Source organism: Cyprinus carpio, unplaced genomic scaffold (genome assembly GCF_018340385.1).
Source record: "Cyprinus carpio isolate SPL01 unplaced genomic scaffold, ASM1834038v1 S000000029, whole genome shotgun sequence".
In the NCBI taxonomy this organism is placed as follows: Eukaryota; Metazoa; Chordata; class Actinopteri; order Cypriniformes; family Cyprinidae; genus Cyprinus; species Cyprinus carpio.
In genome coordinates, this window is record NW_024872782.1 from 104,644 (window position 1) to 176,732 (window position 72,089).

At 39.3% G+C, this 72,089-nt stretch overlaps 1 protein-coding gene and 2 pseudogenes across 1 annotated transcript; all 3 read left to right on the forward strand.

Annotated features, from left to right (window-relative positions):
* The first annotated feature begins 25,422 nt into the window (after nt 1-25,422).
* On the forward strand, nt 25,423-33,635 carry LOC109084889. Its single transcript, XM_042753803.1, has 6 exons — nt 25,423-25,861; nt 28,939-29,150; nt 29,917-30,902; nt 31,004-31,073; nt 31,849-32,017; nt 33,190-33,635. Exons 2-6 carry the CDS (start codon nt 28,943-28,945, stop codon nt 33,341-33,343), a joined length of 1,587 nt encoding a protein of 528 aa, XP_042609737.1. The 5' UTR covers nt 25,423-25,861; nt 28,939-28,942; the 3' UTR covers nt 33,344-33,635.
* Nucleotides 33,636-34,390: 755 nt separating this feature from the next.
* Nucleotides 34,391-35,115, forward strand: LOC122142624 (annotated as a pseudogene).
* Nucleotides 35,116-35,310: 195 nt separating this feature from the next.
* Nucleotides 35,311-35,982, forward strand: LOC122142625 (annotated as a pseudogene).
* The last annotated feature ends 36,107 nt before the right edge of the window (nt 35,983-72,089 follow it).

Consider the following 72,089-nt stretch of genomic DNA (forward strand, 5'->3'; position numbering starts at 1 on the left):
ACCAGATTCTCCTATCCACCCTCAGAAAGATGGGCATCTCTGGAACTGCACTCCAGTGGCTTAACTCCTACCTTTCTGATAGATCCTTCATGGTGTCTTGGAGGGGTGAAGTTTCTAAGTCACAACAACTTGCTACTGGGGTTCCTCAAGGCTCAGTACTTGGACCACTTCTCTTCTCCATCTACATGACGTCATTAGGATCTGTCATTCAGAAGCATGGCTTTTCCTATCACTGTTATGCTGATGATACTCAACTCTACTTCTCATTCCAACCAGATGACCTGACGGTAGCTGCTCGCATTTCAGCCTGTCTGAGTGACATTTTCTAGCTGGATGAATGACCATCACCTTCAGCTTAACCTTACTAAGACTGAACTGCTGGTGGTTCCAGCTAACCCATCATTTCATCACAACTTCTCTGTACAGCTGGGTTTGTCAACCATAACTCCTTCCAGGACAGCCAGAAACCTAGGAGTTGTGATGGATGATCAGTTAAGCTTCACAGACCATATTGCTACAACGACCCGGTCCTGCAGATTTGCCTTATACAACATTAGGAAGATTAGACCATTCCTGTCAGAGCAAGCCACCCAACTTCTTGTCCAAGCTCTTGTTCTCTCCAGACAGGACTATTGTAATGCTCTCCTGGCGGGCCTTCCTGCATGTACTATCAAGCCTCTACAACTGATCCAGAACGCAGCAGCGAGGGTTGTCTTCAATGAGCCAAAAACAGCTCATGTTACTCCTCTTCTCATCAGGTTACACTGGCTACCAGTAGCCGCTGGCATTAAATTCAAGGTACTGATGCTTGCCTACAAGACAACCATTGGCACGGCGCCAACATACCTAAGCTCATTAGTTCAATCTTATGCGCCCTCCAGAAGTTTGCACTCTGCAAGTGAACGACGCTTTGTGGTGCCCATCCCAAAGAGGTTCAAAATCACTCTCACGGACTTTTTCCTGGACTGCGCCCAGCTGGTGGAATGACCTCCTGATATCAATTCGAACAGCTGAGTCTTTACTCATTTTCAAAAAACATCTAAAGACTCATCTTTTTCTCCTGCACTTAACAAACTAATACTAGTACTTACCTTTTCTTTTTCTTGTCTATCATATTCATTAAAAAAAAAAAAAAAAAATCCCTGGCTACGTGTTCTGTACTAGACTAACTGAGACTTGTCATAGCACTTGTATACCGTTGTTGTTCTCTTGTTGATCTGATTGTTTCTACTGTTCTCATTTGTAAGTCGCTTTGGATAAAAGCGTCTGCTAAATGATTAAATGTAAATGTAATGTAAATAAATACCTCTGAATTTAAAATCTGTAAAATCTTTTAAATCATGGCCTTAACAGTAAACTTGGTGGCTTGGCTGAGTAAAAGAAATAAGCCAGTTGAAAATTTACTTTGACAAGTATTTCTCAATTATATGCTTTCTTATTATTTTAGGGTACTATTGCTGTGTCTTTGGCTAAGAAGAGCCAAACTGCACCCTCAATATAAGGCAGCTCATAGAGTAAAGATTCCTTTCAAGTGACTTGCGTCAGGTCACAGGGTACAACACACATTGCATGTGGTCATGCAATCACCCATAGATAGCACACCCATGATGTCTTCACTGCAATATCCCCTTCCCAGTTTTTGCCTTCATCTGTCTAACAAGCTCAGCTTTTGAATTTCACCCTGATAATGTATGTGTGAGTTCATATATTTTTAGATTTTTAAGTGTTCAGTAGTATTTTTAAAAGCTTTATATATTTTTTTTTACTGTTTTATATCAGTATCCAAAAGCTTTAAACTGTTTTGAAAACCACAATGTCTTCTCCAGGATTAAAGAATCATGGTGAATTTGTATTGTAAATTGTCATGATCATCTCAAGATCAATTCCAGAAAACACATCATTGGACTTTATCTTATAACAGACACTGTTTTATGTAACAAACTTTGGCTCACATAAGACCCTAGGAACTTTTGGTCGTCTTTTTGCATATTTCACTGACGTACTGGGTGGTTCATTACTTCAAAAGTGGGAGCAATACAGGCCACACCTCGTCGGATAAGACACACCACAACATGTAGGCAGCCTAAGACAGACGTAGATCTCAACGCCATTAGTGACGCGTGGATCGGCTTCCTGACCTATGGTGAGGCATTGTGGATTTTTTCACAGATACATATGCAGACATGATGTGGGTGTTAAGAGGTCAACCATCTGTGCTTCTGTGTGGCCAGTATACAAACCATTTCAAAGCTGTTACCCACACGCTCATCATAAAATGACAATGCTTTGGAATCATTGAAGGCTACTGTATTTTCCGTTTTTATACTTCTTACCACACAAGCTACAGTAAAAGGTCAGTAAAACAAACAAAGGTCTAGAAGCTGTACTGCAGAAACATCCTAACTGATAATCATATTCTTTATTCAAAACATTACACATCTCTTGCTAAAGCAAAACTATTTCAAAACTATTCCATAATCAAAAATATTTCAAAACTATTTAATATTCAAATGTAGCATCTGCTTAGGATCATGTACGATTGTTTGGGCTTTATGTCTTAGAGATTCCTTTAGCCTTGTGACATTTGCATATAAATTACAGAATCTGGCCCCATAGTCTACAGTTATATGGGGGCTTAATGGCGAATGTTTACCCCCATTATCTAGAAGATGCTGAACAGATCAACTCTCTGGTCTCCCCATCCGACTTCAAACACATTCCAGGATAACCAAATGGCCCTCACTGCCAGGCACCAAGGCAAACTCACATTCTCACAATACACAACACACACACATAAAAACTTTTTCTTTATTTAGACTATAATTAATCAGTTACAAATGTATCTGGTATATGCATGTGTTGTTTGTATGTTTCCCTATTATAGTAGCTCTAGTTACAATTCTTTATTTGTATTAGTTAGACTCTCAATGCTTGTTTGTATGTTTCCCTTTTATAGTAGCCTTACCTGCATATAGTCACTACTTGCATCACTGAACTTGCAACACAAACACAAAAGAACTGCTAGATTTAAATCAGCACAGCCAGCCAAGGATTGATCGCAACTGTTTTGAACGAGCGCAGCTTTTTTTTAACAACCATGTTTAATGACATGTGAATAATCCCGCCCACTCTAAAGCGATACTAAACTATAGTGGAAACGTAAACCGTGCCGAGCCAAGCCGTTCCTTTATCGTACTGAGCCGTGCCGAGTCGTACCACGCAGTGGAAAAGCGCCATTATTGAACTGAACTGAATCAACACTGAACTGACTTGAGCTGTATAATGACACTATTGGTTTGTTAAAGCTGCTTTACAGCAGAATGTGACATTGTTACTACTGGTCTGAAAAAAATCTGTACTGTATAAAGTGCTAAAGAAACAAAGATGACTTGATTTGTTTGCATATTGTGTGCATATTCATACAATACTGACTAGTATGCATATTTAGTATATATTTACAAAGTACTGTCAACAGGAATGGAAAGGTAAAAAAAAAGTTTGTTTTTCAGTTTCAAACTGAATGTAAAGCAGATAATGTGTTTGCAGTTTTGTGGACTTGGTCTGAAGATTCAGCATAGTTATAGTTTCACTGATTGTGTAAACAATTTTATAACATTTAAAGATTATGACGACAAAGTTTTTTTTTTCTTTGGAATAATATGCATCAATGAATTGTTTGCAATAAGGTCAGGAAAATATACTAAGAAAGTGCACATTGATTTTAAGTTGACTTTAACAAAAGGCACAATTATGATATAATCTTTTAAGTGTTGAGGTGTTGTGTGGCCACCTCTATAAAGACCAGTGTGATTTCTGCAGACACCTACATCAGGAATGTTTGTAGAAGTTTTATACACCTTTTTTTGGAGAACAACATCTAATGTATGACTAATATGTGTTACTTGTGGCGTAAACAACATTCAATTGTGTTGTCAATCACATGCAAAACTCTCGTTTGAGCTTTTTCAGTTGTCAGCCCTCTAACTAATTACTAAAGGATCTCCATTTTGCAAATATGTCGCAAGTAAACAGATTTACCAGGGGCAGCTGTGAGTCCATAAAGCCTGTTTATTTACAGTACATACACTGCATTGATAAAGATCTTAGAGCCTATGATTTATGAAGATATTTTCTGTATATATTTTTATGCAGCTCATGGTATCTTTTTAACAATAAAGGATGTTTATGACACATGACAAGCAGTTAGCATGTCTGTCACGCTACGCTGCCGGAAGGAACACGGAGTTGAGAGTAATCGAGAGAGTCTTTATTAATCCAACACAGGGGTAAATCCAACATGGAACACAGGAGGAGGATACACGTATGTAACTGGTAGACCCGACAAAACTGAAATGAAAGGACAAGGCATATAAAGACAGGATAACGAGGGACTAAGGAGACACACCTGGAGACACACAACTAATCAACAATCATGGGAGACAGAAACTGGGTCACAGAGAACATCGGGAATGGAACACATGAGGGGAAAACACAACATATTGAGTCCAGGGGTGTGACATTACTCCCCCCTTCCGGAGGGTGCGACCTTGCACCGTAGGAACAACAGAGGGAGGGAGGCATGGGTGGGAACTTGGGAGGAGGTTCCGGTAGAGGACGGACTCCCGGGAGGGGGCCAGCAGACAGAGACCACGGAGGAAGGAGCCAAGGAGGAGACAGGAGGGACCTGGAGCAGGAGGATCCCAGCAGGACCCAGGCCACAGCCATAACAGCCAACGGTGGAGCCGACAGTGGGAGGAGCCATGGAGGAGGAATGGCCGCCGACTCCAGGGGGCCGACCAACGGTGGTGGAGCAGGTGGAGGAGGAGCCCGAGGCAGAGATGGAGAGCCGAAGAGCCAGGGTGACAGGGAGGATCCGGAGGTCCTAGGCAGAACCGATGGTGCCGGCAACCGATGCACACATGTGGATTCGGGAGGCCATGGTGGAGGCGGGGTGGAGGTGGAGTGAGGTGTGGATTCGGGAGGCCATGGGTGAGGTGAAGCCAGAGGAGTGGAGTCCCGAGGCACAGGATGGTCGAAGCCAGACCAAAGCGGAGCTGGAGGGACTAGGGAGCCAGGCGGAGCTTGTGGACTTCCGGGCCATGGCGGAGAGGAGGGAGCTAGGAGCCATGGTGGAGCCGATGGGTCAACGGGCCGAGGCAGAGTCCAGGCTTCGGAGGCAGCAGGCAGAGGTGAGGGAGACTCAGAGCACGGCTACGCTGGAGGATGGCAGTCCCGCTGAGCTCGCAGTGCAGTGATGGTGGGCTGGGGGCGGGGATGGGGGATACTCCGACCCCAGCAACGCTGGAGGAAGAGCAGGTGGGAGGGCGGGCATTTTTGAGGAGTGGGCACAGGAGGGCCACATTCTAGGAGCTGGCACTGGAGGACACACTCTAGGAGCAGGCACTAACACTGGATCGAGCTCTGGGGCTGGAGCCGACAGTGGGCTTAACTGGGGATCAGGAGCCCTTCCTGGGCTTAAATGGGGAACAGGAGCCCATCCTGGGCTTAACTCGGGAACAGGCACTGGAGAATTGGAAGCCCCCTCAGGGCTGGATGAGGAAACCAAGGACGCAGGACGGCTGGACGGGACCAGCGGAGACGTCGGAGAAAGGAGAGGGGGCAGTTCATCCTCCAGTTCAGATTCCCAGTCTATAAAATCCACCTCCACATTTTGGCCCTTTTGGCATTCCATATTCCGCTCACCCTCAGCCACAATGCAGGGGGCAGAGCTCCTCTCCACACTCACCCTGTCCGTGTCCTTCTCCCTCGTGGCAGGCCGTGTTGCCGGCTCACAAACCTGGTCTGACGTCATTGCGTCTGGCTCCATGGCGACCCACAGCTCTGTCACTCTATGCAGCGATGGCTCGTCAGTCGCGGCAGGCTCTGGCTCTCCGTCAGCGGCAGGCTCTGGCATGCGCTCTGGGTCCAGAGTGGACCTGGAGAGATCCTCCATCGGGCAGACGGTGAGATGTGACCTGTTTCTCGCCAGAGTTCACTCTACGAATGCGGCGAATTTCTCCCAAGGAACATCTTTGGACAACAACACTCTGCACTGAGAGTTCAGGCTGGCGTTATAGAACACACAGAGCGTGTCCTCTGGGTAGCTGGTGATGTTAGCTAGCAGTAGGAACAGTCTCATATGGTCCTCAAATTTGGGGCAAAGAAGAGGATCCATGGACAACACAACACTACGGAAAAAAGGACTAAGGAAAACCGGAAAACAAACAGAGGGGAGACACTCAATCTAAACTTTGATGGTCAGGTCTTCTATCACGCTACGCTGCCGGAAGGAACACTGAGTCGAGATTAATCGAGAGAGTCTTTATTAATCCAACACATGAAGGGAAAACACAACATAATGAGTCCAGGGGTGTCTGCCTATTATAGAATCAAAATCCATTTTAGATCACAATGTGAAGTTATTATAAGCACTCGATGATGCTTTTAAAGTGGGTTTTGAGCAAAAAACGTTAATAATTACATTTTGATTGTAGCTTGATGCTAATTGTACCTTTAATTATATTTTCAGATGTATTCTTGTAAGCATTATGGATAGTTTTTTTTTTTTGTTTATGACCAAAAGTTATTTATCTTAATTTAATGCTGTATATTAAGCAGTGGATGATGTAAACCATACGAGACACATACACTACATGAAGAAAAAATGCATTGCTGGTCGGCGCTACCTAGCGTGCAGGCATGAATTAGCAGATTGCTCGGTGTGAAACGGCCTTAAAAGATGTGTTGTGTTTTAAAACTATTTTTATTTTTTTTTATCATTTCCTGGCACATTAGAGTATAAATCAGGGGACCACACTTTGCTCCTCACAGTGAATGTAAAGAACATTAAATTAAAATTCAAATTAAATTTATGCATTTAGCAGACGCTTTTATCCAAAGCGACTTACAGTGCATTCAGGCTATCAATTTTTACCTATCATGTGTTCCCAGGGAATTGAACCACTGCTCTACCACTTGAGCTACAGGAGCACTACTGAGACACATTACTGTGAGTTACCTGATTATTAATGGATGTGGGTTCATTGGGGTCAATATCAGCTGAGAAATAATTAGTATAGCAGTGTTGTAGTACTCAAATCAGTAGTACTGTCATGAGCCTGAGTTCAAGACCATATTTTTATGGTGCCATGGAGCATTTATATGAACATCTTGACTCCAAAACACTGCAGATATGTTTTATGTTCTGTGCCGACTTGTGGATATGATCTGCTCCGTATTGGGTCTCTGGACTGGATCACACTGTGGACATTCAGAGAATAATGTGACACTGGCATGAAATTTAGGGGAAGTGGTTAGAGAGTTTGACTCCTAACCCTAAGGTTGTGGGTTCGAGTCCCGGACTGGCAATACCACGACTGAGGTGCCCTTGAGCAAGGCACCAAACCCCCAACTGCTCCCCGGGCACTGCAGCATAAATGGCCAGGTTTCATTCACTCCAAAGAAAAGCATATTTATGTTTTGTGAATCATTCAGACTAAGACTCGACCCAGTTCTGGTCTCAATCTTGACTCGGACTCAACCTATCTATGTCTCGTCCTGGACTTGAATTAGTTCTAGATCATTAGATCATTAGGTGATGTCATGATGGCTTGGACGTATGTCTAAAAGCATTCATTTATTTATTTAAAAAAAATAAAAAAGAATAATTCCTTTATCTGAAAATACTGTCTGTTAAGTCATTGACTAAATGGGCAGCAAGGTAGCAAGGCAGCTGCCTTTTATTTCGTACTTAGCCCGTGTCTAACTGATCTTGAGCTTTATTCCAATAATAGTTATTTTAAACTGTAATGTGATAGCAGAGCCTACAGTCCATGGCACCTACCTAATGGCTTCTGGGTGAGTCTTGCCCAGAATTCACCAGTATGTATTTCAAACAAACATCACAGCAGTCATTTATGTGTTTGACAGTTCACTGCCAAGAGTAAAAACTCATGGTTGGAGAAAGCAAACAAATGAAGGGAAGTTCTTGTTTTCTGTTTGTTTTATTCCATTTCATCTACATGAATGTATGTTTTGTGCCAAGTGTTTGCAGTCCAAAGCGAGACTGTCGTCAAGTAGTGCTCTCTCTGTAGAAACCAATCTACAAGTGGAGACCTACCAAAATAAGCCTCATATACTTCCTTCCTCTGTAACACCTCTCGCCCCCTTAATAAGCAATGCATTCAGAAAGAAATCACTTCATGAAAGTTTCTTGCATATTCAGATGTCAGTGTAGTTGTTATACTGGTTTGACATAAAAAAAAAAAAAAAACTGTTTTAGCTGAAAAATGACTTATTGTCTTGCATCATTGACAAACTATTTTCCTGTTTGACCCTGTAAAGCTGCTTTGACACAACCAGTATTGTATAAAGCACTATACAAATTAAGGTGACTTGACTTGACATAAAATGAATTAATTTTATTCTAACATCCTGCCAAAGGAATTGCAGAATCGTCACAATTTGGTTTGGATTCCCTCCCTTCAACACCTCTCAACAAACAGAGAAAATTATTAGTTAATCAAAATTTGTTTTCACACAGACTTCTCTCATTTCTGTAACTTCTATAATTTATATGGCAAAACTTACATTTTCTGCAGAGTAACTCCATTAAAAAAAAACAGCTTCTGACACTGCATCAGCATTCCCATGACAAATTCATCTAGCTTGACATGGATTCATATGGATTTGTTTTCATCCATGTAAATTTCCATTAATCAAGACATTGTTGGATATCTGTCTAATATAATTCCACTATTATTAGTCCAATTATTGACATGACAAAAATATTGAAAAAAAATTTACTGTGCACTATTTCTCCCTCCAGATCATTATTATTAATTTATTTAGATTATTATTAATTCACCTAAACAGTGAACAATTACGTCATTCTCAGTTTTAAGGAAATTGACTCAAAATGTTGCATCCAAATGTAGCTTTATTGGGACAAGCCAGAAACATGATCCAAAATACATGCAACAGGTCAAAACACAGGCAGGCATCCAGAAAAGTGACAAGGCAGGAAACTGGGGCAAAGGGGTAAATCCAAGAAACAGGCAAGAGATCAAAAAACCAAGAGACATAAACCAGGGAGAATGCTCAGAAATGCAGTGTAACAACTAACAAGACTTTGTAAAGAATGATAAACTATACCAGGCATGAACAGACAGGGTTAATGAGACACAGATACAGACAATGAGCATTGATGAGTCCATGCAAAGGATTATGGGAAATGGAGTTGGAGTGGCAACGGTAAGGGATTGAGTGCCCTCTAGCAGAGTTCATGGGAACTCCAGCTGGCGATCGTAACAGAGCCCCCCAAACACTCCTTAACAGGAACAGACATGAGTCCAGGAGGGAGGTGGAGCAGAGGCTGAACGGGGGAAGGATAGAAAGCCAGGTGCATGGGGAATTGGAGGAACAGGGGAATGAGTCAGAGCTGACAGAGCAGGGTGTCATGGTTGAGCAGGATGCCAGGGTGGAGCTGGCAGAGCAGGAAGCCATGGCAGAGCTGAAGAGCACCAGGGCAGAGCAGACGGAGCCAAAGACAACCACAGCAGAGCGAATGGGACCGGAGATCCCCACGGTGGAGCAGACGTCTACCACAGCAGAACAGACAGGACTGGAGATCCTCACGGTGGAGCAGGTGGAGTTAAAGACCACCAGGGCAGAGCAGGCAGAGCTGAAGACCTCCAGGGTGGAGCTGATGACCACCGGGGTGGAACTGATGGTGCAGGGTACATAGCGGATCAGGCACGACTTGAATAGAGAGCACAAAAAGGTTAACAACGGCCTCTGCGGCCATAACAAGACAGGCAGAGAGTTCACAGATGAGCTCATTGGCCATGACAGGACAGTCATAGAGTTCATAGACGGCCCCCATGGCCTTGACAGGACAGTCAGAGAGTTCACAGACAGCCTCCTTGGCTGGGACAGGGCAAACAGAGAGTTCAGAAATAGCCTCCTTGGCCATGACAGGGCAAACAGAGAGTTCAAGAATGGCCTCCTTGGCTGTGACAGGGCGAAGAGGGAGTTTAGGAACAGCCTCCTTGGTTGTGACAGAGCAAAAAGGGAGTTCAGGAACAGCCTCCTTGGTTGTGACAGGGCCGAGAGAGAGTTCAGCAATGGCCTCCTTGTCCGGGACTGGCAAACAGAGAGTTCCCAAACTGCCTCCTTGGCAGGAACAGGGTAAAAAGAGAGTTGAGGAATGGGCGCCAGTGCCCTGAGAGGAGATGAGGCGGACAATGCAAACTCGGAAGGTTCTGCAGTGGGTGCCACCACCTTTGGAGGTTCTGCAGCAGATTCAGGGAGTACAGTGGGCTGTGGAGCGGAATGAGGGACTGGAGCGGGGCCCTGGAGCAGACTCAGGAACTGGAGTGGGCTCTGGAGCAGTTTCAGGGAATAGAGCGGATTCTGGAGCAGACTCTGGAACTAGAGTGGACTGTTGAGCAGATTTAGGGACTAGAACAGGCGCCACCGCCTAGGGAGGTTCTGCAACAGAAGCTGCCACCTCTGGAAAAGCTATGGTGGTGTGTGCTGTTTAACCCTCTGGAGTCGATTAACGCGTATACGCGTTTTGGGGTATTTTCTCCTGATAACCCTGAAAAGAACTTAAATTACACTTTCAGTTTTGATCCTACAGATAAGAGCAATACATCAATCGAATCTGTAAAGGGTCTACTTTTTTTTATACAGACATAATAACAACAAAACTTTGTGCACTTATAAAATGTAGATAACAAACCAGGAGTGCTGTCTGCAGCCTTTGTCTGCGCTTATCTTCATTTACAAACACCTCATTAAAATGAACTGTAACTCAGTGAATACTCAACACAGAGACATGAGAGAGCTATCTATAGAAAGCCTGACATGTCTACTTTTAAACTAAACAATTGCTGCCGAAAACAAATATTCTGTGATAAAGTAATCCATATGAAAACAACGCGATGTCCGTTTTTCACGTCTCCCTTTATTATCTTCTAATGCGACCACGCCCACGCGCCGAGCGCGCTATTCAAATTATAATGTTTCACTGAAGCGCTTGGCTTGAATACGCCCACACAACAGAAGACAACAGCGAGACTGTTCTTCAAGTTTTTTTTATTTTACTGTTTGCTTCGCGATGAGAGGAATAAGACATAATTCACCCCAAAAAGATGTGATGTGATTGAGGATTAGAGATTTTGGATTTCCTCAGAAAAAAAAGAATGAAGCACTTTATTCAGCAGAGATCATAAACATGAGTAAGTCTCTTATTTATTTATATACTTGTACTAGTTTTCACGTAAACATTTTACTAGTTAGACTTTTTCCAAAGACTTTTTCCAAACTATAATTCCTGACTAAATGTATAATCAAGTGAAATATTATGAAGTTTCAATAACAATATACACTACTATACCATTCAAAATCTTGATGTAAATAATATAAATGTACCAATAAATGTAACTGTAACAAATGTAACAAACAATGCTGTTCTTTCAATTTATCCAACCTAAAAAACCTGAAAAAAATATTCTCAGCTCTTTTCAACATTAATAATAATAATAATAATAATAATAATAATAATGATAACAATAAATGTTTTTTTTTTTTTTTTTTTTGTAGAAAATAAGATTGTTAAAAGGATTTCTGAAGGATTGTGTGACTGGAGTAATGATGCAAAAAATTCAGTTTGAAAGTCAGCTTTGATTGTTCCTAATAAACTGTTTAACTGCACTCACAAGTGATTATTAAATTATGTTGTGGGATAATTAAATATATTCTAAATACACTACAAACATAAAATTATATACATTTATTTTGTCCTCACATTCTTTCTTGTAACTCATCCCTCTCAGTGACACAGCTGACTGAATGGCTCATTATGCAATCATGTACATATATGCTGCTCACATATTATTATAGCCCAGTTTGTGCTGATTACAGTGAGATTAGACTTTAGCCATTTAGATATTTATAAGAAACTGAAAAAAGCACAAATGTCAGGGCATGACAAAATTTCTCCAGGCCCCAAAAATACCCTTAGACTCCAGAGGGTAAAATGCATAGAATGGCTATAGCCATCACATGCAGAACAGAGAGCACAGCGTCTATCTCTGAGACAGACAGCACTGTAACCAGCAAACTAGACAGCATTGAGGTTTGCGGGCCTATGAATGCCGAGACCAGCGATCTTGAGTGTGTCGCAACTGGCAGGCTAGATTGTGTAGCGGCCGGCAGGCTAGATTGTGTAACGGCCAGCAGGCTAGAGCACATAGTGGCCAGCGGGCTGAGGTCACTGGGATGCCTGCTCCTCACACCGACATCAGCGGTGGGTCAGTCAGACTGGAAACCTGCCTCAAACACCTGTGGAATAACTGGGTGTCTGCAAATGCAACATCTACAATGACCGGGAACACTGGAGTGGCATCTGTGACAGCTGAAGACTCTGGCTTGACATCCATGATGACTGGAGGCTCTGGCGTGACGGCCATAACATGATGAGGTTCAGGTGTGGCAGGCTCTGGCTTGGCAGGCTTGATGGAAGAGGCCCTGGAATGGCGGCCATGACAGGATGAGACTCGGGAGTAGCAGCAATTTTGTGAAGAGACTCTGGGCTGACAGCCATATTGGGAAGAGACTCTGGGCTAGAGGTCTTCTTGGGAAGAGACTCTGGGCTAGTCGACATGATGGGAAGAGACTCAGTAACGGCGGCCATGTCATGACAAGACTCTAAAAGGGCTGCCATTTTGTAAACAGTCTCTGGGCTGGCAGCCATCTTATGAAAAGTCTCTGTGTTGGCAGCCATTTTGAGATGAGGTTCAGGTGCAGGGATGCATTCCTCCTCCGCGAAACCCACAGTGAAGGATGAACCACTCAGAATTAAAGCATAGTCCATGAAGTCTTTTATTAAATTCCCCTCCAGGCAACCATGATATTATAGGCTCATTAAGTCCAAAACAAAAAATGTCCTTCAACATAATTTCATCAAAAGGATCTTGATAGGAGAACTCACAGAACTGGTTGATGTATTCCTCAATCAATAAGTCTTTTTGCCGTAGGTTCAGTAGCTGGTCGACTGGGTCCATAGCTGGCCTGGGTAGTTCCATGAAAGCCGCTGGATCTGTGTTTGGCAAGGTCTTCAGTTATGTACTGCTCAGAGACTTGAAAGTTTGGAGATCCAAATGCAGCTTTATTGGGACAAACCAGAGATGTGATTCAAAATACAGGCAACAGGTCAAAACACAGGCAGGCTATCCAGACAAACGACAAGGCAGGAAACTCAGGCAAAAGGGTAAATCCAAGAAACAGGCAAGAGATAAAAAAAAACAAGAGAAATAAACCAGGGAGAATGCTCAGAAATGCAGTATAACAACTAGGGGTGTGCCTGAAGCCGAATACCTTATATGGAGAGGATAATGGATTCAAAATGAATAACGTATAATGAATAATTCTGCCGAATAATATTCAGCTGAGGCTGACACCGTCACTCCTGGTGTTTGCTGGAAAACAGGTGAGCCAGGGGATAAGCGCAATATTATACATAAACCTCTAAAGTCACTACGCTATAATGAGTGTGTGAAGTGAATGAATGTAAACTTTATGAATGAAGTGAGCACAAATCAAACAACCGCATTGATGTTGCCATCTCAGAAATCAGAGCTTGGCAAGAATATCAACTACACAACATCATACATGTTCTATTTGTGCATATTTAAATTTCAGTGATTTAAATCTTGTATGGTACATAAATGAATGGAATAAGCAGTGTGATCGCCAATCAAATAGCCACGTTGCCATCTCTGCGCATCACATACATTTTCCACTAGGCCTACATATTTGATTCTTTATCTTTAGCTGGTTTGTGTTTAACATGCCCATTTGATCAGGAAATTTCAAAAAAAGACTCGCTTAAATATAGTTCTGTGTATGGAAGTAAAAGAATGATAAATGTCTTTGAAACAAAAAAGCATGTTGAATTGCACTAACAAAAAATAATGCATCGCATTAACAGTGCATTTTAATGCCTTGTATTTTCAGGGCTTGCATTTCTAGGGGCTGAAATTTAACATGGTTGTTTATTTAAGTTGTCAGTATTTCAATTCAAAATGTTTCACACACGTTCATAATTAAAAATTAAATAATACATATTCACCTTCCAGAGTTCACTTCCAAAATATTCAATCTGTTTAAAAATACCATGTATAATATTCAACAGGCAATTTTCAGTCCATATTATTTCACTTTAAAAATTTGCTTTCACTAATTCAGTGGTTCAAATTAGGCAGAAAATTCAGCATTGCATATCCGGGAACTGCAGGAATAGCAGTAGAGTACCGATGCATGATCTGCATCATGGCCTAGTGGTTAGAGAGTTTGACTCCTAACCCTAAGGTTGTGGGTTTGAGTCTCGGGCTGGCAACACCACGACTGAGGTGCCCTTGAGAAAAATGCATAAATGGCTTAAATGGCTGCCCACTGCTCGGGGTTGTGTTCACTGCTATGTGTGTGTACTTTGGATGGGTTAAATGCAGAGCACGAATTCTGAGTATGGGTCACCATGCTTGGCTGTATGTCACGTCACTTCACACTGTTAATCACTCACCAGCAGGTGGTGCAAGCGGGTGTTGATGAAGACCAAAGCAACATGTAGAGCAAAGCCCTATTTGGATGGGACTAGTTTTCTAACTACGTTTGAGTTTTGATTCTTATTAACTGACGTCTGCGATTTTCCTGTACCAATTCAGACGGGACTGACATCTCCGTGCTTATTACAGAGGTGGGAGGGTCTGTTTTGTACATCTGGGCATTTCAGAGAACACGCAGTCTGTTTGTGTGCATTGCGTATAGTCATTCAGATTCATTACCATTAGTATAATCAGTTTTACTACAAATACCATGGTAAAGCTAAATAGCTAGTAGCAAAAGCACCTTAATATGGTTATTTTAGTTTAACTATTTAATTTTTTTATTGATTTGTAGTAAACCCATGTTTAATTTTCATAAAAAGTACATATGTAATTAAAACATTATTTTATTGAGTGCATAAATGAACGTGAGTAATCTTACCTGACGCTGATATTACAGTAGCCAGTCTTAACAATTTACGTGATCTGGCTCTTGATTTTATTATTGTTATATATATATATATATATATATATATTATTATTGTTAAATATATATATATATATAATTTATTTATGTATTTATTTTTTGCCGGAAGGGCAAATAAATGAAGGCAAGAGCATCTAATTCACTGCGCCAAAACACACAAGGAAACTTGTTGTGAAAAAAATATCACCGGCAATCACAGACATTCGCATTCGGGCGGGATTAGTTTTCTCGAAGGATCACTGAGTTTTCTTAAAAACAGTAGGTAATTTGCTCTGGAATTATTACAAAGGTTGTGTGAGAAAAAAACAAAGACGTGGCAGATTCGGGCGGGATTAAAATCACCAAGTAGGCTACGTCTGTGAAACACAAACTTCTCTAACGACCCCCTGTAAAACTAGTCCTGTCCGAATAGGGCTCAAGTCATTCATTCACAAGAAATGGTGCAAGATGTAAATAGAACTTATGATTATGAAGGCCAGTATGTATTTACAGAGAAGCTGATAAAGACTCAAAAGCTGTTTACGTTTAATTTAGCATCTTCGCTGTTAATCGTTTCCCGTGAAGCTAAGCAGCTTACTTTACCAAAGGAGATTAGCCTATAATGCCATTTTACCCGACGCTGATATCAGGGGCATCAGTTTGTGTTGAAAAGTGGTGGGGACAAAACAAAAAAAAAGAAAAAAAAAGAAACCCGCCTGATATGGCAACACTGCACAGGATAATCAATTGTAGAAAAATGCTGTAACTTAGCTAGCTAAACATTAACCCTTTCACACGTAAGTTTAAAATATTTTGGCTGACCCCCCAGCCTGAGTTTTTCCCATAGACAGTAAAAGAAATGGACACAGCGACCCCATTGGAACTCAATTGAGACAAGTGAAGCCCATTTTTAGCGATTTTTAGCACTTCCGTTTCTGACGCGCAGACTCAAACTAAGCTTGATGACATCAGCAACCTGTCTGACAAATGTAAATCTTCTAGTAGCTGTGCGTGCAAACTGCCATCGTTAATCTTACAGAGACGGCGAGCTTGAGCGGGGGAGTTCTTTGGCATGAGTGAGCAGGAGTAAGTATTCTGATTAATTATTTTGTATAGTATTTTAAAATGTAACGCCAGTACGCCATATCTCTTGACGTCAACCTGGTTGCCTGCGAGCTTCTCCTCCTGTCCATACGGTAATTTCTCTACTGTGCGACAGAGAGTCGAGTGTTTATGATGCAATCGTTAGCTTATTTTTACAAAAACTGTTTCTACGGGGCCATAATGTAACATAGAAGGTAATGGAGCCCTTTATACATTGTCGTGTATCTTTAGAAATAAATAATGGACAAATGGAGTCTTTAAACGCCTCAGATGTAAAGTTATTCGCTGTCAAAGTGACGCCAAAATGAATGGGAGTCAATGGGATGCTAACGCAAGTGAAGTTCTGCTACAAGATGGCGGCACGCGGCCGACTTCAACTTCCGGTCGACTTCCTCCCCGCCTGGTTTTTCCAAGGCAACCGTTATTTAGAATGTGTCGCTTTATGGTTTCCATAGTGACGCGTCATTGCTTGTCACGTGACACACCGCAGCAACAACAGAGCTGAATGAATGATGATCTGCTTTTATGTCATTTTTCCTTTTTTATTCAAAATATTCACATATTTTTTAGATATGGCATGAAATAACAGATATTCCGATTGTCAAATATATGCAAGTTGAAGTGTTTTGTTGTTTAAACACCTTTATAACGATCGCGTTAGTTGAGCTGTATGCGCGATGGCCGCCGTCATCTTAGTTTGTGCCGCAGACGCAGTTCAGAGAATCGGGTCTGTTGGATTTACAACACGTGTATTCGTCCACTTCTCCCGAAAGAAGTAAGTGGCTGGTGAACTGGGAGAAGAATAGACACTTTAAAGTTACTTACACAATGTGTATCTGATATGAATAAAACGTGTCTAATTATAATTGAAATGATTATTATTGCCTCTTCCTTTGACATCACTGTGTATTTTACAAACTCTAAATGTATTGTTTTTTAGTACTTATATGTCTGAAACCTAAAATAAACATTATGTGGTTGAAAACTCTGTCAACTATATGACAGCTCTGAGCGCGCCTGTCTCTGGCTAAGCGCCAGCCAACGCGTGAAAGCACATTTGCATTTAGACTGCGGTCAAGCCGCGCTTTGAAAATACACGGTCAAGCCAGCCGCACTTTTTTTTTATGCGCGTATAATCATGCACTTACGGTACGGCTGCTGCGAGCAGTCAAAATGAATAGGCTTGTTTGAGATGAGCAAAATCTGCGCAAAACCGATCACCGGTGATCACCGTGAGATGCATGCCGGTTAGAAAAGTGTCCGAGTTGCTCTGATGTCATACTGACGTGTGCCAAAAAACTCTCGCGACGGCGAAGCGGCTGTGTCGGATTGAGCAGTCGAGCGCAGTTGCTCTCCACCGACTGCGCTATTCTAAAGCATGATGGGAAACGACTGACTGACGACACAGCTTCATGCTCATTGGCTGAGAATGTCAACTGATACATTTTCTCTTTATTTTAAGAATTAGATTACCCATTTATTTATTTATATTTACATGAGAACTAAACAAAAAACAAAACACGCCTAGTGAAGTTAAGAATTAGGACATGCGTTTATTTTATTTAATTTTTCTCTTAATTAGAATTCTTCCTTGTAATTTTCACTTTATTCTATTGTATGTTTGTGTGTATTAATAAATCAATCCATTAAAAATATACATGCACACATATATATCTAAATGGACTGTTTAGCCATTATGCCTCATCTTTGTGTGGTTTCATCTGAGAAGTGTCAGGGTCTGACTTAAAACAAGGGAAGAAATTCTGAAGAATGTTTGCTACAAAACAGCTTTGACTTGCATAGTATGGAAAAATACTATGGACGTGAAATGGTTGCAGAAACCTGCTTGTTTGCAACATTCTTCTAAATTTCATCCTTTGTGTTCTGCAGAACAAAGGAATTGATGCACATGATGACAAAACAGTGGTATTTCGATTACATCCACTTCGTCTGCGATTAAAAACGCGAACGCGATCTCCTCCATTGCTGACGTTTGCAGGCAACAAAACAGCAAGATTCTGGAAGTGACCGACTTCAAAGCTCTTTTTTGACCCCTCCCCTTACTGCAGCCGCCTACTCTTGCCTACATTTCAGGCGAGGCAAGGCGCATCTCAAACAAGCCTAATGTAAAGAAGCTGTCATACACACGTTTCCTTTATACTTTTGCTTATTTTAACTAATTTTAATTTTTTAGTTTTTAAATACTTTATTTTTGTACATAAACGTTTGTATTGTCAATTAATTATTATAAATCGTTTATTAATGTTTATAAATGTTAATATTAATGATTTTCATTCATTGTTTTTTTTATTTCATATTTGTGTGTGTATACGATGTGTGTGTGTGTGTGTGTGTGTGTGTGTGTGTGTGTATATATATATATATATATATATATATATATATATATATATATATATATATAATTATGTGTGTGCGTGTGTGTGTGTGTGTTTGTGTGTGTGTGTGTGTGTGTGTGTGTGTGTGTGTGTGTGTGTGTGTGTGTGTGTAACAAAATGCATCCTAGCAATTGCACTGTGTCCCATATTCCAACACTCATAAAAAGTGTTCCTTTATAAATTAGCTCATTCTTTCAAGTAATATATATCAGAGTGACCCTTACTATCACTGTAATAATTGTAAAGGCATTTTACTGTATAGTTTTGGAGAAAACTAAAAGCAAAATCACCCAAAACATCAAACTCCATTGTTGCACTTGCACTTTTCCCAATTTTCCAACATTCATAAAAAGGGTTCTTTTATAGGTTAGCTCATTCTTTCAATGGATATATATTTAGAGTGACCCTGACTATCACTGGATTAAATTTCAAGGCATATTACTGTATAGTTTTTGAGAAAACTAAAAGCAAAATCACCCAAAACATCAAACTCCACTGTTGCACTTGTACTTTTTCCAAATTTCCAACTCTCATAAAAAGTGTTCCTTTATAGGTTAGCTCATTCTGTCAATGGATATGTATTCAGAGTGAGCCCGACTATCACTGTATTAATTTTCAAGGCATTTTACTGTATAGTTTTGGAGAAAACTAAAAGCAAATTCACCCAAAACATCAAACTCCATTGTTGCACGCACTTTTCCCCATATTCCAACTCTCATAAAAAGTATTCCTTTATAGGTTAGCTCATTCTGTCAATGGATGATTATTTAGAGTGACCCTGACTATCACTGTATTAATTTTCAAGGCATTTTACTGTATAGTTTTAGAGAAAACTAAAAGCAAAATCACCCAAAACAACAAAAATGCATCCTAGTAATTGCACTATTTCCCTTTTTACAACATTCATAAAACGTTTTTCTTTATAGGTTAGCTCATTCTTTCAATGGATGTTTATTTAGAGTGACCCTGACTATCACTGTTTTAATTTTCAAGGCATTTTACTCTATAGTTTTGGAGAAAACTAAAAGCAAATTCACCCCAAATAACAAAATGCATCCTAGCACTTGCACTTAGTCCCATAGTCCAAGTCTCATAAAAATTGTCCTTTTATAGGTTAGCTGAATCTTTCAATTCATATGTATTCAGGGTGACGCTGTCTATAAAAGTATCATTTTCAAGGCATTTTAATGTATAGTTTTGGAGAAAACTGAAAGCAAATTCACCCAAAACAACAAAATTCGTCCTAGCACTTAAACTGTCCTATATTCCAACACTCTTAAAAAGTGTTCCTTTATAGGTTAGCTCATTCTTTCAATTCATATGTATTCAGAGTGACCCAGATTATCACTTAAAAAAGTGTCAAATATTTTTACTGTATAATTTTGGAGAAAATTAAAGGCAAATTCACAATTCACAAGTGTCTAAGTGAAATAAACACTTCTACATCATGTCCCATTTTCAATCCTTCATAAAAATACCCCAAGCATCTGAGTGCATAAGCATTTTTACACTATGTCCTATTTTCAAACACTCATAAAAATCTTTCCTTTATAGGTTTGCTCGTTTTTTTTGTTTCCTGTTCACAGTTACCCTGACTATTATTAATGTATTAATTCAAATAATAATAAGTAATTAAGAGCACAATAAGAAGTCAGGAAAGTTCTATTTGATGACATTTAAAATAAGACCTGGCTAAACTAATTTAGCTCTTGTATCCTGTTAAATGCCCTCATTTGAAACACATACCTTATCTTTTGAGTTTAAAAACACATAGTAAGTATTATATAACAAACATTATTTGCTATTATTAATATTGTTCTATTATTGTTTCAGTGTGAATTGTAGAAAACAGTCATGTTCATGTTTTGATGGGAAAAATTGTTGAGGTTTCTTTTCCTTTATTTTTATTTGTTGTTGTTTTTATTGTACAGAAAGCTTGTAACCAATTATAGTCCTCATGCCTCTGCAGAATTCCTTGGTGTCATTCTTCCACAGCCTCTGCTGCCGCTTACCCCTATAAAAATTTAATGATAATAAAAATAATACAATTTATTAGGCACCTTACAATACTCAATAACAGTAGGATATTGACTGATCGACCGCAATACAACTTAATGGAATTTAAACAAGAATTTCATTAAGACTGAAATACAGAAATAAGATGTGATAGGGATTATGTAACCAGTTTTATGACATTTCACAGATACAAATGCAAATATGTAATTGTAAAGTAGGCACTGTTGTTCAGTCTGATGGGATATACAACAGTATGCCCAAAGTGCTATTATTCCTTAAGATGCACAAAGTTGTTTTCTGAAACAAGAAAGGCAAATTAAAAAAAATAAAAATAAATGTATAATATATTTAAATAGCATGTATTTATATAAAATGCATAATATTTATAAAAGTACATAGAATACAATAAAATAAAGTAAAATTAAAATAAAAGTGTGATCATTTTCAAACAACGGCACTGATACTATTTTAATTATTTTTACTTTGTGTTGTCAACTATCTTACCATGTGTAATCTTGTTGTATCTATATTTTAATTGAGATTGATCATTTTAAAATTCATTTCAATACAATTGTAATTGATCAGTTACAGGTACAGAGAAACAAGAAATTGCAGCTAAGCAGACCTATTCAATAGACTTATGATTATGGTAAACAAACACAGCAAAACAAATAATAGCTTTGCAGGCATAATCACCATTAACAAATAGAACAACCTCAGGGCTATAAAAGCAAAGACATAAGAAATTTAACTAAAAATTATAAACCATGGACACAAATAAGGACTGCTCAAAGAGGTGATTAACATAATCAGTTCCTAAGGTTACAATGAAGATTTAACTTAATTAAATGTGACACTAATAATTAGAATGTAAGAAGAGGTTGAGTGTATGATGTTAGGAGGGTATTTCCTAGCACTTTTGACCAATACTATTTATGAAATAAGAGTCAGTTTCATATGGTAATAAGCATGGTACATTTGCACAATAATTCCTTCAAAAACTAAAACTTTATGTTGGAAAATGGGATATGAGTGCAACAATACACTCTATAAAAGTGAGTTTGCGTTTTCTCGAAACTGTAAAGTAAAATGACATGAAAATTAATACAGTAATAGTCAGGGTCACTGTGAACAGGAATCAATGAAAGAATGAGCAAACCTATAAAGGAAAGAATTTTATGAGTGTTTGAAAATGGGACGTGATGTAATAGTGCAAAGGTGCACATAGATACTTGGGGTGCCTTTTCCATTCCTTTTCTCCCCCCCTTTACAGAAAAAATATTTGAAAATTACCAAAGTAATAGTCAGGATCACCGTGAACAGTAATCAATTGAAAGAACGAGCAAAGTTACAAAGAAAATATTTTTATGGGTGTTTGAAAATGGTTAATGGTGCAACTGGTAGAATGCACTTCGTTTTTGAAGCAACCCAAGATGTACCCGGATGACCTACTACTTTTGCCCTATTCCGTAGCATGCCTACGATGGACACTTCAAAAGAAATTGTTTGTAAATAGGAGAAAGCACATAAATGCAAATGTCTTGCACCAAAATAATAAAAAACTCAAACCAAAATATACAGGCCCATGTTGTGTACTCTATCATGCACGCTCTGCATTTTTGTGATAAAGCAAGATGAATGCAAATGCACTGGGGTTGGGAAGAGTCAAGTCACCAATGCTGTGGGGATAACATGCTCCCAGGAACAACTGGAATCTTGGAACCTGAATGGAGAAAATTTACCCAGTCTAACAGACCCATTATTCCCATTTATGCTGCTAGGCTAACTACTAACATTTACTAACTGGCCCCTGAAACATGAAGATGTCATGCTCTAGCATATTTTCCTTTTGAGAGATTCAGATTCAGAAAAAAAAATCTTTATTTGGAATTGTCATTTATTGGTTTGAAGTGGAAAAATGTAGAAACACTATCTAATTTAAGGGGCTAAACCATAGAATAAAGAAAGTAAAGATTAAACTTTGCTCAAAGGATAGACACGCATATGCTTTAAACACACTTAAATCCCAGACACAAAGATCTAAATAAAATGAATTCATTGCCAGTAAAAGGGCATTAAGAACTATATTTGTCTGCCGAGGTTTTGTAACTGGAAGAAGAACAGAGAAAACTGTTTAATCCTTCAGTAGAAATTGATAGGTGCAGAATGGAAATAAGTCTCTTATTAAAAAAGACATCCAGTTTCGATAGGGAGGGGGTAAAAATAAATATCAGTGAATGTGTACCATGGTTTTTGCCCTACTGTATTTATTTAAGGGGCTGTAAAAATGATTTCCTTAAAACGCTTCTTTCCTGAATCGCTCACAGTGAGATCTCCCAACCGCAGTAGTGGTGCACTGACTGTCAATCTGTGGCCACATAATGGGCCAGTTCATCTTTCTTGGAAGTTAAAGCCAACCACATGAAGAACTTTGGGGAGACTGAAAGTTCTGTAGGAGAAGGCCTATGATGTCCGGAAGAGAACCTGGGTATCTCCAGACATAGAAATGAACACAAATGACCTGGAAACAATCAAAGGACAAACTCAACCGTTATGCAAAGAAAACATATATTTTATATAAACAATCAGTATATAAAATTATTTAATGTATATAGAAAATATACTGAATATTATATTGTGTTAAAGGGTTAGTTCACCCAAAAATGAAAATTAGCCCATAAATGACTCACCCTCAAGTCATCCTAGGTGTTTCTTATTTTAGACGACTCCAGTCTGAGTTATATTAAAAATTGTCTTTGATCTTTCAAGCTGTTTAATGGCACTCAGCGGGTGTTGCAGTGCATCAGTCCAAAAGAAGTTAAATAAAAAGCGTCCATCCTTAATAAAAAAGTGTCTCACACAGCTCCGGAGGGTGAACAAAGTCCTCCTGTAGCAAATCGATGTGTTTTTGTAAGAAAACTAACCATATTTAAAACATAATAATCACTTTAATCTAGCTTGCGCTCACTGTTGTACACAGAAGCAGTTCTGGGCTGATGACATATGAGGTCAGATTTGCACATGCGACAAAACGAGGATTTGTAAAGAAGTATGTCGGAGGATTTCGATATAAGCCAAGAGGAGACTGGTTTTGCTTTGCTAAAGTAAGGAAACTTTGCTTCCTTTACTCCTCATAACAAACGTTGTTTTTCAAGAGACTCACCAGCACATGCACAACAGTTGGCGTAATCTACATTAAAATGATTGTTACGTTTTGAATATGGATATTTTTTCTTACAAAAACCCATCGATCTGCTACAGGAGGCCTTTGTTCATCCCCCGGAGCTGTCTGAGACACCTCACATAAGTCCCTGTTTTGTCCAGATGTTGCAGGATGTAGCGCAATCACATGTTGATTGCATCATCCACAGACCTGTTTGCTCGGTAAGCAAACTGCAGGGGGTCCAGTAAGGGTCCAGAACCAGTTTTTCAAATGACTTCATGACGACAGATGTTAGAGCCACAGGTCTGTAGTCATTAAGTCCTGTAATCCTGGGTTTCTTTGGAACGGGGATGATGGTGGAGCGTTTGAAACAGGAAGGCACTTCACACAACTCCAGAGATCTGTTGAAGATCTATGAAAAGATGGGGGCCAGATGGTCAGCACAGGTTTTCAAACAGGCTGGTGTAACGCCATCTGGGCCTGGTGCTTTTCTTCTTTTGTTCTTCCTGAAGACCTAGCGCACATCATCTTCACAGATTTGAAGAGCAGGATGTGTGGAGAGGGGGATTGCAGGAGGTGTTAATGGTTGTGTAGAAAGATGGTCAGAATGGGTGTTGGGGGTTTCAAATCTACAATAAAACTCATTCAGGTCATTAGCAAGTCGTTGATTAGCCTCAGTGCAGGGGGATGGTGTCTTGTAGTTAGTGATGGCTCTCAGTCCTCTCCACACCTAAGTTGAGTCGTTGGAAGTAAACTGGTCTTCCAACTTTTTAGCGTAGGTCTTTTTAGCTGCTCTAATCTCTTTGTTCAGTGTGTTCCTGGCCTGATTGTACAAGACTCTGTCCCCATTTCTGTAGGCATCCTATTTGGCCTGACGAAGATGTCTGAGTTTTGCTGTAAACCATGGCTTACCATTGTTGAATGTTAAATAAGTCCTGGTAGGAATGCATATATCCTCATAAAAACTAATATAGGATGTCACAGTCTCTGTGAGTTTGTCCAGATCAGTGGTAGCAGCTTCAAAAACACTCCAATCAGTGAGGTCAAAACAAGCTTGTAAATCCTGCTCTGTTTCACTGGTCCATCTCTTCACAGTCCTTACTACAGGTTTAGCAGATTTAAGTTTCTGCTTGTAGGTCGGTATAAGATGAACCAGACAGTGATCAGACAGCCCCAAAGCTAACAGTGATCCAATATGTTACTGTCTCTGGTGGGAATGCTGGAGGTAACATGCTGTCTGTATTTTGGCAGTTCACGGGAGAGATTGGCTTTATTAAAGTCCCCAAGAATGATTAGCCAGGCTTACGTGCGCTTGTGGAGGAATGTAGACATTCACCAGAATGAACGAGTGAAACTCCCGCGGCGAATAGAACGGCTTGCAGTTGACAAAGAGCACTTCTAGATCTGAGCAGCACATCTTCTTTAACACAGTTACATCTGTACACCACGTTCATTGATGTAAAAGCATGTCTCGCCGCCGTGCGAGTTCCCTGTTGATTCTGCGTCGCAATCTGCTCTAAGCAGCTGAAAGTCCGGCAGGTGGAGTGCGCTGTCCGGTATGGCGTCATTCTAGCACACAATGGCATATTTTACTGTGCACTGTAACCCTTTACTGTAAATTTACAGCGAATTTCTTACAGAATTGTACTGTATTTCCATAATACAGTATTAGGCTGTATCTTTTACAGAACAGCTGTAAATATACAGCACATTTCTGTTTTCATCCCCATAAATTCGTAATACAGTATCATACTGTAAATGCATTGCATTGTGGGATTGATTTTATTCGCGCTCAAATTCAGATGAGACGTGACGCCAACTGACAGTTCAGGCAAACTCGATGTGCCAGAGGGTCTAAAGATTATTTAATCCTTTGATTTATATAAAGAGTTTTTGTGAATTTGTAATAAATCTTTAAGCTTTTTGGTTCGTGTGAGCTTCGTTTCGTGTAAGCTTTTGTGTGCGTCTTTCAAATATGAGTTGCCTGTGACGCAGCAGAAACGGTTAACGTCACATGAACTTCATGAAGACGGGAGGAAGAATTGGTTATGCGTCTGTGAGCAAAAGTGGATTTTAGAGCTTGAGAAGTGTTCAACTGACTGATACGGTAAGCCAATCTATTTTTATTTATTTATTGCGTTCGGATTTCTACATTGTTTACACGAATAGTTTGATTTTGCGAACATGGTTTTCTACCGCAAAAAAAAAAAAACTCCACCTCTTAACCGAGAAACTTAACTTCGAAATTTCACACAGGCAGCATACCATTTCATTTGCATGACCTGCTTATATATATAAAATAAAAATCGCGAAAATAAAAATCACTTGTTCCACCTCTTTAACCAAGTAACATATTTCACATAGACAACATTTACCATGTCATTTGGATGATCTGCTTTTTATTAGTTGTTTTTTTTTTTTTTTTTTGTTCTAGTTTTATAATCTGATGTCAATCCAGTGCTAAAGTAAGTGCTTTAGTAGTGTCTAGTCCACGTGCAAAAATGCCATGGTGTCAGTTCTGCGATTGTTCTTTTGAATCGTTGTCAGCATTTTGCCAGCACATGAAAATCCATAGTCATGTTCCAAATTCCGTTTTCGAATGTGGTATTCCTGATTGCTCCAGAACATTTAAAAAGTTCACTGCTTTCAAGGCTCACATATTCAGGGATCACAAAGACAGGCCCTCAAAGACATCTGTTGAGCAGTTAGGAATTGATGCTTTAGTGTGTGATATTGGTACATGTCAAGAAAAGTGCAGTGATTTGAAAAACTTCGTTTTACACTTGAAAAATCATATCAAAGAAGGCACCAGAGTGCCATGTCCATTTACGTGCAATAAACAATTTTCTTTTGCATCTACGTTGACTTCACATTTATCCAGAAAACATCGAAACTCTTCAGCAGAAAGGTTGCGTCATAGTGTACTGTAGTCAAATGTTTCAGTACAGATGCCGCATGGTGAGGCATCTAACATGGCTGAACACTCACATCCACAGTCTGAATTCTTTGATTGTGGTGATGGCATAGAGCAGTTGGAGAATGCACTTTTGCCAGATAATGCAGATGAATCTCTTTTTTTGAAAAATATGGCTCTGTTTTATCTCAAGTTACAGGCAAAGCATATTCTCCCATCATCTGTGATTCAGTCGGTAATTGAGGGGATGCAAGACATCCATGATATTAGCCAGTCTCATTTGCTACTCAAGCTAGGGGAAAAATTGATTGCGCTTGGTATTTCTGAAAATGATATAAAGAGAGTTTTTGATGTCTTACAAACTGATGATCTTTTTCGGAGGTCTAATATTAATACACTTAGCACTGATAAGAGAAGAAAGTCTTTTTATAAAGACAATTTTAAGTTTGTGGATCCTGTCCCAGTCTGTCTTGGTCAAAATTAATCTGGCAAGGAAAGCTTTGCTCAATACATTCCTATTAAGAAAAGCTTAGAAGCACTGTTCTGCTGTAAATCAGTGATAGAACAACATAATAATTCACGATCTGAAGTCAGAGCAAAAGATATCCTCTCTGATATATGGGATGGCAACAATATTGATGAAAATATGCTGTTCAAAACTGATAAAGATTCATTAGCTTTAATCTTGTATGAAGATGCTTTTGAAGTTGCCAATCCACTTGGTTCTGGAAGGAAAAAGCACAAAATTCTTGCCGTTTACATGACACTTGCAAACCTGCTGCCTCACTGTAGATCAGGCATTGACCCTATGCAGCTAGTTCTGCTGTGTAGGGAACAAGATTTTAGATTTTTTGGACAAGATTTGGTCTTTGCCATTCTGTTAAAAGACCTTAAAGACCTTGAGGAAAATGGTGTTGAGTTAGCGGATGGAAAGGTGCACAAAGGTACATTGTGTGCCATAGCTGGCGATAACCTTGGATCGCATTACATTGGTGGCTTTGTTGAGAATTCCAGTAAAAGTAAAAACTTTTGCAGATACTGTGAAATTGACCGCCAGACATTTAACTCAGCTCCCCTAACAAAGGCATTAACAAGAACTGTGGAGTCGTATGAGCAAAATCTTAAGGATTTGGATGCTGATCAAACTGAAATTGCAATTGGTGTCAAATGTAATTCTCCCTTTAATGACCAGAAATATTTTCACGTTTGCCAGCCAGGATTACCTCCCTGTCTTGGACACGATCTTTTTGAAGGTGTTGTGTCATTTGACCTTGCTTTGTGTATCGATCATCTTGTGAATCAGGAGAAACAGTTCACATACACTGAACTAAATCGTCGTATTAACCAGTTAAAGTATCTTGGGAATGATGCACGTGATAAACCAGTTGAGGTGACTCCTGGTACTGGGAAATTAAGCGGACATGCAGTTCAGAATTGGTGCCTTCTCCGGCTTTTACCTCTTTTGGTTGGGGAAAAGATTGTCAGTCCAACTGAAAATGAGGTATGGCAGTTAGTACTTCAACTCAGACAGATAGCAGAGCTCATCTGTGCTCCTTCCATTAATATTGGTCAGATTGCATATTTATCAGTGCTAATAGAGGAGTATATTGAGACTCGAAAGGTGGTTTTTCCAAATCATCCCCTTAAGCCAAAGCACCACTACCTGTGTCATTATCCTGAGCTCACTGGTCGTTTTGGTCCACTTATTCGCCTGTGGACGCTACGCTTTGAAAGTAAGCACTCATACTTTAAACAGTGTGCGAGAAAATTGCACAATTTCAAGAACCTGAGTGCTACATTGGCAGAAAGACATCAACTTCTGCAGGCTTACCTAAATGCTGGAAGCCCTTTCCCTGAAAATGTTGTGGCAGAGAGGGGAATAGAGTTTCATGTTAATGACTACAATGATGACATTCGAGGATCTGTTGCTTGTCTTAACTTTCAGCCAGTGAATACAGTAGCACGTAATGAAGTGACTGTAAAGAGAACACTTTATAAAAAAACATGCATGTTGTTTTGCAGAAGAATGATGAGGGAATTGTATTTGGGAACATTCAGTTAATTACTGTACATGACAATTGCAATGTGTATTTTGTCACAAAGAAAAGTCAGTCTTTTTGTCTTCTAGACCAGGGAGTTCATTGCTTGACACCACAAGATCAAGGCTACCTATGCATAAATCAAGACAGCCTACTGGATTACTATCCTCTGCCTGAATATTCATTGTGTGGCTTGTCAGTAATTGTTCTCCATTTCCTTCCCAATTTTAGAATAATGTCTGGAATGAAAGAAGTCTTGAAAGATGCTGTATTGTTGGTGTTGCCAAGCCTATCTCCAGATGTAACCAACCAGCTTGTTGAGAAGCTCATGGACCAAGGTGTCGAAGGCTTGGATGACTTGGTTTATGTAAAAGAAGATGACATTTTGGAGTTTATACGACCTATCCAATGCAGAAAACTTCTTAGTTCCTGGAAAAATCAAGGTAAAGATAATGTTGATGTAAAAAAACACCCCACAAATATAGTATATGAAAATTTAAAGGATTTATTCACCAAAAAATGGAAACCTTGTCATTAATTACTCACCCTCAAGTCATTCCAAACAAGCAAGACAATCTTTCATCTTCAGTACACAAATGAAGATATTTTTGATGAAATTGAAGAACTTTTGTCACTCCATAGACATTAAATTAATGGATGTTACACCAGTGGTGTAACCTCTATTTTATGAAGCAACATGAGTGTGTTGTTTGCACCCCAAAAATCTTTATTTTCTACAATATTAATCTCCAAGGCATGTTCACTAAAGCCCCATAATGCATGCCATGCTGTGTTGACATGAGAGCAGACATTGTTGTGTAAACACACATTGGAGATTACTATTTTGTAAATAAAGTGGCACATTATGTTTTTAGTTTTTTGGGGTAAACAAAGCACTTCTAACATTAAAGTTAAACCACTGGAGTCATATGGATTGCTATACTGACAGTGGAAGTTGTGTCACTTAGTTGCGTATACTGTCTTTAGAGGGACAGAAGTCTCTTGGATTTTATCAAAAATATCTTCATTTATGTACCAAAGTGAACAAAAGTCTTACTGGTTTGGAATGACGTGAGGGTGAGAAATTAATGACAGAATGTTTACATTTTTGTGTGAACTATCCCTTTTATCTGTTAAAATGCATTCTAGTACTGTTTATGATGTAATTTGAGGCAATAACTGATTATTTATATATATATATACACACAGAACATCAAAACTGCACAGTCGTACTGCCACCTGCTGAGGTTCTCCCCTCGGTTCCCCCCGAAACAAACACTACTCTTGGTTCACCTCCATCAAGCTCCTCAAGGCCAACATCAAGCAGTTTAGCATCAGCCAGTGCCACACATTCATGGACTAAAAATTTCCAAGTTCCCTGGAACTTAATGCCAGACGGTATAAAGAGTGCTGTTGAGAATGGACAGAGACCTTCTCCTTCTGACCGAAGACAAATGATTAGAATCCTTGCTGACGAAATGAGAAAACATGACACAAACCCCACCAGATCACAGTGTCTTACTGTTAGTCGCAAAATAGTGAGCCAGTATCCAAAGTCTTTTGCTGACATGTTGGGTGACAAGCAGGTTGGGGGTGGATATGAATCTGTTCTTTCACAGCTGAAAGTACGCATAGAGTACCTGAATCGAACAAATACACTAAGTCATCATAGGATCCAAAGAAGTGACACCGGAACTACTAGAAAACAAAGTTCCACTGACTCGTATGGTTGTACAAGATGGCAGCCTGCTCTTCCACCTGGTGAAAGTTATGACAGTCTTGAAGTGAAACGTCAGAAGATGGAGGAGATGCATCTTCATGAAGGAATCTCTGGAGCAGAGAGAGGAGACGTTTGCAAGCTCATGGAGGGAACCTACTGGCTTCAGCGTCACATGATCAATGCAACCCCATCCCCAACAATTGCAGATATCAAAACTAAATGGCCATATCTCTTCACACAGAGGCATATATATGGACATTTTGAACAGCTTACTGACAAAAAAGTGCTCAGATGTTTGGAATTGTCTATTCAGGAGTGTGGACAAATCATAATTGAATTTTTCAAAAGCAAACCAACCAATGATGACATTCGAAGCATTCTCTCCAGAGGTGAAAATGATGTGGATGCCATGGTCATACAACTACTCCTTGCACACTTCAAAGAGAAATTAGATGGGGTTTTCCTTCAAGCAGATGTAAATAGAGATTATTCAACCAATCTAATTTATCTATAATCTCTTTTATGGTTTGGTTCTGTTGATCATGGTTGTGCTGTCTTTTTAAAAATTTGTTTCAGGAATTTGCGACTCCATCTGATGTCCAGCAATCTCTTCATTTGCCAGAGAGTCCATGCCTTATATTTCTTGGTATGTAAACATTAAAGTCGTTTTACCCTAAAATGAAAAGCAAGTTATCATTTACTTGCCCCACTGCAAAAAAAAATGTTTTACTTAACTACTATTTATTTGTTGTTTCCAGTCCAGTCCAGTCTTTTTTTTTTTTTTTTTTTTTTTTTTTTTTTTTTGAAGTTTTATTGTTTGGATGAGTATGAAAAAAAAAAATATTGTTTTCTTAAATGTTATTGCAAAAAAAAAAAATGTTTAAGTAAACCATTTTCAGAAAACAAGACAATAATTTTTATTTCTCTAGTAAATTATTCTTGATGTAAGAACTTTAGACAAAATAGTAACTAAGAAAAGCATTTTTTGCAGTGGGGTGTTGTTCCAATATCGTATGACTTTTTCAGGCAGAGAGTGGTGATGGTATGAGAAATATAAAACAGATTTTAATTGGCAACATATGTATGGAAGAATCAACTGTGTTCAGCAAAATTGTGTGGTTGTGAAGTCCAGCTAACTAACTCTAACACTACTTTCATTTAACCAGGGAAAACTATTCCTCTAAATGGGAATTGCACATATAAATTAAATTATAGTATTACTGTATTGATGAACCCTACCCAAAAACACTACTAAGGCAGAATGAAATGGTGTATCCTGTGAATGGTGTTTCAGAGTTCTTTTAACAGTTATGTAGAATTATGAATAGACAACTACATAGAACCAAAGTGGAACCCACAATAGTTATTTTAAATATTATTATTACTTTTTCATTCTGTTTTTTTTTTTTTTTTTTTTACAGGTCAATCTCTGAGCAACCAGCGCTGGATGTTGAGTTTGGAGGGTCAAGTTGTGTGTGAAGGAGCACAGCCCAACTTCATCACCGGACTGGCAGCGTTGTTTGCCTCCTTCTATAATTTCAACTTACAGTACCAGGAGGAGGCAGCATGCACCCTTGAGTTTGTTCAGAGGTAAGTCATTAGCATATTTGCCATTCATATGTTTTAGACTGAATTGTCACTAACCTTTGTCTTGACAGTATTCGTTAAGGACTTCATTTTTTTTTTTCATAAACGTTTTGTACAGCTGACTACTGGGAATAACAATATGGACCTGGTTTCACACACTGCAAAACATGCTTTTCTTACTTAGTGTTTTTGTCTTGTTTCCAGTCTCAAAAAAAAAAACCTCACTTAATTTGGATTAATTCCCTTGGAAAACAAGACATTATATGACTTATATCTTATCTAATTTTACGTATCTAGTAAATGCATCTTGATTTAAGATTTTTTAGATATTTGGACTGGAAACCAGACAAAAAGAAAAGTATGTTTTGCAGTGCAGACAGGGCTTAGCTTAAGCCAGGTCTAGGCCTTAGTAAAATAAGAGTATTTAAAGGGATGGTTCGCAGTAAAATCAACCAAGGGTCATTTTCACCATGACATTGAGCCAAACACCCCCCCAGAAGCCTTTTTTCCCTTGGTCGAACAATATTAAAGTTAGAGCTTATTTAGAGATATCAGCCGAATGGCTTAGTTCAGGCGCTAACTGATCCAAAAGTTGTGTCTCGTAAATTACCCCACTAATAATGATGACCAGAATGGTACCAAACTTCTACAGTAATATAAACAGGTTCTGTACTCATAAAACGAGGGATTGGAAGTTTTGTAAGTACATCAGGAGTTTATTATATAACAATTGCCTGACGGCGAATGCTACCGCTAACGCAGACGTGGAGGTCACTTCCGTGATTTGGTAAAAGCTTGTAAGGGCTTGCGCAATCAACCGGTGTTGCTGAAAAAGTTTTTTGGACAACTTAGTGTTTGGCTCAAGGTCATGGTGCAAAGGACCCTAGGTTGAAATTTAGTTAAATTATTGAAGTCACAAAGGTTTGGACTGGATTCGGCAATGTGTGCTCTACATAAACAGGGTTTATGGCTGCGTTTCAACTGATACTCTGATGGGCCCTGATTCAGTACCTAATGAGGGGATTATATTGTTAATAAACTGGGTGAATAGATGTTAAAACAGACCTCTCCTCTCTCTCTCTCTCTCTCTCTCTCTCTCTGTGTGTCTTTTTTTATCTCTATAAACAGTCTATAATATTTCATTGTGGGTTTTTTTCTTCTTTTCTGCCTTTTAGACGCTTTGTTGACATCAATCCTGAATGTGGATCGAAAGCAAAAAAAGGAAAAGTGACTTCAAAGAAAAGTGTGCAAAAAAACAACACCACTGTAAGCCCACCGGTTTCCTCACTTCTGCGAAAACTTGCAGACTTTGAATGGAACTTTGTTTAGATCCTGTCAGCAAGTACATTAAAAGTAAATATGATTACTGCCATCGTTAATTCCATTTATAAAATACAACTGCCATTTCAGCCAATTTGCTGTTCTATTTTTCTTTTTTGACTCTTTAAATTTCTGGAAAAAAATGTTAAATTTGTTAAAGGTTAACAAGATTACTATATTATAAAGTGTTAAGTGTTCAACTAACATTTTAAATGTTTAAAAAAAAACAGCTGGCATTTCAGCCAAATGTGTTCACATAAGGCAAGTGTCTGGTCGTTGCTTTTAAAATAAATGTTTTAAAACCCAGATAATGTTCTTGGTTTCTATTTTCTAGTTTAAAGTTCAAAGTATAATGTTTTCCCTTTAAAAATATGTTTTTTTTTTTTTTGCTGTAGACAACAGTATAATACCGTAAAATTATGTGGTATATAATGTGTTTTGTAATTACAGTGCAGTACTGTAAATGCTGTTTATGGTACTAATTTAGGAAAATACAGTATGTGGCTGGCAACCCAGCTGCCAGTATTTTACTGTAAATTTACAGTACAACGGTTTACAGAATTAGTACTGTAAATTCTGATTACAGTACTAGTTCTGTAAAAATACAGTATGTGGCTGGCAACCCAGGAGCCAGTATTTTACTGTTAATTTACAGTACAACGGTTTCTGTAATATTTTTATAGCATGCATGTTTATATAATGACGTTGCATTTTATTATTTGCATTTAGCATTGGGTTTTAAATGCTGAATTGGTATTGTTCAGAATTAAACATTGCATTTTTTCTCTTGTTCAGATGGACCAGCACACACACTCTCTACTCAACCCCCATACATCATCCTGAAACATGCATATGGGGAATTTGGCCATACACTTGGCCTTCGACACATTTTGCACCTTAATTGATCTGTTCGACAATTACAGGGATATATGTACAGGCCTGTGCATCTGTGAAGAAAGAGACCGGGGATTTTTACAGCAAAGCAGCTGTGAAAAACAGAGGATTAAACCATCTGTCTGAGTGGGGTAACGCCTTTACACATTCAACGCATATCATCTTCTGCTCACAGGAAATCTGTTAAAGAAAGTCATTCGCTCAACGATTTAGTTCCATATGAAGGACGGCACCATTTTACACCTGGGCAAAAATGTATATCAGAAATTCGAAAGGCGTGCGCATTTAACGGACTCCAGGGATTAAAGCGACTGAATGCCTCTGAAGCAATTAACAAAATCGAGGCATTCTAAACGGACGACACGTTTCCTCGGACCTTGAACGACTGGAGTAACTACAGATTGATTATAAATTATATTAGCCACATTCAACCGAAATGCCCTGAGCCGCGATTACGTCACTTTAGCGTTTGATCATCATCAATGACAATTTGCTATGCCGCTCTGCCATAAAAATCTCTTTTGGTATTTGGTTCCTTTAATGCATATCGATCCTGAGAGGCAATCAACTCAAAGTGCTTCCCTATATAGGCCTTCTGGAGCACGATGAGTCACATTGTGGATTAACAAGATTGAAGGAAACCCAGTGGAATTGTTCTTGCGAATTAATTGCGCTTAAAAGCCTGGCTTGAAAGCATATCTACCAAGGCTTGTAGTCGGAGAGGTGGTTTGCGAGAATCCCTTACGCTTTGAACGGAAGACGATCTCGCCGAAATTCTCAAGCAAGAACTGTTGTCCACGCAAAAGCCATCGCGCAATACGGAAATGCAAGCAGAACCGGCCACAGCACAGAGATCCTCGTACAACACCAAGTCCGCGGTGTTTTAAAGCGAGATTTGCGTCATCAACGGTCTCTGCGTTGCCACAAACAAGCAAAGACGCTTGTCTGGGAAAACTCCGTTGTCAAACCCCAATTCACGCTCGTCTTCAAGCAAAGCCGCAGAAATTTTTACCGGGACCCAATGTTGGCCTACCCAAACCAAAATCTCCGGGTTCCTCTAGAACTGTCCAAAATAATGCAACATGCAATGCTCCAAATATCAGACCCCGGGTTTATTGAACGTTTCAAACTGGCCAAGAGCGGAGGAAAAAATCGAAAGCATCCTAGATCTTGATTCCCAGCCGTACAATCCAAAAAACGATGTACCTAACCGGAAAACTAACATCTCTTCGGTGTGCAGTTCCGACTTCAATGGCGCAACAGGATTGGGATTTGCTCCACTTAGGCAACCAACGCCAGAGCGGTCAATTCATGGATATGACATTCGGCCAGCTTATACACTTAAGAAAGCTTTACTTAAACGGCAACTTAATCGAACGGGCTCACAGAGGAGGATCGTTTTACGGTCTACAAAGCTTTGCAGTTTCTGTATTTGGAGTATAATGTTATCGCGAGAGATCGCGGTTGGTGCATTCCAGCAGGCACCTAATCTTCAACTGCGTTGTTTCTTCATAACAACAACCTCCTCAAGACCCTCTACCACTGGGGCATCTTTGATGGATTGAGCCTGGCTCGATTGAATCTGCGCAGCAACCACTTACGCTAACATCTTCCGGTCGGCGGCGTCCTCGAAGACCTACGTCACTGGTGCAGATCGATCTCTTCGAGAGAACCCTTGGGAGTGCTCGTGGCCTCGCGGTGGAGATGAAAAAGACACCGGTTGGAGCAGCTCAGCACTGTTACCGCATGGGTGAACAGCGGTCATTTGCGAATCTCCGCTGAGTCTCTCGGGAGAGGATATGCGGTACGGTTCACTGCGTCTCATCTCTGACCGGAGAAGATCAAAGGCACAACTTCTTCCGTCGTTGCCTCCCTCTGGAGGCATCCTTTCCTGGTAGCACTATCACATTAGAAACAGCCTTGGATTATGATAGAACAGATCCTCCGCGGTCCCCCCCACTTTCTGTTCTTATAGCTTCGCTGTTCTGCTCCTTTTTAAATTTTATTATCCGTGTTCGTCGCCGCTGGTTTGTTTGCTGTCATAGTGAAGCGGGCGTAAAAAAGTCTGAACGCTTGGCTTCGGTAACCACCAATGCGAGCTCCTTCGATGCGATCTACACCGATAGAGCGAAGTCTAGAACGTCGGCAGGCCACGTCTATGAGTACATCCCATCCGCAGCAGAAAGCAGTGCGAAAAACGGCCTTCCTTCTAGTGAGGAGAAGTGCAATTGAGAGTTATAGAGACTCGAAGAACTCAAGTAGAGGTCTGGGCTATCCAATTCGGATGAAGACGTCGGGAGCAATGCGAGCTAAGCTCCGAGTTCAGCGCCGGCACTACAGATCGCTCTCATACAGACACTCTCGCTCTCTTGGACGACTACTTTCTACTTTTACCGAGATATCTTGGCTAGGGACCAGCAGGGGCCTCTTACCGGGGTAAAATCGCAGTAAGCATGGCCACATGCTAAGTCATGGCACACATGCATGTCAGAACAACAGTGCGCGGCAGACTTTTGATGTGAATTCAGTCAAATACTTGAATCCGGAAAAGGGTACAGCAGCCCATGGTGTTAGCTGCTCGACGCCCAAAACACCGTCTACATAGAGCCCAACAGAAGTGAATACTGGGAACTGAAAGCCAAGGCTTCATTTCGAAACACGCACCAGGACCGGACTATTTAGAGGTTCATGAGAAAAGGACGACCTCACACAGATTCTGAGAAACATGCATTTTTTCGTACCTTTTTTTTTTAAAGTTCCGGAGAAAACTTTTTATCTGAGAGAATATTAGGCGGAAGCTGAATCTCACAACAATATGATTGCAGCTCAAAATAGAGAAATAGAAAAAATAATACTATTTTATATTTTTTTACATAAATATTATTTTATATTTGTTTAATTATATAATGTGTAGTTTATTTCATTTTGCAGGAGAGAAAAATGAAGGCATGGTTATTACTATTTTTTTTTTTCCTTTTTTTATGCATTTATTTATTTTATTTGGGCATGCACGTGTAAAAATATGGATAAATGCCAAGAACATCCTATCCATTAATTTTATTGACATTTCTGTTAACTCCGTTAAACCAAAAGCAATGAAGTGCGAAATTCAAAATAACAGGCAAAAAGCCTATAAAAAAAAGTCATTAATACAGAAATAAAAAATCCTATATATCAATACAGTACAACTGTGCCCATTTTTTTAACAGTGTATGGTATATTTCAAGCAGCGGAAATTACGCAACATTTTGTGGGAAAAATGTTATTTAAATTTCTATTGTATTATATACTCATAGCATCATACAGTTTGCAAAAAGTTTATAAATTTCCCCCAATCCCCCTAAATTGCAAAAAAAAAAAAAAATAATTAATTCTGCATTAATTTGGAAAAAAAGTGAATAAGTAGTATTGTTACATTGCTTACCAATACTGCCTACACTAAAGAAATACATCTATAAGATATTTATATATTGATAAATCTTAATGGTGCGCTTATACCAGGAATCGCTTTTTTTAATGCAAAATCATTTTCGTTTAAATTAATTTTGGGGGGTGTTCTGAGATTCAGCAGGATATTCTGCAATACAAATCTGGTGCATCAGGAAGATATAATAGTACAACCGTTCTTTAATCACAGTATCATATCTTTAATACATTCTGAGGTCCATGAATGATTTATAGTCTGTGAATATCAAAGATGGTTTGCTGACCGTTCCCAATTTAGTTTAAGGCTTTTCCTCACTTGTGATGAAAGGGACAATCTGTTCATTATGTTTTTTGCAGATCTTTCACTTTTTTTGACACTGGTTAAATTATATTAAGAATTATTTTTTGTAACAAGGTATATTGACGTTCCGTGTCGCAGTTAAAAACCACATCTGAGTAAAGTTGTTTTTAGTTATATTAATGTAGCAAGGCTGGGAAAAGGAGTTTTCTTTGTTCCTTTTGCAAATCTTTTGAGCATGTGTATATTTTTGTCATTCAAACATATGCAGTCAAAGCACAAAAATCTTACAGTATAAATACCCTACAGCCTACGAGGTCCACCGTGGCTGTGCAAATATTGAAGAACTCCCTTTAAAATGTTACCCGGTGTGTTTGGTCCACCCACGTCGACTAGATAAGAAACAGCGCCACCATGAGAGCATTCTGGAAGAAGACAAGACCACTAGGGAAAGTGTGGTGTAAAGCCAAACAATTAATGCCTACCCTTCCCCCTGTTACTTTTCCTTCAGATTTCTGTTGTGAGACTCATGAAGGAAACACACAACCCAGGCCTCTTTTTTAACACAAGGGTTTGTTATTCAGCAAATGCCAATGAAAAGTTCATGCAGGGCTCGAGGCGAGGTCTGGGCTCCTGCGTGAGAGCTTTTATGCAACAACGAACAGCAGTCGCTGCGGGCACGTCAGTGTTTCTTCTCATTTCTATTGCCTGTACAGGATTTTAACTGAAATTCGCATTGTTAGTTTAAAGTGGTTTTATATAATCACCTATCAAGTACTATATATATCATGATAGCTTTTCTGTGTGTTTACACGTGCAAACCGAACAAAAATGAATTACAGACGTGAACTCAAGTTATGTCAGTTTTGCACTCGATTTTGTCTTCAACACCGACAAAATATCCTTAATTTATGGAAGCAGATGTTCCTATATTTTAATTTATAATAACAGACAGATAAACATTATGGATGTGTGCTTCAACTAGGGAATGGACCAATATAGGTTAAAAAATGATGGGTTCACAAACATTCATAACATTTTTGCTACAGCTAATTTGTGGGGGGTAATGGTTTTTTGTTTTTAATAAGACACTTCTGCTCTTCAAGACTGCATTATGTGATCAAAAATACAGAAAAAAAAAAAATTAATACTGTGTTAAATACTTATTAAAATTTAAAATAAAATGGTTTTCTTTTTTAATATACTTGTTAACAAACTGTAATTTATTTCTAGTGATCAAAGCTTGAATTTTCAGCATCAGTACTTTAGGTCTTCAGTTCTCACATGATCCTTTAGAAATATTATCAATGTTTAAACAGGTTGTGGCTGCGCTTAATTCTTTATTCTTTTTATTTAGTTAATTATTTATTTTTTTTATTTGGAACCTGTGGTCATACGGATATTTTCGGGATTTTTGATGAATAAAAGGAAAGGAAAAAAAAAAACAGCATTTATTTAGAAATAAATCAAAAAATAAATTAAAATAAAAAGTGGTAACGTTCAGTAAATAATAATAATACATTTAAAATAATCATAATAAGATATTTCTATAATATTATATTTTACTTTTATTCATAAGGAAAAATTGACATTTTTAAAATGATTAAAAGTGACAGTAAAGACCAGGTTTATAATATATATGTGTGTGTGTGTGTGTGTGTGTGTGTGTGTGTGTGTGTGTGTGTGTGTTAGGTGTTGTGTGTGTGTCTGTGGGTGTGGGTGTGTGTGTTTGTGTGTGTGTGTGTGTGTCAAATACATCATTATTTTTTTTTTGAAAATGATAAATAAAAAAACTTTTACACAAATCGACAGCTTAATTTCTCATTTTAATTTTCAGTTTCGGTGCGTTTATGTACTAAAATAACCTAAACTAAAACTAAAACTAAAAGATAAAAAATAAAAATGAATAACTATATTTTTTATATATCATAGGCAAAATAGACGTGGTTCGTGATTCGAGATGCAATAGGGAAATCTGAAAATTAAAGCCAATACAAAATTGTTATGATATCTTCAAAACAAGAGTACTCAAATTAACAGGTAAGAGAAGACATTTACATACTATTAACACAGGATTTCCATGTTTCAAATAAATCGCGCACGAAAAACCAGTAGCACGGTTTCCCACCAAAACAAAAGAAGACAAAATAGAGGCAGAGCCACAACTGTATTTTGCAACAACAGAAATGTTGTTTTGAGCTGCAAATCATCAACATTAGAAATGATTTCTGAAGATCATGATGCAAGATCACTAAAATTACAGTTTAACTCATACTCCACAGAAAACAGTTATTTGAGATTGTAAAAATATTTTACAGTTTTCTGTATTTTCTGTAAAATTTTTGATCACAATAAATGCAGCCTTTAGACATTGAGCAGAAAAGAGTCCGCCCTCTTATTGAGATTTTAAGAAAAAAAAAAAATTACTGATCCCAAACTATGGCAGTATATACAGAGCAGATGTTCCGATATTTAATCTCATAATAACAGACAGATCACCATATGGATGTTTGCTTCAAAATTTACGATATGGACAACCTAGGTAAAACATTTCATTTCACTGCTACAGCTAAGTTGTGGCAGAAGAAAAATCTAAGCTAGACACAGCTAAGATCTCCAATGGTACAATTCTGCGCTCCGATAAAAATAAAAAAATCCCCTGTCGAGTGCTTTGAGACCCTGTTTTGACAGCATCTGCACAGAAAACACCAGAGTACCTTGTGAAATATTGAAGTGCACTGTCTCAATTAAAGTCCAGAAGCGAAGCAGCATCTCAGGCTTCATTCACACTGCAAGTCGATTCTGATTTCCTTAAATCTTTGTGTGCATGTTCACATGATCATTGTTATTCTAGCATGAACAAATAATGTCGCCATGCAATCCGTAGCCTCTCTGTGTTGAACCCTGAGGCAGTTTTATTTTTCCTGTGGCGATGCTTCACTACACTTTCTGTTGTATAGTATTTCAAATATTGAGCGTTTGCGGTCCTAGAGTCGTCTCTCCATGTTAAACAACTTTCATCTTCATGCCAAAGGCAAAATTAATTCTTTCAAGTTGAGTTGCCAATAAATATCAAATGAATTTTAACCTGACTGTCACACCGAAGTCAATACTCACTCAAAAACGGAGGTGCATGAGCTCAGATCAATGAGGCCTACGATCAATCAGATCCAAAAAGAATACAAAACCTGTTCTAAGTGAAAGAAAATAAGCTATTTATTTTAACTCATTTTACATTGTCTTTTGCATTATGACATTGTTTGTTTGCAACATTTTTTTTATGACAAGTTCCACAATTTCAACACAAGTTCACACATTTTAATTTTGCTGTGCTGAAAATCTTATACATAATTTGGTGTTCCCGGTCAAAATGACCAACTGGCCTTTTAGAAATTGCTTATAAATCTTATGTTATGCTATATTTTCTTGGTTTTGCTCTTTTTTTATCAACTTGTTTTCTTTCAGTTAGCACAGGTTTTTGTATTTCTTTTGGAACTGATTTAATATAGTTTTGGAAATTAAATGCTTTTTTGGAGTAAAAAAAAAAAAAACAAAACAAACAAAAATCATTATTTGTGCATAATCTTTATTAAAAACAAAGGTGTATAAGCTCAGATCAATAAGGCCTACGATCAATCAAGTCCAAAAAAAAAAAATGCCCTTCCTGTGCTTAGGTGATAAAAAAGATAGATAGACATCCAAATATTTGGAAAAAAAATAGAACATAACAAAAAAAAGAAAAAAGCAAATTTCTGTTGGCAGGTAATTTTTAACCAGAAACACCTCAAGTGTAATAATGTGGAGGAAAAAATCCCAATTCCCAGTCCAATGTGATAACATATAACTAGCATTTTGGAAAAAATAAAAATCATCTCTGTGTTAAAAAGACCTGCACAGCAACATGATGGGTTAATATTAAAAAATAGGTATCAAATTATTAAAAAAATAAATTTAAACAGTTAATTGCAATAATAAAAATGTGTAAAATAAGTCAAAATTTTCTCAATTTCAATCAATTAATTTCTAAAAAAAATTAATTTATTCATTTATTCTAATTAATTAAATGCTTTTCATTACAATTTTGGGGGGTTTTTGTGAGAATCAGACTGAAATTTTCTCTTGAACAGCAATTCATGTGATTGTTTTTTACAGACACCTGATCCAAACCAGATGCCTGTATGTGGTTTTGAAATACAATTGCTTTTAACTTCTGAGTTTCCAGATATAGTCATTTATTTTGTTCACTTGAAGGGCATCCGTAACATCACAGTAGTGTCTCCAGCCATCCTCTTTCACATCGTTACCGCACAAATGTGAGTGTAAATGTGCAAAAACAACAGATCTGTGTCACACGTGGAAAGACAAAAAAAAATCTGTTTTGGGGCCGCATTTAAATTCAGTGGGAATGCAGCTGCGATTGCTTGCACACTACCTTCGGTTGAAAAGTTAGCTGTTAGTTTCTCCGTTTGCATACTGTATTTCTTTGCTTTTGAACTTCAGAGAAAACATATGCAGAACAACTTGAGGTTTAGTACCTGAACTGCATCCTCATTTGTGGCATGTGATGCAAACTTTTCAATATCTGTTTTTCACTCCCTACATGCCCACTGGCTTGAAGGCCATTTTAACATTTCTTTCAAGGCATTGATGTTCTCTGGTCCTCTTGCATGATTCTCTCGCTTAAGGATGTGCCTCAATGTTTCAATAAGAAATGTGACATTTCTTATATATCATCCATTTTTCATCATCCTTCAGCTAGTCGTGTTTATGATCCATACGCACCCTTCGGTATCTTCCTGTGCGATCGTTCTTCGTCAGTGTGGATTTGAAACAAGGACTGTTAACAGTGGAAGAAACGCCTGCAGATCTTTAGCTTTTACATCTGAAGAATTATACATGAAATGTCAGGCAGACAGCGATTCTTCAGTGACAGTGTTAAATTATGTATATTCACTGTATGTACTGTACTGTGTAGTGCACAGGAGGGGAGGTTCACGCAAAAAGTTACATTTAGGTACATAGGTTTGCTCAGTGTTATTATTTATATTACACTGTAAAATAGTTTTTTTTTCGTTTTGTTTTTTGGAAGTTGTAAATAAAAGGATTATTGGATTACGGTTTTACAAGAAAATACTATTCAAGTTTTTATTCTTAAAAAAATATGCTCTAATTCAGTGTGTTTGTTGCTGTTTCCCTGTAATTAATTGTGAAATTCACTAGCAATTTCTCAATTTTTTATTTGTTTTTGATATTTTTTATTTTTTTTATTGATATTATATTTTTATATTTTTCATTTTAAATTTAGTTAGGTTTTAAATATTTTTGCTTTCGTCATATTCTCCCAAATATATTTATTACAAATTTTTTTATTAGTGTATTTTTATTTATTGTTTAGGCTTTTCATGTAATATTTATTTCATTAAAGGTTTATTGATTTAATGCTAAATTAATATAAAAATCTCATTAAAATTTTCAATATTTATTTTGTGTTCCACAAAAACAAATATCAGCCCCCAATTTTTTTCAGTCTATGTTATGTTAATATTTTAAATTAGCCTTTATTGTTATATTTTTAGTTTTCATTTTAATATAATCATTTTTGTAGATGCTTTTGTCATTTTATTATTTTTTTACCTTCCCAAATATTTCAATTTAGATTTATTTTCATTTCAGTTTTATTTAGTATTTCAACTTAAACTTTATTTTCGCAGTTAGTTTCCGAAGCAAGATTTCTCCTTTTTATGTTTGTATGTTTTTAAAGTTTGCTTTTTAACTAATATTATATTTTATTTAAGCGTTATCTAAATTTAATTTTGTAAAACTCTTCAATTTCCACTAAAACAATATTTTTTTCAATTAAATGAATTTTTCCTGCGAAATAGTTGTATCTTAGTTAAATTACTTTTTTATTTCAGCTTTAGAAATAAAGTTTTAATGTTTTTCTATATATGTGTGTTATATATAATTATACACACACCACACAACACCCTGTATCTATTTAATTTAAAAACAAAAAAAAAAAAAAAAAAAAATCAAAAAAAATTTTTTCCATTTTATTTCAAACCAAAAAAAAAAAAAAAAAAAATCTTTCTTGCTTGCATTCTTTCATTATATCAGACAATTTTTTTAGATAGAAGCCCTGGCTTTACATAATTTTTCCTATAAATGAATTCTGGATGTATAAATGGACAAATTAACAAACTAAAGTAGGATTAGGTCCTTCTGAACTCACAATCAAAACTGTTCTGGTTTTCCTCATTAGCAGAACATTCTGTGCTCAGTTTCTTCTCATTTTTCTCTGAGACTCGCTCATTAAAACCACACCTCTGGCTTTACCCAGTATAGAGTTAATGCTGCTTCAGGCCACTTTATCATTCATGTGGACAAAAAAAGTAAAGCAGAATGTTATTCCATGGCCTTGTGCTGTTCACTGCTGTTCAGAAAGTGATTCATCAGCTTTGTTAGCATAATAATCTGATGCATCTATTAACAAAGAGATTAATGTGTTTGCTTTGACAGGCACTGTCTGAGTTTGTCCTGAATGACTTGAGAAGCCTTTAATGCAGGACTGTATGTTCCCATTCTGACCAAAATTCAAGATTAGGAATGTAAAATGTAAAAAAATCAGTTACTGATCCTTTGGTTGATGCTTATTTATCCATATTGTTCCTGCGATTAATAAATCAAGAAAGTTAGGATATGTTTTTAAGAGTTCAGTTATTTTAATTGTATGTTTCATCTGAAAGTGATGCACATAATTGAGCATAACACTGTGAAATTGTGACTTGCTTCTGAACTATATTTGGAGATTTTTTTTTTCTTTCTAAAAGTTAAAATAAATTCAGATAGCAAACTACTGATAAAATTATCATTTAAAACTAAGATTATAGACGAAACTGAGAGCATAGCAGCATCACAATAATAATCAGAAAAATAACAGCATGTAAATTCCATCAATTATTAAACATTCAATTTAAGTAGCAAAGTAGCTATTTTAGTTCACTGTTGATTAAATTTAGTTTAATAACAACTCAATTTAGTTAAAATTGTGTTCTCATCTAATATTGTCAATGCAGTTAAATTGCTAAGCTTCCTTTTTAATTCCTAAATTATTTCACTATGCTTGAAAAATCAAAGTTTTGTTCAGATCTTATATTAAATGAAAAATAAATACACAATACTAGAACAATAGTTTTAACATGGTTTATTGGAACACCACATTTAGCCCAATTCTATATTAATTAGAACAATAGTTTTAACATGGTTTATTGGAACACCACATTTAGCCCAATTCTGGGTTATGGTAGTCACTTTAGAAACAGAAAGAATGTGCTATATAAGTTTTTCTTCATTTCTCAATATATACGCCACATCTGTGGCACATTATGTGCGAGAGCTTTGTGGTCTATCCGTGGACAGCAATGTTACAGCACATTACAAACTGTAGGCCAACTTACAACATGCTTTAACCTCCCACACTCGTCATCGCATTTTAACCTTTGTATGTGATCCACATATCTTCAAGCCTAACTAATTATGTTTAATACCTGAGTTGGCATAATTTGTGCTGGTGACAGAGTGGTAGCAGAGCCGCCTCTCGAGTTTGGTGAGAAAACCTCAACTCTCCAACTTTTCAAAAAATCCACTCCTAGCTCCAGGCAAAAATCACGCCAGCTCCACTCCTTTGTTCGCTTACCATCTGCCCGCTCCGGCTCACATACTCTGGTCCACTCCAGAAAGGGCTCCAGTTCCCATGTCCAGCCCAAGGAGGGCTCCAGTTTCCACATCCAGCCCAAAGAGGGCTCCCAGTCCCCTCTGGGCGATTTTTTTTTTTTTTTTTTTTTTGGGGGCCCAGGAAGGGCCATTTTCAGGCCCACAGAGGCCATCCCGCCAGAAGCTTAATATACTCCCCAAACTGATTTGCCCTGTTTTTTTTTTTTTGTTCCCGGGTCTGCTACTGTAGAGGCCCCGTGGCCCAAGTCTTCCAGGTCCGAGTGCTCCGGCCATGGCCTGAAGGCCCAGGGCCTGAGGCCACTCCGCCATGGGACCCTGGAGTTCCTTCTGCCTCTGCTATGGCCTCCTAAACTGTCTGCTCTGTCATGGCCCCTGAGTCTGCCTGCTCCGCCATGGCTTCCTGGTCTGCCTTACTCCACCATGGCCCCTTGAACTGTCTGTTCGCCATGATCTTCCAGGTCTGCCTGCTCCGGCCATGGCCCCTTGAACTGTCTGCTCCGCCATGGCTTCATATGGTCTGCCTGCTCCGGCCATGGCTTCCTGGTCTGCCTGCCCGCCATGACTTCCCTGGTTCGCCTCTTCTCCGCCATGGCTTCCTGGTCTGTCTTCTCCGCCATGGCTTCCTGGTCTGCCTGATCTGCCATGGCTTCCTGGTCTGCCTGATCCATCATGGCTTCCTGGTCTGCCTGTTCGCCATGGCTTCCTGGTCTGCCTGCTCCGCCATGGCTTCCTGGTCTGCCTGCTCCCGCCATGACTTCCTGGTCTGCCTGCTCCGCCATGACTTCCTGGTCTGCCTACTCCGCCATGGCTTCCTGGTCTGCCTTCTCCGCCATGGCTTCCTGGTCTGTCTTCTCCGCCATGGCTTCCTGGTCTGCCTGATCTGCCATGGCTTCCTGGTCTGCCTGATCCATCATGGCTTCCTGGTCTGCCTGCTCGCCATGGCTTCCTGGTCTGCCTGCTCCGCCATGGACTGCCTGGCCTGGTCTGCCTACTCCGCCATGGCTTCCTGGTCTCGCCTGAACTGCCATGGCTCCTAGTCTGCATACTCCACCATGGCTTCCTGGGTCTGTCTGCTCCGCCATGGCTTCCTGGTCTGCCTGCTCCGCCATGGCTTCTTCCTGGTCTGCCTACTCTCGCCTCATGGCTTCCCTGGTCTGCCCTACTCCGCCATAGGCTTCCTGGTCTGTCTTCTTCGCCATGGCTTCCCCTGCTCTGCTCTACCCACCTGGCCCCTTGAACTCGTTCGCCATGGCTTCATGGTCTGCCTGCTCCACCATGGCTTCCTGGTCTGCCTGCTCCACCATGGCTTCCTGGTCTGCCTGCTCCGCCATGGCTTCCTGGTCTGCCTGCTCCGCCATGGCTTCCCTAAACTGCCTGCCTGCCATGGCTTCCTGGCTCTGCCTGCCTCAGCCATGCTCTTGGCTTCCTGGTCTGCCTGCTCCGCCATGGCTTCTTGAACTGCCTGCTCCGCCATGGCTTCCCTGGTCTGCTCTGCTCCGGCCAGCTTCCCTGGCTTCCTGGTCTGCCTGCTCCGCCATGGCTTCCCTGGTGCTGCCTGCTTCTGCCACTCCGCCATGGCTTCCTGGTCTGCCTGCTCCGGCCATGGCTTCCTGGTCTGCCTGCTCCGCCATGGCTTCCTGGTCTGCCTGCTCCGCCATGGCTTCCTGGTCTGCTCTGCTCTTCGCCATGGCTTCCCTGGTCTGCCTGCTCTGCCATGGCTTCCTCCCTAGTCTTCATGCTCGCCTGCTTCCTCAACTACTCTGCCATGGCTTAAACCGTTCGGGCCATGGCCCCCTAGTCTGTCTGCTCCGCCATGGCTTCCTGGTCTGCCTGCTCATGCCATGGCTTCCCTGGTCTGCCTACTCCACCCCTTTGAACTGCTCCGTTCGCCATGGCTTCTGCTGGTCTGCCTGATCCGGCCATGGCTTCCTGGTCTGCCTGCTCCGCCATGGCTTCCCTGGTCTGCCTGCTCCGCCATGGCTTCCTGGTCTGCCTACTCCGCCATGGCTTCCTGGTCTGCCTGTCTCACGCCATGGCTTCGCCTGGTCTGCCTGCTCCGCCAGGCTTCCCTGGCTGCCTGCTCCGCCATGGCTTCCTGGTCTGCCTGCTCCGCCATGGCTTCCTGGTCTGCCTGCTCCGCCATGGCTTCCTGGTCTGCCTGCTCCGCCATGGCTTCCTGGTCTGCTTCTCCTCCACCATGGCCCCCTTGAACTGTCTGCTCCGCCATGGCTCCCTAGTCTTCCACCCCTGCTCCCTGCTCCACCATGGCTTCCTGGCCATCTTGCACTGCCTGCCGCCATGGTCTGCCTGCTCCGCCATGGCCTTCCTGCCTGCTCCCGCCATGGCTTCCTGGGCTGCCTGCTCACCATGGCTTCTTGGTCTGCCTACTCCGCCCGCCCCATGTCTGCTTCGCTCCGCCTGGGCTTCCTGGCTGCCTTACCTGCGGCCCTGGCCCCACTGTCTGCTATAGCCTGGCTTCATGGGTCTGCCGCTCCATGGCAAGCTCTGTCTGCCGGGCCATCACTTCCTGGTCTGCCGCCCCTCTTGCCTACCTGCGCCATGGCCTCCTGGTCTGAACTGCCTGCTCCGGTTCGACATGGCTCCCCTGCTGCCTGCCTGCTCCGCCATGGCCTATGGCTTCTGCCCTGCCATGCCTTCCTGGTCTGTCTGCCCCATGGCCTCCTGAACACCTGCTCCGCCATGGGCCCCCTGGTCTGCCTGCTCCGCCATGGCTTCCTGTGTCTGCCTGCTCCGCCATGGCTTCCTGGTCTGCCTGCTCCATGGCCCTGGGCTGCTCACCATGCCACTGCTCGCCTGCTCCGCCATGGCTTCCTGGTCTGCCTGCTCCGCCATGGCCTCCTGGCCCCCTAGTTCTCTGCCATGGCTTCCTGTCTGCCTGCTGCTCTGCCATGGCCCCTCAAGGCTCTGCCTGCTCCGGGCCATGGCTTCCTGGTCTGCCTGCTCCGCCATGGCTTCCCTGGTCTGCCTACTCCACCATGGTCTGCCCCCTTGAACTGTCCGCGTCTGGCTTCCTGGTCTGCCTACTCCGCCATGGCTTCTGGCTGCCTGCTCCGGCCATGGCTTCATCTGTCTGCCTCCCCATGGCTTCCTGCCTGCTCCGCCATGGCTTCCCCTGGTCTGCCCTGCTCCGCCATGGCTTCCTGTTCTGCCTGCTCCGCCATCTTCCTGCTCTCCTGCCCGCCATGGCTTCCTGGTCTGCCTCTGCCTGCCCCTCTGCCACCGTTCATCTGCTCCGGCCATGGCTTCCCTGGTCTGCCTGCCCCATGGCTTCCTCTGCCTGCTCCGCCATGGCTTCCTGGTCTGCCTGCTCTCTGCCTGCCTCCTCGCCATGGCTTCCTGGTCTGCTCCGCCATGGCTTCCTGGTCTGCCTGCTCCGCCTGAACGCTTCCATGGCTTCCTGGTCTGCCTGCTCCCACCGCCTGGCTCCTTGAGCTGGCTGCTCGCCATGGTTCATGGTCTGCCTGCTCCGCCATGGCTTCCTGGTCTGCCTGCTCCGCCATGGCTTCCTGCTTCTGCCTGCTCACCGCCATGGCTTCCTGCCTGTCTGCCTTCTCTGCCATAGCCTCCTAGTCTGCCTGCTCCGCCATGGCTTCCTAGTCTGCCTGCTCCGCCATGGCTTCCTGGTCTGCCTGCTCCGGCCATGGCCTTCCTAGTTCTGCCTGCTCCGCCATGGCTTCCCTGGTCTGCCTGCTCCGCCATGGCTTCCTGGTCTGCCTGCTCCGCCATGGCTTCCTGGTCTGGCCTGCCCCCCTGATCTGCCATGGCTCCGCCTGGCTGGGTCTGCCTGCTCTGCCTGCCATGGCTTCCTGGTCTGCCCTGATCTGCCATGGGTCCTGGAACTTGGGTACCACTCTGGAGGCCTGCTGTCCTGTCTGCCTTCTCTCCTAAGCCTGTCCTGAGGGGACCATTGGATGGAAGCCCCCTTGGATGTTGTGTGGCCTTCTGGGGAGGGGGGATTGGATTGTCTTGGTGTTTCCTGATTCTCTGATTGTCTTGTGTTTTCCTCCCCACATGCCCCCGTGACCTAGTTTCTCCTATGTCTGGTTATGTTCCCATTTATTTCCACTGGTTTCAGCTGTGTCCTGTTTAATTCCTTGATTAGTCCCATTATTTAAGCCTTGGGTTTTCCTGAGTCCAGCGTCCTGTCTGAAAGTCAATCCCCGGTGCTACGTGTGTGTTCCTTGTCCTATTGATCATTAAAGACTGTTCGTCGTAAATGCTCCTGTCTCCTCGCTCCGCGCTCTTGCGTCTCCTCAAAGTAGTGCAGCGTGACATTAATGTTACTGAATATGAATTGTCTTTTAAACTTCAACAAGGTAAGATGAAGATGAAGGGTATTATATCATATCATTACTAAATATACAATATATACACAAATATGATATTGAAATTTTTAATTTGGACGACAGAATTCATGTGATTTTAATTTATGACAGATTAAAAACCATTGTACAAATTTTATACACGTTTTTTAGGTTTTAATCATAACAAAAATAAAAATTAAATAAAAAAAGATTATTGCAATTTTTTTGAATTCATTCAACTTCACATTAAATTAAATGAGTTTCTTGCCATTTTTTTGTAATTACTGTATACTTAGTGATTTTCTTAAAATTCCTGTGTATTTTCAGTGTATAGAATGTATTAATATTTCTAATTAGCTTTTATTTTTATACTTTCAGTTTTTATTTTAACTTAGTTTAGGTTTTAATCATTCTTGCTGTTGTCATTTTTATTGTTTTTTTTTTTTTTTTTTTTTGTCTTGGCAACACGTCACTTTCACTTTAAAATATTTAGCTTTACTTTTATTTTGTTTTGGTAATTTTAGTAGTTGAACAAAGTTTTTTTTTTTTTTTTTTGTAAATGTATTTTTTTCATGTAATATATTTTATTTTATTAAAGCTTTATTTCAGTTAATGAAAAATAAAATTCTTCAATATTTTCTAATTTGTGTTCCTCGAAGCAATTTCTAAGTAAAAATTGTTTCTAGTAAATCCTACATTATTATTATTATTATTACTACAGTGTATGTTCAATTGGATTCTAGGCCTCACAGTTACTGAGAAAAAACCCTTGTGACAACTCCCCAGTGTGACAGCTAGTTCTATGATGACTCGCTTACTTAACAATATTCCCTTGGTGTCCACTGCTAATTTTAAAAGGGGTTTGAGAAAGCCACCCACCTTTTTCCATTTGCCAGGCTGGAAGCAACTCTTGTTGGATTGTTGGTGTTGTTGTGGTTGATGACGGATGAGTTATGTGTGTGGGTCAATGCTGAAAATGAGGCCAGATCTGGATTATATAAGCCTGAGGAGGCATGGCAGCCTGAGAGGAGAGGACTCACATATGACTGTGAGCTCACTGGAGGGGAAACAACTCAAATCTGCTCTTTTTATAAGTCAGCATCATTCCCTCATTACTTTCTAGAAGAGTGGGAATTCCCGTTTCCCATATCAGCCAAATGTCTCTCACTGGAGCAAATGGAAAACACATATAGTTTAGCTGAGCCTATAGTTCCCATACAGGTTATGCTGTTCGTCAGCATTGCTGTACTGTACGTACGTCCATGAGTCTGTATGCATAAATGATTTACTCAGCATGCATCATGCCTCAAGGACTCGAGCCGCTCCGTTTTGGAAATAGCTGCATCCTCAACCCATCAAGCCTGGAGTAAAGTGACCAGATTTTTGAAAGGAATATTTCCTAGTTTAGCGGTCGAAATATAATTGAAATCTCACTTGTTATTACTCAAACATGTGCACAAACAATGATCTATAATGAAATGTGAATCCATTCACATTTCCAGGTTTCTCAGAAGCAGAAGTTGTTAACATTGGGTGAAACTTCAAAAAATATATGTTTTGTGTTCACATTTGCCCCCAAAAGAAAATAAAAAAAATCCAAGATATGATTCTTTGACTATCCAAAAAAGACAAAAATATCAACAGATTGACTATGCTGGTCAAAAGAGGTCACCAAGTACACTGACAAAAATAGGGTGTAGAAACCATTTTCATTCACTAATTTCTATATTTATAATGCACTCCAATAATAGGCATATTTGTTTTATTTACTAACATTTTATTTGTTAAAACAATTTTACAGTGTATAGTTTTATAAATGTACATTCAAAAAAAAAAATTAAACTTACAATTTTAAGAACAATATAAATACATCATCAGTCTAAAAAGGGTCAATATTATCTATTTATATTTCTTTATTTATTTACATTTTCCAACTATATTTATTATTGTCACTTTCACAAACTGTGAATATAGTGTTAATTTTTTTTTCCCCCAAATGTTTATCTGTATTCTTTTGGAAGAGAAGCTTTTACTATCCATAATTAGGGCTTCTTTATTATTATTATTATTATTAGCCTATTATTCGGATGATTGTTTTTAAAAGGGACTGACGTGGTGTAATAATTCAGTTGATTTTTTATTTTATTATAAAGCATGGGCTAATTGCACCCAGGCATTATAGTTAAAATACTATATATATATATATATTAAATAATAGTTGTAAAATGAAATTAATGATTAATGCAGAGGGTTTTACAAGAAAGAACTTGTGCCTACTTTAAATAGGTCCATTTCTTCTGTTTCTGGGTTGCCGGTTAACAGCGAAAGGTTACGAGCCACGGGGCGGGGGTGCAACGTGGGGGGGCGACACGGTCATTGGGAGGGAGTTATGTGAAATATGGAGGTGCAGGTATGTATGGGTATTTATTTATTTTAGGGAGGTACTTTATTGATTTTAGTATTGAGTGGGGGACGGGCAGGAACTGCGGGTGGGAGGGGAGACTGGGGTCAGAGACATTACACACGACGGACTCCGGATGAACAATAAGAGTTTATGATACAAAACCGGGAAAGCTTTACGCCAACAGTGGTCTCTGTCGCTTCAGGACGGAGAGGTCTGGTCCAGGGGTAGTGGCGTCTGGGCGAAGTAGGAGCAACGTGCCCAAGTACTATCAAACAGGGTGCAAAAAGATATCACGACGAGTTGCTTCGGGTAACGAAACCCCCAAGATAAACTTAATGTCAGAAGATGTCGACCTCAGCACCTCATAATAAGCACGGTTAAACTATGACAACAGGTTCTTATGAAACGGACAGCATGCACGGAGGATGTCCCATAACGCATATAGGTGGGACAGTTGGGGGAGATTTGAGGGGGGGGGCAGCGAGCTGCGAGCAGCGGGGTGGCTGGCGTTATGAGACATGTACATTCAGCCCGGCCGCATACGCGGATGGGTGCCAGTATGGGGGGGGCAATAGATGCTTGTCAAATCATTTTCTCGCTCTCTTTTAAACGCAGTCTATGCATTAAAACAGCAGGCATAAGATGAAATGGATGTGAACAGAAGGCGCGTGCTCTGGGGCGCTATAACGCACACACCCAGCTGGGAACATTCCAGAAACGCTGAGATGTTTCTTGTGTGCCCTGAGTCAGCTGATTCGAATCCCGTGGTTTTTTTCAACCCAGCCATGTATATTGGTGTGCAAACTACTTTTTAAAGAGGAGGCAAGCGCTTGCGACCCGTTTGCTCACAATCGTTTCCAACAGACCCCCTCGCAAATACTAACTCGGCCCATCGCCAAAGGTTAGGCAAAATGTTGTGCTTAACTGGTTAAGTGCTGTAACAGTGGTGCTTTCGCACGAGGAGATGCAGAGCTTATAGGCCTACCATCTGGCTGCAAAAACATAGGTTTTTTGAAGAACCAGTCCAGGCTTGTTGCGGCGCCAGAGAAGGGGGACTTCCATGGGACCAACGGCCTGGAGGTCCACAGTGCAGGTATCACAGGGCACTTAAACGCTCAGCCGAGAAATAAGGCGCTCTATCGAGGAGCCAAGCAGCTGTCCCATTCCGAAAACTTTAAAAATACCCATCTATACTTGTTTAACCACCAAGACACGTCTTGCACTATCCGAGCTTGACACAACACCTTGTAAATGGCCCACGCCCGGTCCGCACCACACGGCGGTTGCGCGGTTCCGCAAGGGCGGGAGGGTGAAAAACTCCATCTCATTTTTCTCCGCCAACTTCAAACGCAGCCAGCATCGTTGGTTATACTTTTTGGGGAAGGGTTGTTGAACGGGCGGGAAATGTTGTTCTTTGAACACTGGGTCAGTGCTTACCGCCTAAGTCACACGTGGCCTTTCCAATGTGGCTATTGGGATGGCATGGAGTGAGGGTAGTGCAAGATTCGCATTTGTGGCCGCACAAAAAAAAAGATATATGTTTGATTTTTCTTTAGAAAATGACAGAAAGGTTTCGTTAAATAAGAGCCTTATTCCTCGGCTGAGGATCCTGTAGACCCCTTTGAAGCTGCACTGAAACTGTAATTGGGACCTTCAGCCTGTTGATCCCCATTGAGGTCCATTATATGGAGAGAAAAATCCTGGAATGTATTCCTAAAAAACCTTGTGAGAAGAAGAGTGCAGGAGGTGAGAGAATGGCATCTTCAGTGGCTCATATTTTTGGGTGAAATGGTCCTAAAGTATCCAGGATGGGGGAGCAAATGACTTCATGACTATGTGATGTGAGGGCAACTGGACGATAGTCATTCAGACAAGATGGTTTATTGTTCTTAGGCACAGGGATGATGACAGATTTTTTTTAAAGGAGGGGCAAGAACCACCGAGGTAGCAAGAGACTCATTAAAGATGGATGTAAACAAATCAGCGAGTTGATCAGCGCAGGACCTCAGAACACGGCCAGAATATCATCAGGACCTGGCTGCTTTCCTGACCGGTCACTCGCTTTAGGGCCCTCCGAACCTCGTCCTCCGACACTGTGATTACATGATTATCGCTTAGGCACTGACTGCTGCTGCTTCTGACGAGCTGATCGGCAGGACCGCACTGCTTAGATTGTTTTCAAAGCGGCCGTAGAAAAGAGTTTACTCGTCAGCAGTGAAGGATTGCTCTCACCCTCTGCAGAGGACTTTATTTCCAAAGGCACAGATGGTCCTTAGTCCCTGTTCACATGCGTCGGGAGTCATTGACTGGAAATGTGATCTTTTTTCGTTCCCCTGTAACGGAGTTTGGAGCTCTTACTGCACAGCGGAGAGCATAGCACGATGCTTTGTACTCACTCATAGTTTCCCGACAAAAAGACCGGCATTGAATGCAGCAGATGCGTTTATTTATTGCTTCACGGATTGTTCTGTCCCCCACGGGTTCTGATTAGAGAAGGACCTAATAGTTATTGTCCGGTTCATTTGCTTGCTCGGCGAGCTGTGTTACAAAGCAAGTGTTCCCACTGAGGAAGAAGGCTCTATCTAGAGAAACCATCTGTTCATTTTCTAGATAGTTGAGATGTGAATGTCATGTTCTGTCATGGGAACAAGGCCTGCCTCCACAACCTTGCGAAAAAACGTGGGGTGACAGGGACAGCCCGAAGGGGAAAGGACCTTGTGCCCATCCCTAAATGCAAAGCGAAGAAATGGCCTGTGCCGAGGACCGAATCGAGACATGAAAGTATGCGTCCTTCAGGTCACAAAACTCGCCAGGTCCAAGATTGATTGTAACCACAGCCTTTCGTGGGTGGGAACAAAAAAAGTTAGGGCGTATAAACCCCAACCTCATATTGGCTGGAGGGGCTGGCTCCATCATGTCCTTCACCACAGGAGCATCGGAAGTGAACTGGATGCCCCAGTGAGCCAGCGAGGACGGACTGGGAAGCACTAGCCAGGCTCCCAGGAAACTGGTGCAAGCAGGACCAGAGGGACCACAGATGTACCCACGGTGGGGCAGCATGGTGGAGGACAGGGACCAGACTCAGAAGGCTTAGCATCCCGAAGTGGGGTCTGGGTGTGCGGTGCAACACCTACCTGGCTCCACGGTTGGGCAGGGGGCACGGGAGCCCGCTGGTGATAGTAGAGGGAGATGAGGCTGGCCAGGCATATCATGACTCAATGTCGTACATGCCCTCTTGGAACCCAGAGATGGTAGCAAACTTTTTTTGATGGTTGGGATACTGCTGGCTGAAAAACTGGCTGAAAAAATAACAGGCAAGAAGGATTCTCCACCCGGGCCTCTGGCGGGGGAGTGGTGTGGTCCCCTTCTCCCAAAGAGCTGTCCCCTTCACCCTGTTGCCCGTCCTCAGGCCGCTTGCACTTCCACTTGCCGCCTGGTTTGGCGTGAGCCTGGACGGGCAGCGCCACACCCCTGCGGACCTTGGTGGATACTGCTGCTGAGGAAAGGCAGGGTCGGAGGAAGCCGCGGGGGGGGGTGCCCTCGGTTACAAGCAGGTGAAAGCAGCAGCGGATCGCTGGGGCAGTATGTACTCATAGCCTCCGTCTGCTTCTGGGAAGCCGAGGAATGCTGGGCAAAGCTCTCGACTGCATCGCCAAAAGGCCCGGCCTGGGAGATAGGGGAGTCGAGAAAATGATATTTGTCGGTTTCCTACATATCCGCCAGGTTCAGCCAAAAAATGGCGTTCCTGGACCACCAACGTGGCCATCTTCTGACCAAGGGAGCACACCGTGACTTTCGTTGCTCTCAAGGCGAGGTCCGTCGCCCTGTGCAGCTCCTGCATCGACCCTGGGTCAGAACTACCCTCATGCAACTCCTTTAATGCCTTGGCCAGGGTATACCCACAGGAGTGCCATGGTCTGCAGATGCGGAGCCAGCCTCTCCAGCAGCACCGTAACGCCTTGGCCGTAAGCACGGACGAGAACTTACAGGCCCTGGATGGGAGGCGAGGGTTATCCCTCCAGGTGAATGTGCTCCTTGGAGACATTGCAGCGCACGGTGGTGCTCCCCCTCTATTTGCTCGTAACCCTGGGCCCGCCCGCACCATCGAGGACTGAGGGAAGGGGAGCCCCAAGCAGTTTCCGGCAGAAAAAGTGCGCTTCCCAACCTGGTCACCCCGCATGCACTTCCGGGAAACACCCGTGCCGCCCCACAAACCAGTCTCTACCTCACATGCGCGGGACCGGTGGGTATTTCCTCTCCACTAGAGCCCGACCACCTGGGCAACCCAGGAAACAGAGCCAGTTGTGCAGCTCTCAGGCAATGTGCAGGGGCTCAGATTGTTTACCGCAAAGTATATTGGCGCTACGAAGCGAGAGGCCCAATGGGGGCCTTCACCGATGTGCTTGGAGTGCTGACTGACACAGGGAACGAGCCTTGAAGGTGAGGTCCAGAGAATTCTGTTTATTTATAGCGGTAGACAAACCTTTATATCTCGGGTAGAGGTAAAACTGTGGAGGTGTCTAGAAGATAATTTATGAGAGGGGATCGAGTTGCTAAAAAGGCTGGTTGGGGGGGGAAACACTGTTTTACAGGGGGGACCCAACTTTGGTATTAGTCCGCGGAGCTAATGTATTTGGGACAGTCTCGCCAAAAGAGTAAGAAGGGAAAAACCAGATAACCTAGCTTACTTTCGTTGCATACAAACAATACAGGTGGCTGCAATACAGTTTTTCAAACTCCGTTTCACATTTAAAAACATGAAATATGTGGCACCAAACTTACACTATGAAACAAAATTCAGTTTTAGCTGGAGTCAATCAATTCAATACAATAACAGTGTCACATAGCCGCATTTATTAAACAACTTTAATTTTCAGCTTAGGTAACAGCTCTTCTGAAGTGGCTATTTTGTTTTTTTCCGACCAACAAGAGTTTGGCAGGCTACATATAAATTATCCCTGTTGGAGATGTCTAAATTTTAAAACTGTCATGCTTTTTGTTGTGGTAGACTGTGTATTACATTCCAGTTTTCTATGTGCAATTCTAGTAGTATTAAAGATATTTCATAACACAGTTGTTTCATTTGTTTCTCCTCTTATATAAGCAAACATTGTGACAAAAAATAAATAAATAAATGTTTTCATGTTTTTTTTTTCTCTACAGTATCTTATCCAATCTTTCTTTTACCAAAAACATAATATTTCTTTGTGTGCTTTTAAAATAAATAAATAAAAACTCATAGAAATATTATATAAAACAGCTTATAAATTATTTACGTTCACCTACTGAAGTGAATGATCAGCACTTTCTGAAGGTTAAGCATCTCATCAAACTGAAGTTTTATTTTATTATTATTAGCTGAAAAAGGAAAAAAGGCTTCATTTTTAAGTGTTCCAGACCATAATTTGTACCTTGTTCATGAAAAGTGCCTATGAATAAAAATATACTCTCTCCAGCATAAAGCCAACCCTAAAAGGAACTTTTGTCATACTTGGATGATATTTCTAGTGTCTCTCACATTCATCTTCCAAGGCATATTCTAGTTAGAATGGAGATCATGTAGTGTAGAATATTTTCCCCCCCATTTCAACTCCCATTTCTTGCTATAGTCCTCTCCAAATTCTCCCAGTAGTCTCAGGGGTTTTATTTATTTATTTATTTATTTTATTTTTTTTCAGGCTAGAATTACACAGTTTGACAGACTGAGGTGTTGATAATGTCCTGGGTAAGGATGTGCTGTTCTACTCAACTTTTTTTGACCTTGGGTAAAATACCACACATCTTCCACGATCAGAGAATATTCTAATCATTCTGAAAGCTCATAGAGTGACACATGAAGGTACCAGAATAACCCCAGACACATCTTTCTCCATGAGTTTCATGGTTGTAGAAAGTCTCTTCTGCACACAATGCTGACGTCGCAAGGCTATTACTAATAATCGACAATCTAGTCATTGTTTGTTTGTTGGTCAAAAACCAGTGTACAAAATGGTAGCATAGGTAGCAATAAGCGGTTGCCCAGCTACTGGAGCCTTAGTGTTCACCTGCGTAATTACAGCGGTTTTTCCTCGCCAGCAAAAAGGAAGCCCATATGAAACGCAAGCACTTTATAAAACACTCCGGTTTTGCCTTATTGCAATTGTGAAAATAAGAACTGTTTTAATGTAACACTTAGGCCCGTCAATGGGTCAAGAGAGGGTGTGCCTACGGGAGACCATGAAAAAGTTGGACTAGAATTGCAACATGTAAAATTCGATTGTTTAACAGATAAACAGGTTGGTGGTGTGTGAGGCCAGGAAGAATGGAAGTTGGACTTTGAGTCAGTACTCAATGATTATACCTATTTATCAAAGACAGGGAAAACGGCAAAGTAAGTTTAGGAGACCACCCCGATTAGGTATGCAAAATTCAGATTTGGTAGACTATACACACACACACACACAACACACAACACTCATTAATATAAATATAGATATAGGAGATTATAAAGTAAGGCATATAGTATTCTTTATAGCCGCACTGGGGGCTGCCGCCCCCTTAAAAGGAAAAGCCCAGAAGGGCCAGGGAAGCAAGGCGGCACGGTTGTTTGATCAAAAACTGCGTTAAAAAATTGTGAAAGAGTATGACACTTTAAAATAAGTACGTTTCCTGAAGGATATATAGGAAAATGGAAGGGGAGGGCCTGTGACAAGTTGAATGTGGCAGCCAGCATTACGCCCGTCTGCAGGGTCACAGGATCGTGCAGAAATCCTTCGAATATGAGGATTGGACGGGCGCAAGAAACAGGGGACGGAGGATTATCAAGGTTGAAAAACAGCTGTGCTGCCAACTATGGAAACCATGAACCTTTTTTGTAATTTGTAGGATTCTCCTGAAAGAGAGAAACTAAAGTGCACAAAGAGCGCACGTGCATTTGCAATTGGAAATCTTTGTAACATTATAATACGGTAACTTTACTACTGCCACTGCGGATCAATTTAAGCTTTCCCTTGCTGAATAAAAGGTATTAGCTCGTTTTCTATTTAAAAAAACAAAAACAACCAACAACAACAAACAAAACAGTAGTTTATGATTTTAATCTCTATGTGTAATTCCAACAGAATATTTGAGAGGATATGAGAATCTGTAATTAGCATAGGATCCACGGTGGTGTTTTTATTTGGTGTTGTTTTTTGAGTATACTTGGAGATATATTTTTGTATTTTTATGTGTTGACTTTATTATCATGTACGAGTGTTTTGGTCTATATTCAAGTTGTTTTATTATTATTTTTTTCACATTTATTGTATAATTGTGAATTACATTTTTTAATGTTTTATTTTCACGTTTCGTTTAGTACACAGGTTAAACTACTATAATATAATACCTACCTATAGCATTTTTGCTTTCAGTAAAACTATGGTCCCTGTCTTGTCACTTTTTGATGTTCTTAATTAATGATCGGTCCATAAATGTTTAAAATTCAGTTTATTCTTGTTTATTACAAGTTTGATTTCGTTTTTGTAATTTTTTTCATTTTTGTATTGTTTACTAATAGTATATATATTAGTATATACTTATCTAGCTTTATATAGTATATATTACTAAATATGCCTACTTATATATATATATATCTATTAATTTTATAAATGATGGTTAGTATTGTATCAGTTAATAAATGGTGAAAAACAAAATTTGTATTTTTACTTGATTTTACTTTGGATTCCTGTTGTTCTTCAGCTTATGAAGTGTAACTTTTATTTAGACTGTGGGAGCGATCACACGTGGACTCGATGTTACGAGGTTTTCCACCTCTAGCAGCACGATAAAAATCTTAAAGAGAAAGGAATTCAGAAACTCATTTAGTACGTCAATTGTCCCGAGCAGAACCACACACATACGCAGTCCTTTTCATTACCTCATAGGTACCCACTCCACAAGGCTTTAACTTTAAGCCTTGTTTCAGAGTATTATTGACTTCATGTCAGTTTCTCCCCGTCCAATTCACTGCGCGCTGTAAAATACTAGATTCGCCACTCTTTTGAACCAGCAATTCGTCTCCTCTTTTTTCTTCTGCTCTTTCCCGCTGAAGTGCTCGTGTTTGTTTGCATTTAAATGGAGCGTCCCGGTCGGACTGAACGGGATCTAGCTGGGGTTTATTATTTTTTATGCATCTGATGGCACTGCGGTTTGGAGCGTCCCATCAAGGACGTTGTCCCTTCATCAATGGCGGGTACCTCTGAGTTAGGTCAAACCCTCTGTCATATGAACATGCAGGACTTGTATTTTACAGCGGTGGAAGCCAACGGGAGGAGGTTCCGGAGAATCTACATTCTGGGCTCCCATTCTTGGTGCCTTGTCCTGTGTTTATAAGCACGTAATCAGATAAACTACAATTTAAACTGCAAGTGGGTAATAGGTTACATAAATTGTGTAACTGGATGTCTAATATGCCTTTAAACAAAACAGTAACAAGTGTGATCAACGTAAACCTGAAATTGGACTCGAACAATTGACGGAATTGAGCCTAGAAGTAATGACACTTGTTTGTCGCTGAACTTCGTTAAATAATTTACTGAACTATGTGCAAACTTTGACACTGTTTATTAGAACGAAATTGATCTGAATGCTCGAACGACCACTGAATGTAAGCCCATGTCATTAACTGAATTGAGATTAAAAGACCACCAATCTTGTCTTCTCCTTGAGCTACTTTGCAGGTGAAGTGGAGTTAATGTCGTTGATTGATACTGTGCATACATTGAGAGTTTTACTGAAGCTGCAAATGCATCCATGTTGCGAACCGTTTGTTAAATCAATGCAGCTGAACTGACCGGATCAACATTGACACTGGATTTGAAGGTGAATAATGTGCAAACTATAATCGTCCTGAGATCAGTGTAACAACTGATTGAACTTTTGCAGCTTTGACAATGGTTATAGGACCGTTTAACTGACCTTGAATCCAAATTTTGCAATCTCTGAACTGATCAGATACGGGACGTGAAATTAGAGCTGAAATGTAGTGACCTGTAATCACCTACTTTACAGTACTATCGACTTTAACTGAATTCATTTTCTCATGGACAACACGGTGGCACACTGTAATTTATATAATACTTAATCATCGCCACTAACTGTAAAAATATCTGACAAATAAACATTGGGCATGGGTGTCAAAGATATAAGAGAGGGAATATAGCAGAAGATTAATGGCCAAGAAGGTATCAAAGTCCCAAACCCCGCACTATGTTCGAACTTCTGCACTAACTAAGTGGATTCTGATAGTATACATAACTCCAGGATAACTGTCCAGCAATTTTTAACCCAACATTCCTGACGCGACTGGTATAAAATGCATCCATATAGGAAGGAACCTTTATTCACATTGTTTATGGAAGTTTCCCCCTAAGTTAAAAATGTTTTAGAGCTTTCGAGTCTCTGGGTGTTGAAAGGCAGAGGGCCGACAAATATCTTAAACTGCTGTATAAATATTTTTCCCCCTCGAACTTGGCACGGTCAACTTCTCTGATAAGAAAATACTTTTTGAATAGTGCTGTTTTATTACAAACAAAACTAAGCATCCATCATTGTGAAAACAAACGTTGCACAGAAGCGTTGCTGTAGCCATCTTACCTTAAACTGCAGCACCTCATGATAATAAATATACCATTGTCGCTGTTCCGACATCTATGCATTTTGTACGGTATTTATGAGTGTACATATATATATAGGCACTTTTGATTCTTTGTCTTTTCATGTTAAGGTTGCTAAAATCAATAACAGGACCGGTTTAAAAAAAATTCTCCAATACTCTCGATCCAGTAAAAAGTACAATGTACTTAGAATTTTTCTTTTTTCAAGTAAAACGTAAAGTACTACTTTACAAGTTATGTAAATTAGCAAAGGAAATAATTAAATTTAACCGTGCCAGTTACTTGCTGATTAATTTTCCTGCGTTACTTATTTGAGTTTCACTGTCTTTTCCAGCTCATGTCATGGATTTGTAAATGTTATTCAACACGTACCACTGAGAAAACCCCATGGGCCTTTTGTAATTTAAAGCCTGTGTGCTCCTTACAAACCAGTAGCCAGCTCGTCATCCTTTTAAGACATGCTTTCTACTCAGTATAGTTGTCTTCTCCACAAAGGACACAAGAGATCTCAATACTTTGTACACAATACACAATAAACGGTAACACGTCAGTGTTTTGAAGTATGAATGGGTCATTTTGAGTAAAGAAAAATCAACTCAGATGTCACAAATCAGCACGTTGCTAAACCTAACAACCATAAAATAGTGTATATACAAACTCAAAAAACAGTGAAAAAAATTTAACATTTTTAATTATTAGAATGCCCCAGTGCAGGAATGAATTGGGATCACTTAACTTTTTAGCTTTACTTACGAAGTCTTTTGGAACCATAAGCAATTCCAAAATAAAATATACTTATAAGTTCAAACCTTTAATTTCTACACGCTTAAATGAGTACGAATCAGAAGTTACTTTTTTTTTTTTAATTCTTAGCCGTGAACTAAATTTTCTTTAATGTATCAAATAAATAAAACAAAAATCCCGTAGTTTTACTTCACCACAAAACAGTTTTAAAAAAAAAATATCATGTCAGAATTACTTCCATGCATAGTAAGCTGTAATCAGTTCCTGACTACATTATTTGGTAAATTCATTTTAGACAATTATTCTGACTACTTTGTAGACTTACTTTTAGCAAACCTTTTAAACCTTCCATTAAACATACCATATTGAATCACAACAGCAAAAGACACATGAAATTTAAGTACTTTTTTTTTAGATCACATATAAAAATCATTTAACACATCTAAACATGTTCCCAAGTGGGACTTAATTGTAACAACTGCAGTGGGTTTTTGTGAGTTGATTTTAATTTAGTTAAAAGCTATTAATTAATTAAAGCTTTTAATACAAACTACTTTTTAAACACGTATCAAGTATTAATATTTCATTGTGGGTTTTACCTATGTAATACATTAAACCAACACCAAAGAAGGCTGTAGAAGCATGTGTTGTTGAATTAATTGAAATATTTCACATCCTTCGAGCTATGGCAAGTTAATATTTCATTTTGAGCGAGTTTGCCTCACAAAAAAGCGTTTGGGAATTCGCCTGCTTTATCCAAACAAACATAGAAAGAACCGCAATGACATTTTACTGCATAAGTCTTTGTCAGGATTGAAATATTTGTGTCCAGATTTTCCCGAACCAGCAATTACTGAAGGTCCCATGGATATGATGAAGACATATTTCACAGCAATGCATCACCATAAGTTTGCATGATTATTTGTTTCATAATAGCGCTAACTTACATGTAAAGCAATGATTAAATTTGAAATGTATTAATCAAAATGGCAATTGTAATCTGTTAAAAATGACAATTATCTTTTACAATACAGACAAGATAAATACACAGTAATACAATATATAAAGTCATGCATGTTTTATTTTTAAAACGTGAGCTTCTTATTCAGTCCTTGGTATGCCATATTAAGCTGAGTTTATTTTAGTCTGTAATTGGGGCAGGTTGGTATTTTTGGGTAGAGGTGTGCTTTTTTGTGTTAAAATTCAGAGCAAAATAGCTCTTCATGGCTACCAAGATGTCTCGAACTCTCTCACAACTTGACTAATACAATAGTTTTACACACTAATAATCACTATTAATCCAACAAGTACCCAAACACACTGATGTGTTATTTAGGAAAAAAAATAAACAAAAAGCTTGGATGCCATCGATGCTGATATCCAATAACAACAGTTTCCACGGAAGCACAACAGATCATTAAAAAGCATTTTGAGAAAAGAATATTAGAGTGGTGGGACTCAGGTTATATATAGTTAACTAAGTCTAAACCTAACAACCAGCATTAAAAAAATATTACATTGATATCATACACACGACTTAACTGGAATGTGAAATAATATATATATATATTATATATGATATATATATACGTATATCTATATATATAATAGTATAGCATAGAGATCTATATAGAGATATATATAAACATATATATATATTAGTCACGTTGCAAAAGTCCATATTTGTCCCCAGTGTTTGTTTTGTTTAGCTTAGTTTTAAGCTAAAGGACTTAGAATAACTAGAACCAACTAAAGTAACATTAAAAAATCCTAAAACTTAATAAAAACTATAGACATCCAACCTTATTTAAAAACTAAAGAAATTAAAACAAATTAGCAAAAAACTTTAACTACTTAAAAAATCAAACAAATACAACCTAACATTAGTTTTGTATAGATATATTTTACTTTATTTCATTTATTTATTTAAATGTTTTTTTTTTTTTGACTTTATTTTATTTCAAGCTACATGCCACGGCAGCGCATTTCTTATTTCACTCAGTTTTCATCTGAAGTAATTAAAATACACAACACACTGATAAATTCAAGTCAAGAACTAAAAACTAAAAGTTGATTTAAAAAACGACTATCTGCGAGATCGTGTTAAAACAAAAACCATAGACAAAACAACACAAACAAAAATTTCAAAAACAACATAAATCAAATTAGCACATTTAATTAAAATGAACACAGAACAATATCAAAATAAAAAAACTACTAAAAAATTTCCAAAAAGCACGACAGAAGTACTAAACTTTAAAAATTTCCATGAAACCTAATCCATAAAAACTAAAATAAAACATCACGAACAAAAACTTGAACTGATAAACTTTCACGAAAAAAAACCTACATAACCTACATTTTCAACTACACAATAAAATGAAAACAAAAAACAATCTAAAAAAGCCATGAAACACAAAAGCTGAATTGCACACAATGACAAAAAACAAACCATGCATTTCTAAAAACGTCAACTAAAATTTAAAAAATATATAGACAAAAACCAGAACATCTAATACAAATATATTTAAGATTTTGCAAAAACAAATATAAAAATGGCAAAACAACCTTTCACCTACAGCACACTTTACTTCTTTAACTCAACATTAAAAAAATACCAACAGATGTTACAGAATACAAATAACTTACAATTCCAAATATAACACTATAGTTAATATCACTGATAATGAAAAAAACCGGAATTTGGCACAGAAAAATTTATAGGTTGCCAAAATGGATTAATTTATAAAACCAAAAACAGACCATGCATGAAGAAAATAAACAAGTCCCCCAAGTGATTTAGCTGCTGAAGTTGTACATGTTTTCTCACATTGCTTGCTTCTCCTCCCTTCCACAGAAGCATGACTGAAATGACTAAGAGTGTAGTAACTATAACATAATCGAGGCCAAAAAACATGACGCATATGCCAGCTGCAAGGCCATGAAATCACAAAGGTCAACTCTCTTAATGCGATGTGCTCATATCGGACGCAGATAACGCTGCTTTCACATTATTCACGTCTCTTCATATCTTTAAGTTTTTCTCTTTCTCTACAGGTCTGGGAATGTGGGTCTAATGAAATGCAGAATCCGAGCATTGGACCTCTTTCGAGGAAAAACCTGTTCTGTAACAGAAACAGAGGGGGTGGGGCTTCTTTACCCAGTTGAGTTGCCATGGTAATCGAGATGGCCCCCTCAATAAGGGGGCAGAATGAGGACTGACATCCATTATAACACAAAACTGCAGAGAAGAGAGTGAACGTTAGGGCACGGATCAGACACCGCGGTGATTTCAACTGGTTCAAGCCCACTGAAATCCATCATCAAGTATGCCCTGGTCTAATTTAGATATAGCATGCAATCAGACCCATCTAATCCGCTTTGATTTTGTAGTCTCCTGCAGTTTTGTTACATATGTAAAAATTAATCAGAACTGATCTCATTGTCCACTTGCCATAAATTGTCATTTATCCCCTACACTTTGCACCTAAATAACTGTGATTTATGAAAGCCCAAAAATCGTGTTTTAAAATTGTTTTAAAAAACCATCAGGTCAGCTGAAAAAAAAAAATGGGTTTTGGATTTACATTAGCAACAATATTTCACGTACAAATTTGCAAAAAGATGCCAAAGAGCTAAATACAATAATAACACAACAAAGTCAACCCGTTCTTACTACACCTTCTTGTATTATGTTTTATTTATTTGTTGTATTTTTATTTTTTCAAATGTTACAGCAATTTCCAAAGAATTAATTGATATTAAAAATTAAAATAATTATGTACTTAAATTATAGATCTAATATTTTATTATAAGATATTCAAAATGAAATGAAATGTATTAATGGACATGGCGGCCAGGACGTGTGTGAAATGGACTACAATTGCGCGTGAAAGAAGGGACTTTTTTTTTTTCAGGACACTTTTGCAGTACACAATTTATACGGAAATTCTGAAGGCATTTGGAAATGGCAAGTAAATTGTCACAGATTAATTGCAAAACAAACAGAAAAATAACACACATTGAATTAATACATATTGGTTGAAGACTGACATATATTTGTCTCCCTTTTAGATACTTCAGTCACATCCACTATGACCGATGTTGATCCTAAAATATACTTATATTATATATTATATCGCTTATATATCTATAGAATAATATAAATATATATATCATAGATATATTATACTATTGTGGTTTTTTTTTTTTTTTTTCTTTTTTTTTTTTTTCAGTGAATGGGTTCTTGAAGATAAAGTGTTTAATGTACGTCATATACATCATTAAATATAAATTGTAAAAATAATGGAATAATTGTTTTTTTAAACAATTTGAAAAACACTCACGACTTTTAGATAAAGCCATATCAATTAGTTACACTGTTACCTTTAGCTGTAGCACTCTCCACTTTATACAGTAAATTTGTCAGATCTTCAGTTGTGAATTTCTCTCGTTTAATCGTTTAGCTCGGTTCGGCGTAATAGCTGTTTTGTTTTTTGTTTTAGTGTCGTTTGCGTTGTCCATGTGTTTTGACTAATGTCCACTGTGTTCCACGCAGAAACCAGGATATTAAATATTTACACGCCTCTGATGGGACAAGATTCTTCCTCCTGCCCGTTGCGGGGATTTCTCATTGATTAGCTGGACTTATGCATGCAGAGATTGAGTCCCTCAGACAGTGCAATGACAGACCCTAAACCCTCGCACACAGGTTCATCTATCAAGGACTTGAGGCTAGATGGTGTTTTTAAAACAGTTTGCAGTTATGATGTGTCTGTTCATTATTGAAATTATTTAGTAAAGTAAAATTCATTAGTAACCTTGTTTAAACTTACAAATACTGAAATCTTTTCCAATAACAAGAACGACAATGAAACTCTGATACTGAAGTTGACCCTGGCCCACTAACGTAAAATTAGAGGAGAGATAGAGACTTAGCCATACTGCTTTTTACCTTGCCCATTTTCTTTGTTTAATTATTCTCCTCAAATAATTTATGTAGGACACTATAATACACACCGGCGTTCAATAAATGAGTGAGCTATAACACTGAATGTGGCAATATCTAGCAGCTCAGACTATTTGATTCTTGATTATTGATTATTGATTATTGATGAGGAAAAGAAATTAATAGTTTATTATTGATATATGTGACTTGGTTTGCTTTGATTTTTGATTGACTTGGATTATTACATAGTAGTAGTATAGATTTTAAAGTAGATTTTTATTTTAATATTTTAAGGTTTTTAAACTATTGTTATATGTTTTTTTGTCATTTTAATTTTATTTGATTCTATTTTTATTTTTATGTAGTTTTAATATTGTTTATACATCTCGTTTGGATTTTTAATCATTAACGGTTTTTAGGGGAAATTTTGTGCTTTTTTGTCATATGCAGTGTCTTATTTTGTTTGATATCTATATATTTTTATTAATTTTTATTTTCAGTTTCAGTTCTTTCAGTTCAGAAACGTCATCACGTCTCCTGTTCTGTTTGCTGTCTCCATCTCTCTGCTGTCTTGGAAAAACAGGGATCTCCTTTGTTGATTTTCCCCTCTGGGAACAAGTCCAGGTTGCTTCATTTTTAAATTGGCCAATTTATCATCTCTTCAGAACAGACATTGACAGTTTGTTTTTCAGATGATCTGGATCTATATTGCTGATGTTTTCTTTGTTGGAAAGGCTTTTCACGTAGGGGTTCTATATGCATGCAGCCGCCAGCTTCATAAAGTGCGTTGCATTCATCTGATATGAGCACACAACGCGCTATGAGAATATATATAAATCTATGTCTGGACTTTGAAACAGTGAAATGGTTTTAACTTCAATCCACATTCTTCCATTCAGCATTGCATCCATCCTGTTTTATAAGTTAATGTGTTCTTGAAGCTATTGCCTTGTGATGGGTACGTCCAAATTTCAGTTTTAATTCACAGTTGAAAAGGCAAAGCACACAAGACATTGGGTGACTCACATAATTTTCAGTCCCACTCCACCTTTTTAAAGTCTGGTTTTTATATCTTCTTTCACCAGAATATACATCAAATTGCCAGAAGTAAAATAAGTTGCAAACCAGGGTTCACAACTAATTTTGAACATTTATAAGCTTTTAACTTTTGTTCAGTTTTATTTAATTTAAGAATTTCAGCTGCATATATACAAATTTTAAAAAAGCAAATTTAATCTAGCCCTAAACATTCATGCAACAATATCTGATTCTAAACACAAGCAGTTGATGTGTAAAAAAAAATATATATATTTTTGTATGATGTCAATAAAACAAAGATTATTGGAGTACATTTTACAAGAAAATATAGTTTTAAATTAAATTAAAATAAACAAAAATAAAACAAAATAAAAATTGCAATAATATATTAATATCAATCTCATCGCTAGTAGAAATATGCTTAAGAAGAAGTGAGTTTATATTGAGATCTTTCTTTGTATAATGATTATTAACTTTAATTTACTAGCAATTCAAAAGTTAAAATGGTTTTCAAGCCACTTTTAGCTTTATAATAATTTCAGTAGCCATTACAAAGCATTAAATGCACACAAGCGCCAACAAAAATAAGCTATGCAAATGAGGTTTTGTTTTGTAGCATCTTTTCACAATAGGCCTACATATAGTACACATGTTAAATGTTGGATATATTTTAATATGTATCATTATGAACAAATTTCAGTATAGACGTTACGCACAGATCTGTATTAAAACTGTAAATATATGCACGTATTTAACCTACATAAAACACAGAAAACCCAAAAATTTGCATTTTAATACACATTAATGAGACAAACGTTTTTGCACTTCATGCACACCTCCACCTTCGTGCATTCAATTCCCTAAGTGAAAACGTGCGATTTAAAAAATGGAAATATAATGAAGTTGAGGTATCTTTGGCTTTTGAAGAACAATATCAAGAGATGAGGTAAAGTATTATGCTTATATAGAGACATGGTATGTGGAAGTGTGAGTGTGTGTGTAAATAAAATATACTGAATATGCATTTAAATTATCCTAAAAAAACACAGGAAACAATAATAATATTAAGAAAACTAACAGATGCTAAAGGCTCTATACTTTCTGTGGTTTGGCACCTAAATATATTTCAGTTTACAATCTGCAGTGCACTAGCTTTAACTGACTTCAGCGTGTCTGTATTACCAGCAGCTACATCTGACCACATCACCATCTACACCCTGCTTTATCTCTGTGTCACACTGCTGGAGCCTCTGGGCTGTCAGTTTCTCGCCCCCTCACACAGAAACACAATCCTGCCTGTTTGCTTATTCAGAAGTAAAGCACTTTCTGGATGCACAGCGGCTGTGACATCGCTGATAGGGTGTTTAGCGGATGGCCCATAAAATGAGAGATCCAGCTACATAACTGGACTGATGCCTCGCTTCAGCTCTGGCCTCCTCACGGCTTACGTCATAAAGAGAGGCTGTAATCCAGTTAGAGTTCAGTGACCACCATGAAGGCCTTTCAAATGAGAAAAAATTATAATTACAAAGAAAGAGATAGAAATAGGCTTAATGAAATACTAGCTTTGTGTCTTGAGGAGTTCTTCACATACCATTGTTTTTTATGCTATAAACAAAGAAAATGAATAATAGAAACAGTAGAGGAATTCAAGTAAAGGGTGCTTTGGAAGCACTGCTTACGTCAAGCTAGAAAGAAAACTTTTGCAGATCATTCCGAACCAGTGATTGGTGCGTTTCAACCTGCCAATTTTATACATTTTGTTTCAATAACACATTTCTATAACACATTTGTATAACATAAAAGAGGAGTTGTAGGCTTAGACTTAGTTATTGGCCTGATTAACCAAGTTCTCTATAAAACTCATAACAAACTACAAAGTAATAAAATATACATATATTATACAGACACATCTTTAATGATATTTTTGTTTTTGTAAATTGCATTTAATAATTACCTTTCAAATAAACATTTGCAGTTGGTTTGTAAAAGGTGTTTTTATACTGTTGAGTTGATTTCATTGCATTTCTATTTGATAGCAAGTCACCGATGATGTGGCGTTTGGAGTGCTTGAAAAGTGAATAATTTTTAAACAATTGGTTCAGTTGATTCAAAGGTCAAAGCTTTGTTTCACCACATCACTAGTCAGCTGTCCATGATTGGCGAAATAATCTATATACAAAGTAGCCTGATTACATTTTATATTGATTTCAGCTTAAAACCTTTATTAAAAATTATATTGTGTGCATTTTAGTTTATATCTGTTGTGTAGCAAAATAATATCAAAGATGGAGATGTAAATTTCTATGGCTCAGAGTTTGGTTTCATAATCACGGTTTTGAGTCCACGAAAATTGTATAGGTGTGAGTTTGATTTCTCAGTATGCGCTTTTGTGAGTCCACGGAAAATTTACTGCTCATGAGTTCGATTTCAGAATGCAGTTGTAAGGTCCTGCAGAAAACTTATAGCTGTAAGGGTGATTACAGGAGATGTGGTTGTGAGTCCTAGAAGGGTTTAGGGTGTGAGTTCAGTTTCCAGAATGCTTCTGTAGGTCCTGAGGGTATACGGGTGTGAGTTCGTTACAGAGAAATGAGATTTTGAGTCCTGAAAAGGAACTGGGTGTAGGTTTCGTTACAGAATGTGGTTGTGAGTCCTGAAAATTTACGGTCTGAGTTCAGTTGGCAAAATGAGATTTTGAGTCCTGAAAAATTACGGTGTGAGTTCGTTACAGGAATGTGGTTGTGAGTCCTGAAAATTTACGGGTGTGAGTTTGATTTCAGAATGTGGATTTGTGAGTCCTGAAAATTCTGAGGGTGTGAGTTTGGTTTTAGAATGCGCTTGTGAGTCCTGAAAAATTACTGGTGTGAGTTTGATTTCAGAATGTGGTTGTGAGTCCTGAAAAATTCACGGGTGTGAGTTGAGGTTTCAGGAAAAATGCGTTTGTGAGTCCTGAAAATTCAAGGGTAGTTTGGTTACAGAATATGATGCGGTTGTGAGTCCTGAAATTTTACAGGTGTGAGTTTGGTTACAGAATGTGGTGGTCACCAGGCTACGTGTGTAAAGTTCAGTTACAAAATGAGATTTTGAGTCCTGAAAATTTACGGGTGTGAGTTCGGTTACAGAATGTGGTTGTGAGTCCTGAAAATTTACGGGTGGGTGATTGATTTCAGAATGTGGTTGGAGTCCTGACAATTTACGGGGGTGAGTTTTGGTTTCAGATGGCGTTTGTGAGTCCTGAAAATTTACGGGTGTGGAGTTTGCTTCAGAATGTGGTTGTGAGTCCTGAAAGATTTACGGGTGGATTTCAGT

What these genes read in the sequence shown, in the direction of transcription:
- LOC109084889 (XM_042753803.1), top strand. Translation starts at nt 28,943, where the DNA reads ATGTCTGGAATGAAAGAAGTCTTGAAAGATGCTGTATTGTTGGTGTTG. An exon ending in TAGTTCCTGGAAAAATCAAG is followed by an intron (nt 29,151 to 29,916) that starts GTAAAGATAATG and finishes ATATACACACAG; the next exon opens with AACATCAAAACTGCACAGTC. An exon ending in GGGTTTTCCTTCAAGCAGAT is followed by an intron (nt 30,903 to 31,003) that starts GTAAATAGAGAT and finishes AATTTGTTTCAG; the next exon opens with GAATTTGCGACTCCATCTGA.